The sequence below is a fragment of the Pleurodeles waltl genome, chromosome 2_1, assembly GCF_031143425.1.
Source record: "Pleurodeles waltl isolate 20211129_DDA chromosome 2_1, aPleWal1.hap1.20221129, whole genome shotgun sequence".
NCBI classification, from domain to species: Eukaryota; Metazoa; Chordata; class Amphibia; order Caudata; family Salamandridae; genus Pleurodeles; species Pleurodeles waltl.
The window spans coordinates 552,676,514-552,748,602 of NC_090438.1; positions in this window are offsets into that span (position 1 = coordinate 552,676,514).

Consider the following 72,089-nt stretch of genomic DNA (forward strand, 5'->3'; position numbering starts at 1 on the left):
GGAGTCAGACTCTTTGGGTCCTGTCGCAAAGGAAGGAGGTGATCCATTCTAGTGCTTTGTCTCGAATGCCGACGTCGTGGAGATGAGTTTGTAGCATATGGTGGGAGATGGTGTTGAAGGCAGCAGATAGGTCGAGGAGGATGAAAGCTGCAGTCTCACCCCTGTCTAGCAGGATGCAGATGTCATCTGTGGCAGCGAGGAGGGCATTCTTGGTGCTGTGGTTGCTCCGGAAGACTGACTGTGAGGGGTCCAGGATGTTGTTGAGTTCAATGTGTCTGGTGAGTTGTCTGTTGGCAGCCTTTTCGATGACCTTTGCTGGTAAGGGGAGCAGAGAGATGAGCCAGAAATTCTTGAGGTCGTCTGGGTCTGCGGTGGGTTTCTTAAGTAAGGCTTGATTTCCGCGTGCTTCCAGATTTCTGGGAAGGTGGTGGTTTCGAAGGAGGGGTTGACGGTGTGCCAGAGTTTGGGTGCAATGGTGCTGCTTGCTTTGTTGAAGATGTGGTGGGGGCAGGAATCGGAGGGAGAGCATAATGTTGAGGGTTTTTTCATCAGAGAGGTTGGCCCAACAGAGTAAGTGGTGGGGGTTTGGATGAGATTTGGTGGTGGATATGCCGGTGGTGAAAGTGGGAAGGCCCTGAGCTGGGAAGCTGTCATAGATGTCTGCTATCTTGCGGTGGAAGTAGGTGGAGAGCTTATTGCTGAGTTCTTGTGAGGGGAGGATATCAATGGAGTTCACTCTGGGGTTGGTTAGTTCGCTGAGTTCTTTGCTGTTGTGTGCGTTGTTGTTGATGCGTTCCTGGAGGGCATTTCTCTTGGTGGTCCTGATGAGTTGGTGGTGTGTGTTTATGGCTTTTTCGAAGGCTTTGTGGTTGGTGGTGGTCTTGGCGTGCTATTTTCTTTCGATGTGTCTGCAGTTTTGTTTGGACCCCTTGAGGGCAGGGGGTGAACCAATTGGCTTTCATTGATGTGCGCCTTTTGGAGGGTTTGTTGATGGGGGCTAAGGTGTTGGTGCAGTCTGAGATCCAGTTAATGAGGTCTTGGGCAGCTGTGTTAGTGTCAAGGACGTGTGAGGGGTGAGTTGTTGAGTCTGGTGAGTAGCTAGTCCTTGGTGATCTTGTTCCAGGTCCTGTGGGGAGTGGGTGAGCGGGGTGTTGGCTGGGGGATTTGATGAAGGTAAAGTGGATACAGTGGTGGTCAGTCCACTGGAGTTCGGTAATGTGGCTAATGGACATGTGGTTGCTGGCGCTGAAGATGGGGGCGAGTGTGTGTCCGGCAGAGTGGATGGGTGAGGTGATGAGTTGCTTGAGTCCAAGGTTGGTGAGGATTTCAAATAGTCCTTGGAAGCAAGTGCTTGGGTGGTGGCGAGGTCAGCGATGTCCCTATACATAACTCTCCTAAAACCCCAAAACAAAAAAAATCCTAAATTCCACTGTCCCAACTATACTACGTCCTACAACTGGCCTACTCAATGCTTCCTAACCTATGCCATCCCACCTAAAACCCACTATAACTATTTACAATGGATACTAGGGGAATAGGAGGTGCTGGGAAGAGGGCAATGACCACACTCAGAGCTTCTTTAGCTTCTTAATAATATTTCAACAGTGTGCAGTGTCCAGTTTGGCCAACCTTGCTTTCACCTCCTCCATGTCCTTGTGCATATCTGTTTCACAGGCTGATCCAGTGGCAGCTGGTGGTGGCTATTTCTGGGATGCTGGTGTTCTATGGGCTGTAGATGTGGAGGGGGCGGGACCTGCTGAGGCACACCTGACCTTCTGTCTTGAGGTTACACTATTCTTGGCAATTGTTGCAGGCTGCTTTGCTAGTCCTGCATGTGGAAACGCCTGCCACAATCCTGATGTTGACCATGACTAGCAGTTCTGTAGTATACTTAATACCCACACACAGTTCCATAATACCTAAATCTGAAATTAGAGTGGTAGATATACATTAAGTTGCTGGTAGGGAACCAGATCATCGTTTTCTGTACTTCCTCCTTTTTTTTTTTAACCTTGGCAGGGGTGGCAGGTTGTATTAAAGATAGTTTTCTTGGGCACCTTTAGCCACTTTTAGTGTTTTTTCCAGCCCCTCTCACATCCACTCATCATCAGCATTCTTTCTTAAAAAGATCTCTGGCAAGGAGCCCTCTACTAGGGCCCATCAACCATTGCTGGCCTTATGAGGACCATGACCTAATGATGAAGCATGCCATCCATTGGTGAATGAGGGCTACTGTTCATGTAAGACTAATGCTTATGGTGACTGAAAATACCTCCTACCCCAATTGGTAAATGGGAGCCCTTTCTTTTGGAACAGTGCATCTTATTTCAGTTATAGGTTCATGTAGGGAGATTGATGAACTGGACCACATAATTTTCCCTAGTTTTGTATCCCTAATTTGTTTTGGGGTATATGCCTACATTCTACCCACACATTCCTGTGGTAGTGCATTCCACTAAGTACTTTTTATTTCCAGACTATGGGGCATATTTAAGAAAAGTGGCTCTACTTTTCGTGTGCCCCTTAGCACCCCCTACCATCACCATGTGTGTGCCATTTTTAAAATAAGACGCACCATGGCGTAGGGAAGGGAGCAATAGCATCAAGATATTTGATGCTATTGATGCACTGTTCAGGCTTAGTGGCTAAAATGTTGGCCCTTACCCTGAACAGTACATATGGGCCCATTGTAACCAATAGTGTGTCTCCTTTTAATGCTAGCTCAGAGCAGGCATTAAAAGTAGCCACAAAAAATGACAAAGTGGAATCTCTTTGATTCTATTGTGCCAGTTATGTAGCACCCCCCCCCCCCCACGGGGGTATGCCACCCTTACATACAGTGTACAGGCAAAATGTGGCATAAGGGGTTACAAAGTGGTGTAATGCATGCATTGCGCCACTTTGTAAATTTGGTGCATCAATTTTGGCCTCGTTCGACCACATTAGTGTAAGAAAAAATGACACTAATGCTGCACAAGGAGGTGCAAGGCCCTCTTAAATCTCAGCCTATGTTCGAAAGTTATTTACAACTGTTGTAGTGTAGTCATGCTCTCTGAGGTATGGGCAAGTTAAAGATGGATTGTGATGGTGATAATGAGTACACCATGAGAAATTAGAGTTAAAGGGATTTCACTCAATATTTCAATGGCTCCCCTTACCAGCTAAGGTTATTCACAATTCATTCTCTTCTGATCGCTCCAGCAGCAGAGTTTAGTTGTTCCCCCTCCTCCTGTTGTGCATCATTGTCATCATCCTCCCCAATGGGGACATCTACCTGTTCTTCCCAGGGTACATTGGTGCATACACAAATGTTATGCAAAATACAAGTATAATTAAGCAGACAATATAACAGCTTCTTCCTGTAAGAGCTATGCATCTGATCCTGGATTTAAGGAGGCCTAGTGTCCTCTCCATCACATTCCTGGTCCTTCTGTGGCCTTCATTGTAGGCCCGCCCAGCATCAGTAGTTGGATTTCCAAAAGGGGTCATGACCCATGGCTGGATGTTGTCACCTTGGTCCCCTGCAAAGGAATGTGAGAAAATGTGTCAGACATACATATTTGTTATTTGCTATGTGCCATGGCACAATTATTTTTAAGTGGAGTGGTGATTCAGACTTGCATCTGGTATTGTATGTTCCCATTTGGATGGCGGTTGTTTTGGTGTGTTGTGGTCACTTTCCTATCATGGGTTGTGCCTCAGGGACCTGGTGATTGTTAATCAATTTCTGGTCTGACAGTTCACCCATGAAGAATATATGTTGTGTTTTCTATATTTAGCCCTGAGGCCCAAATTCAGGAGGACCTAGCACCTCCTTGTGCCACATTAGTGTCATTCTGATTGACGCTAATGTGGCCCAACAAGGCCAAAATCACTTTGCCATGTTTACAAAGTAGCACTACACATGCAGTGTGACACTTTGTAACTCCTTGTGCCACATTATGCCTGTGCCAGGCATCATGTAGGCAAGGGGGGTGTTCCCCAGTTAGGGAGACTGCAAAAATGGTACAGAGGACTTGATGAGGTTCCAATGCATACTTTTTAACAGTTACTTCTAACACCTGCACAGAGCAGGTATTAAAAGGGGGCACAGCATTGCTGTCAATGGGCCCCTATGTCCTAAGCAAGATTTGCACCAACATTTTAGCACTAGTCATTCACAGTCCATCAATAGGATCAATTATCTTGACTCTATTGCAATACACATAGCTGAGCTTTCATTAGTTAGGTGTGAATGATCTGTATTTTATTGTCAACCTGTGGACACGAAGTGGTTTGACCCCAGCTTTTGTATGCAAAGGGGACATAGTTCCACCTGTATGTCATATAAAGTGTCAGTCAGGTGGTGCAAAGAACTTGTATATATTGGTGTATGTTAAGGAGATGTGCATTGAATGCAGTGTAGTATGGCATGTGGGATATGTGTTGTTATCTAAACATCTGTGTTTCCCTGTCCATGTGTGTTTAGTGTGATGTATGTATTGTTTGTCTCACAAGTTTGGTGTGTTGTCTGTGTTATGAATTGTATGCTGGCTTACCTATGAGTAGGCCATTGCCATATTGTCTATCCTGGAATCGTCGGTTGATAGTTGCATGTCTGAAGATGTAACCATTATGGGCGCTGCTGTGATATTTTGCAAGGATGTTGGAGAATATTCCATGTTGGTCCACAATGGCCTGCCCATTGATTGAGTGTGCTTTTTGCACTTCACATAGAGGTGTTCCGTTGCAGCAGGAGGGACAAGTTGGACATGGGCGCAGTCCATTGCACCCAGCACATGCCAGAACCCAGCAATTTGATAGAATCCTTGCTTGGGCTCCTGCCCAAGTTGTTGGGTATTGGGGAACCAGATGTGGTGGGGTGTGAGGTGGATGATGGCATCCAGGACCATAGGAAGGAAGGCAGAAAGGGGTAGGTGGGAGATTCCACCCACTTGTGCAGCAGTGGTCTGTAATGATCCCGAGGCCACAATGTGTAGGACAGCTAGGAGGCTGATCATGGGTGGTATGGTTGTGTGGTTTTCCACTCTTGCTGTGATGTCAGCCACAATGTGATGGATTAGTCGTACAATGGACCTCTGCTTCAGATGGTTGAGTCTGATCACTTCTTCTTCACTGAGGCCAAGGATGGATGCATGCTGGCGAAATATCCTCTGCCTAGTTCTGCGCTGCCTTTGTGGCTGCTGTGGTAGTGTTTGAGGTTGCTGCGGTGGTGCTGGTGGTTCTTGGCATTGTCGCTGTCATCTTCTCCGGGTGCTGAGCTGTAGCAGTAACAGGTCCATGTTGTTCAGTTGCTTGCAAGTGTTCCTTCTGTGTGTCTGACCAGGCACTAAAATTTTGACGCTATTTGGAATTAGTGTCAGTTTTTGGACCCGGTCCTACGTATGAGTCATTTTCCCATTGGCTTGTAAATATGGCACTAGTGGCCTAGTGTCATTTTTTGGGAGAAAACGTCTACCTTGCATATCATTGTCGTTATAGGACGCAAGGTGAAGTGGTGCTCTGAAAAAATGACTCTAAGTCTAGCGACAAAATCTAAATATGGCACTGGGTAAGCGCAGCTTTTGCATTAAAAAATTGTGCAAATTTAGCACTACCTTTTCTAAAATCTGGGCCATGGTACTTCCTAGGTACTAGTTCAGTACTCCATACACCTATTTAAAATATGTAAAAACATAAAAGTACCCTACCTATTAGCACTTTAATAAAGTGGTAATAGGTAGGGAACTGCAATAATAACTGGTACTTTCATATATCTAAGGCTCTAACACATAACACAGTCAAAGTACAGTGAAAACAATATGGCTGCATTTTCGTTTCCTAAAAAACAACCATTACCCAATTATATACTGGCAAGTCTTTGCCACGTACCATGGTATACTGCAAAGTTGTCCAAAATGTAATTAAGACCCAGCTGTATCATTGTATTTTGGTACCTTTGCATCATGCATAGTGTCACGCAATATGGGGAAAACTATGCATAAATCAGATATATTAAGCAAGGCCACCATGCATGCACTGCGTTGATTGGTAAATCTGGAGAAATGCAAGACAACACAATTCACTGTTTTCACACCATAATCTACATTGCACTAAAAATCACATACATCTGTATGCCACTCTGCTATATGCTCCTACACTATACACAGCTCCACTTTACAGTATTCCAGTACACACCACTCCAGTGTACACTACTCCATTCTATGCCATTTTATGCCCCTGTGCACCACTGTATGCCTGTCAAATATGCACTGTTCTACTCTATGGCGTTTCATTATAAGCCTCTCCTCTCTACGAGAGTCCACTCTACTCTATGCTATTACACTGTACTCAACACCACTGTAGGCCACTACAAGGTATGCCATTGCACTGTACATACCTCCAGCTTATGCCCCTCCACTGTAGACTACTCCCCTGGATGCAACTCCACTATATGCTATTCCAGTCTGGTCCATGCCACTGTACACCACTCCACTCCACTCTATGCTATTCCAATGTACGCCACTCCTCTCCACAATACTCCACTGTACACTATTCCAATATATGCCACTCCACTATATACTACTCCACTCTACACCACAGCAGTGTATGGCACTCCAGTCTATGCCACTTCATTCTATGCCACACCATTAAACGCGAGTCCAATGTCTGCTACTCCACTCTGTGCTATTAAGCCACTCCAGTCTTCATCAGTCCACTGTATGACTCTCCAGGGTACGGTACTCCATTATACGCTATTACACTCTATGCCACTCCACTCTATGCCCTTACACTATACACTATTACACTGCACACAACTTCACTCTACGCCAGTCCACTCTATGCTATCACACTGTACATAAGTTCACTTTACTTCACTTCAGTGTACACCTCGCCTCTGAATTTCATACCATAATAGGCTACTCCACAATGTGCTGTTCCACTCGATGCCATTCCACTTTACACCTGTCCAATCTATGTTATTTCACTGGATGCCACTCTACTGTACAATACTCAACTGTATGCTGTTTCACTGTCTCACACTACATGATACGCTACTCTTCTCAACACCAATCAGGTATATGCCACTCCACACTACACCATTCCATTATACGCTATTCCATTGGACAGCACTCCACTGTATATGATAACATTGTACCCAACTGCAATGTATGCTACTTCTACCTACACTACTTCATTGTATGCCACTGCTCTGTACTCTGCTCCAGTATACGCTACACTAGTCTATGCAAGTCCAGTGTATGCCACTCCACTCTATGCTAGCTCATTAGACTCCACTACACTGTATGCTATTCCACTCTTCCCCACTCCAATGTGCCAGTCTATGCCACTCCATGTTACTCAACTCTGTGCTACTCCACGGTACACCACTCCACTCTCATAATTATATTTTACTCAACTTCATTCTTTACCACTCTACTGCCTGGTATTCCACTCTAACCCACTGCAATGTACACCACACCATTCTATGCTATTGTATTTGACATTACTCCACTGTACATTACTCAAGTGGGTGTTATTATACTTTACCCCACTCCACTGATCACAACTCCAGACTCCACTACTCCACTATATGCCTCTCCACTATATGCTACGGCACTATACACTATTATACTGTACACCACTCCACTGTACAATGCTCCACTCTATCCCACTCTACTCTTTACCACTCCTGTCTATATTACTTAACTGTATGGCACTCCAATGTACATTACTCCAGTATTTGCTATTCTACTGTACGTCACTCCACTATATGCTGTCCACTGTGTTATGTTATGCTAATTAGGCTTGTAACACACACAAATCACCCTGGGAGGGGTATCTCAGTGCACCTCTAGGCCAGAGGCTTTAAACAAATCAGCTAGACCATAAAGAAGAACTAATTCTTCAGAAATTTCCTGACTTTGAAATGATCAGTACATTTGCGCAAGTGTAAAAGTAACTCATTCCAATACAGAGGAGCCAGATAACAAAATGATCTACCACCAGAATGAGAAGTTCTAATCCATGGTACAGTAATCAAAGCTTTATCTGTAGATCTTAAAGTCTGTCTGTCTGGTAAGGTATGAGCATCAGAGAAAGGTAGCATGGGCTCATGCCATTTAGCAATGTATGCGCTAGACAACATATTTTAAACATTATTCTTTTGCGCACAGCAAGCCAGTGCAGCGAGCATAGAAGAGGACAGGAGGCCGACACAGATGGCAGGTTCAAAATTTGATGTGCTGCTGTATTCTTAACCAGCTGTGTGCCACTCCACTGTCCAGTACTCAATACCACTCCAGTGTACTCTCCTCCACTCTATATAACTCCATTCTACAAAACTCTACTACATTCCATGCCACTCTACTAGATTCAACTCCACTCAATCCCTGTGCACTCCACTGTTCACATTTGTACTGGAATCTATGCCCATAACCTCTATTGTACAACACTCTATTACACTCTATGCCAGTCTCCAGCACTGTATCGCACAGTGCTCTATTCTACTATGTGAGACACCACTCCAATTTATACCAGTTTTCTCAACTGTACACTGTGCCACTTCCCTCAATGCTAATCCACTGTAACCTACTGTACTCTATGCCACTCAGCTGTACACATTTCCACTCAATGCTATTCCACTCTGTGCCACTTCAGTCTTCTACACTCCACTGTAGGAAATCCACTGCACACTCTTCCACTGATTGCTATTCCAACGGACAGTAATCCAGACTATGCAACTACAGTGTATGTCACTCAACTCTACTCTGCTCCACTGTATGACAATCTCCTCAGCTCTAGATCATGCAATTCTATACACGTTTACTACACTTTATGACATTCTTCGACACTCTACTCCTCTCCATGCCCATACACCCACTGTCCATCTCTATACTCTACTCTATGGCCCTCATTCTGACTTTGCCGGGCGGAGGTCGCCGCCCGCCAAAATCAGGCCGCCGAAAGACCGCGGCGGCCATTCTGGCTTTCCCGCTGGGCCGGCGGGCACCCGCCAAAGGAGCGCCCGCCGGCCCAGCGGGAAAGGCCCTGCAACAATGAAGCCAGCTCTGAATGGAGCCGGCGGAGTTGCAGGGGTGCGACGGGTGCAGATGCACCCGTCGCAATTTTCACTGTCTGCAATGCAGACAGTGAAAATCTTTATGGGGCCCTGTTAGGGGGCCCCTGCACTGCCCATGCCAGTGGCATGGGCAGTGCAGGGGCCCCCAGGGGCCCCACGACACCCGTTCCCGCCATCCTGTTCCTGGCGGTAAAAACCGCCAGAAACAGGGTGGCGGGAAGGGGGTCGGAATCTCCAGCGCCGCCATGGAGATTCAGCCCATGCATGGGAAATCCAGCGGGAAACCGCCAGATTCCCTTTTCTGACCGCGGCTTTACCGCCGCGGTCAGAATGGGCTGGGAAGCACCGCCAGCCTGTTGGCGGTGCTTCTGTGGTCTTCGGCCCTGGCGGTCTTGGACCGCCAGGGTCGGAATGACCCCCTATGTCTGTACAAAAGTCTGCTCCACTATACAACGTGTTTCTATATTCTATAACACAACACTGCACTCTACACTACAGGACCACTCCAATTTATAACGGTTTACTACCTAAGATATATCACTCTACTTTATGAAATGCCAATACACTCTATTATACTTTACTCCACATTATATTACATACTCTACTCAACACTATTCCACTGTATGAGACTTTACCTCACTCTGCACCACTGTACTACAATCCACTCTTCGTAGCTCCACTCTTTGATACACTACTGTACTCAATGAAAATCCACTCTACAACACTCTACTACACTGAATTCCACTCTCCGACACTTTACTTCTGTCCATAAACCTACACTCCACTTTATATCACTGTGCTATACTGTATGTGCCTGTACCATAATCTATGTCACTCTACAATACTCTAGTCCACTGTAGGATACTGCACACAGCTCTTTGCTTGCTACTGCACCCCACTTTACTTCACTCCACTGTATGATACAGTACTCCACTGTGCGTCATATGCAATTCTATGCCATTGTACTGTATAACACTGTATGCCAATCCACTCTACCACACTCCACAACACTGTACTGTACTATACACCACTCTATTCTACAAACTCAACTAGACTGCATGTCATTCTACTCTACCTTAGTCAACACTTTCTATTACTGTACGATATGCCACTACACTCTACTGTACGACATGGTGCTCCAATTTATGATGCTTTATTAAACTGTATGTTACGCCACTCCACTCTACTTCACTCCATAGCACTATGCTCTATGACATGCTAAGCCACTCTATGACATTTTACTCTACTTTAAGATACCCTACTCCAGTGTACTCCACTTCACTATACTCCATTCAGCTACACTTTATCCAACTCTATACCACTGTACCATACTCCATTGTATGTCGCTCCAGTGTCTGACACACTAATCAACATTATGCAACTCCACTCTACAACAATGTACTATACTCTGTGTCACTCCTTGCCACTCTACTCCTCTCTGTGCCAATCTACTCTATGTCACTGCACTACACTGTATGACACTCAACAAAACACCACTCCACTCCTCTCAGAAATACTCCACTCTACTGCATGTCGTGGCAGCCCAGTCTATGACATTCTTCTCCAATGTATGCTCAGTTGGAGATACTCTATTTCACCCTACTCCACTCTAAAACACTCTACTATATGACAGTCTACAACACCCTACCCTACTGTACGACACACCAGTCCACTGTACAACTTGCCGCTCCACTTTACGAAACGTGACTTCACTACATGGGTAAAGGTGCCACTGAACCATATAACACTTTACTACAATATATGATATGCCACTTCACTCTACTCTACTCCACTCTATTCCACGCTACAATACTCTATTATGACAATATACTTTACAACACTCTCCTCCACTGTACTGTACAACACTCCACATAACACTCCACTCGAAAAATTCTAAAGTTATAGTTACAGCCTTCAATTACAATTTATCCACCAACATATTATAAGTAGCACACCTCATTAAACACTTGTTTCAGCTTGCTTACCAGACAACATAACTATAACTCATCATTCTACCTTCACTGTATTCTCAGAAATAATGACACTTCACTGTACAACACTACACTATACAAGACTCTCAGTGATGTTACTCTAATACTTGGTGTTCAACAACACTGAACTGAAAGACTTTGTACTCCACTTAAATCCACTCTACGCTACTACACGCTACAATACTCTGCTACACTCTGTGCCACTCTATGACACTCTACTTGATAACACTTCAGTCCATCACACTCCATTTCATGACACTCCAGTCAACAACACTCCCCTGTCATCAATCAATCAGGTGTTATTTGTATAGCGTGGCTTGTCATCCACGTGGGTATCCAGGTGCATGCTGCAGGTGTTTATTCAAAAAACCAACATTTAATTTCCTTTCTGAAGTTGGTCAGTGAGGGTGCAGTGCGGAGGTGGAGGGCATTCCAGGGTTTGGTGGTGAGGTGGGACAGGGAGCATCCTCTGAGGCTGCGGCAGCATCTACGTAGTATCTTTGCGAGGACGATGTATGCCAAGCAGAGGTTCCTGGTCAGTTGGTGAAAGTGAAAGCGGTGGTTCACGTAGATGACTCCTTGGTTATGGAGGGCTTTGTAGGCATGTGTCGCTAGCTTGAAGTGGCATCTTTTCTGGATCGGGAGCCAATGGAGATCCTTCAGACAAGGCGGGATGTGGGTTCTTTTGGGCAGGTTGAGGATCAGTCTGGCAGCTGCATTCTTGATCATCTGGAGCCTTTGCACGAGTTTGGTAGTAGTGCCTGTGTAGAGTGTGTAGAGTGTGTTGCTGCAGTCCAGTTGGTGGTGATGTGGGCCTGCGTCACTGACTTCCTCATGCTGATGGGGAGCCACCTGAAGTTCCTGCGGAGCATGCAGAGTGTGTGGAAGCAGGCTGAGGAAACGGCATTGACCTGGCGATTCATGGAGAGTTTGATGTAAAAATTGATGCCGAAGGAATCGTTCAAGAGGGATGAGCATCTGTCGAAGATCAGAAACTCTGTTTTGTCTGTGTTGAGCTTCAGGAAGTTGTCCTTCATCCAGGCAGAAACGTTCTTCATACATTTGTGGAACATGGTCTTCTTGGTGGGGTCTGTTGAGAGCGAGAGGATGAGCTGTGTGTGATCAGCATAGATGATGTTGTGCTATTTCACAATGTCTTTGCGTGGCATGTAGACATCGAAGTGTGTTGGGCCTAGGGAAGAGCACTGGGGTACGCCACAGATGATATGCTTGACCCGTGAGGTGAAGGGGAGGAAGACTCTCTGGGAGCATCCCATGAGGAAGGATGACCTCTATCTGAGCGCATCATCTGTGATCCCAATCTAGTGTGTGTGTGTGTATATATACACCCATATACACATTGTTACACACACACATATATATATATATATATATATATATATATATATATATATATATATATATGTAAATATATATATATATACATATATACACACACACATATGTGTGTATATATATATAAATATATATTCACTTAAAAAAATAAACGGTTACAGGGATAATATATTTAGGTTCTGAATTTATTGGCACAGTACTCAGAAATTCAGCAGTTATATTTAGAGTTTCTTCAAGTAACTATAACTCATGGCCTAGATAACTATAACTTGTGCCCCGCCATGCACCATTTTTTCTTCAATAATTTGACTTCTATAGTTTTATTGATCTTTCTATTGATGATATAAAACTTGTCATGAGTGCTGTAATATCTGGGGTAATCAGCAGTGCATTGTGAGGGAATGAGCTTTACATGGCCAGTCACTGCGGCCAACTCCCCGTAACCACCCAACCCACAGTGCTTGTCTCTCTGGATGTGAGAATAGGTGTGAGAGGGTGTCTCTGGTTGTGAGGGTGGCTATGAGAGCATCTGTCTGGGTGTCAGAGTGGGTGTGAGAGGGTCTATGTGAGAGTACGTGATTGCACGCTAATAGATGAAATATGCATTCAGTTCAATGAAGGATTTTAGATTGTTTTTTTAATATGGAATAGCAGAGTAAATAAATTTGCTTTGCCTTCACCACGCCCAGGATTTAGGATCATTTGTCCTTTCCAGAAGTGGAGCTTCAACTGAGGCACCTGCTATGTTTATATTTGTAAGTGCTTCCTGTTGAGGTCTAATTTCTCTTAAATGAGCATGTAGGTCAGAATGGCCTAGACTTTGTTTTTGCTGGGGGATACAAGTACCCCCTCTCTGGCCAAATTCAGCCTCAGGGACCCTATCCCCCAGAGCCTGGCCTTTTATTATTATTATTTTTTTTAGGGCGGCGGCCCCCTCTGGTGGCCGATTGTGGCCCTGTGAATTCCATCTCCCGGTGCTCGGCCTCACCATTTACTGTTTTTTGGAGGGACGGTAGATGCATGGCCTCCATCCCCCAGCCAATTTCATCCCCAAGGACCTAATCCCCCGTGATACAGCCTTTTATTATTATTATTTTTTTGAGGAGGGGACAGCGAGGCCCCCCTTCCCCTGGCCAATTTTGATCCAGGGTACCCCATCCCCCAGGTGCCCAGCCTTGTATCACTTTTTTTTTTTTATTGTTTGGGCAGGGGGGACCGCTGTGCCCAACTGTGGATTTTGGCCTCTAGCTCAGCTGGCACCTAAGGAAATATACCAAGCCTATACATTTTTTTAAACTAGACATCTAGGGGAATCCAGAATGGGGTGATTTGTTGGGCTCTCACTGGGTTCTCTCACCCAGAATCCTTTGCATACCTCATACTTGAGCTAAATAACACTCTTTCCTCACATTTTGGTGCTGCAAAGCTCAGACACCAGAGGGGAGCCACAAACGTTCTTCCACCCAGTAGTCCCCCAATTCTCCTGATAAAAATTGTACCTCACTTGTGGGAGTAGGCCTAGTGTCCGCAACAAGAAATGCCCCAAAACACAATGTGGACACATCACATTTTTCCAATGAAAATAGATGTGTTTTTTGCAAAGTGCCTAGCTGTGGATTTTGGCTTCTAGCTCAGCCGGCACCTACGGAAACCCAACAAAACTGTCTTTAACTTTTTTTTTTACTTTTTCAAAATGATTCAGGCAGTTCTTTACTCCAATCAAGCAAGTCAGAAACTGAGACATTTCGAATTTGACTCACATAGTATGAGCATTCAGGTGAGGAATGTCTTCAAAAAGGCACTCCACATCTCCTTGATCTCCTTAGTGTGTTTTGTCCTTCTTCTGTGCCACTTATACCACTTGATCCTGCTTCTTCTTTGATTGCCGGTGTTATAGAGTCAGTTGACACACTTGATCTTAATTTTTTTTAATTGTAAGTTTTTGGCCATCTAGCATTATATGGATCATTTCTTGTCTCTATTCTAGAACTTGTTCCTTTTTCTGGATCTTCAGGATTTTCTGCTTGTTCTGGGATTAATCCAGAAGTTACTTCTTCAACTTGGTCTCTTTGTTTTTTTCCAGCATCAAGGACTCTGTGAGATGTCCGACAATTGGATCTCATTAGCTGTCAAAGTTTCTTCATCCCTTACTTCATCTTGCTGTTTCTGATCACAGTCTTTTCTCCTCTGAGATACTCTGCATTTTAACAGAACTGAGTCTCAGAATAGCTTCAACTCTCTCCTTTGCCACTTATCTTGTTCCTTTTTCAATAATGTGTCCCAAACATTGGGCCTCTTTTTGACAATAATCCAGTTTATTTGGAAACACTTTATGCTCATTCTCTTCTACATGGTTCAATAATACAATGGTGCCAAATTGCAAGATTCTTTTGTCTATGATGCCATAAGTAAGTCATCAGTGTATTGCACCAGGACTGAACTTCGTGGCTGATTTCTGATTCCAGATGATTTTCTAAAAGCTGCTTAAAGATCAATAGACTCTCAGTACAGCCTTGCAGAAGGCTATACTATGCTAATACTTCCTGTACAAACACAAAAGAGAACAAGTACTGACTGTCGTTGTGCACTGGAATCAAGAAGAAAGCTTGGCATAGGTCAATCACAGTAAACTATTCAGCTGTACATGGAAATTGATAAAGTAGGGTAGCAAGATTAAGTACCACAGGACAACATGGGATTATGATATCATTCACTTTTCTCAAATCCTGGACAATCCTAAAATTTGCCATTCCGCTTTCACACTCCAATAAATGGTTAGTTGCATGGGCTCCAAATTATCTCTCTCAAGAGGACCCTTCTCTACGATGTCATTGATTGAAGTTATTCCCTCTATTAATTCAGGTGTCATGTGATAAGGGGTTGTTCTAGGAAAAACTGCATTTGGTTTTACGTTTATTCTGACTGGTTCTACCTCTTTGGTGAATCCAATATCCTTCCCTATGAAAATCCATACTTCTTGATCAACTGTCTTTTTTAGATTGCTTAAAAAGCTTTTACTCTCAGCATTGGATAGATCCCTATTGTCGCTTGTTGAGCAATTTTACAATCTACATCCTCATAATGGTGGTCATTACAACCCTGGCGGTCGGTGTTAAAGCAGCGGTAAGACCGCCAACAGGCCGGCGGTGAAAATGTTGCAATTACGACTGTGGCGGAAACCGCCAACAAAGACAGACACTTTAACACTCCGACCGCCACAGCGGTACAAACAAACAGCGCGGCGGTCACCGCCAACAGACAGGCGGAAGACAAAGTAACTCCCACAGTATCACAACCTACCAATCCGCCACCTTTTCCGGGGCGGATTCACGCAGATAAAAACACAGCGGAAACAGGATTCCGAAGGGAAAAGCTCACCTCTACACACCCCACGCGGAACAAGGACACCATGGACCCGGAACTCCAAATTCTCCCTGCGATTGTCTTCCTGCTCCTCTACCAGGAGCACGAACGCTGGCAGCGAAGACCACAGTGAGTACTGCACCTATGACACAGGGGAGGGGGGAGGGAAAAAACAGAGACACACACACGCAACACCCCTACCCACTACAGCACACACACTAATACAGCATGATACTTCACAGTTAAACCCCCCCGCCCCCCCGGAAGAATGCAAAGACAGTAGAAAATGAGTGTAATCATTGTTATATATTAAAATCAAGTACGCAAAAATATATATATACACCATGTACAAAATATATACCAAGCATAGTAGTCCAGGTAGTGCTCCAATTAAGTCCATGGAACACTGAGCCCACACGGTATGGGCGAGGCCCACACAAGATCCCCAACCATGATGGAGAGAACACTGCAGGGGCATCAGAGAGCAACAAAACAGGCACCTCAGGGGGAGGGAAAGGGGGGGCACCTCAGCCGGTTGAGTGCACAACGCCAAATCCACGAGAGGGCCACATGCCCACTGTTCAATCCTGGGGAGTGCAAAGCCACAGTCTCTCAAGTCTCTACAGTGGGTGGGTTGCCAACTGTTCCATCCTGGGGAGTGCAAAGCCACAGTCTCTCAAGTCTCTACAGTGGGTGGGTTGCCCACTGTTCAATCCTGGGGAGTGCAAAGCCACTGTCTCTCAAGTCTTTACAGTGGGTGGGTTGCCCACTGTTCAATCCTGGGGAGTGAAAAGCCACAGTCTCTCAAGTCTCTACAGTGGGTGGGTTGCCCACTGGTCAATCCTAGGGAGTGCAAAGCCACAGTCTCTCAAGTGGATAACAGTCTCCAATGGTTCTGGAGGGGGCATGGTGCCCAGAGTGCTTCATCCTGCTAAGGACAGAGGTAGTGGATGGATCTCTCCACTGGTTCTGGAGAATGCTTTATTCTGCCTGTGACGGACTCAGTAGCGTCAGTGCCCTTGGCGCTCATGGGCCAGGTTGCTTGAGACGGCGGTGCCCTCTTCAGCGGTGCTTGAGATGGCGGTGCCCTGTTCAGCGGTGCTTGAGACGTGGTGCCCTGTTCAGCGGTGCTTGAGACGGCAGTGCCCTGTTCAACGGTGCTTGAGGCGGCGGTGCCCTGTTCAGCGGTGCTTGGAGCAGCGGTCTCCTTTGCAGTGACTCAGCTGCTGGAGGTCCTTCATGGCCCAGCGGGGCTTTTTCTGGCGGTCCTTCATGGCCCAGCGGGGCTTTTGATGGTGGTCCTTCATGGCCCAGTGGGGCTTTTGCTGGTGGTCCTTCATGGCCCAGCGGGGCTTTTGCTGGTGGTCCTTCATGGCCCAGCGGGGCTTGTGCTGGCGGTGGCCTCCTGGGCAGCTGGGCTGGTGCTGGTAGTGGCCTCCTGGGCAGCGGGGATGTTGGCGGTGGCCTCCTGGGCAGCGGGGATGATGGTGGTCTTCTCCGCCGTGCTGCTCTTCCCAGACTTGCTGAGTTTCTTGTGCCCCTTCTCCACCTTCGAAGGTGTCATAGCTGACTCCACACTCCCACCGGGACCACTGGGAGCGGCTTTGGTGGCTGGAGTCTTCCCCCTCTCCCGCCGGGCACTGGCCAACTTCTGATGCTTCACAGGTGGGGGACTGTCTGTGCTGTGGCTCCGTGCCACACTGGCTACCCTGGTGGCCGGTGCACTCCAGATTCCGGTGACTACAGGTAACACTGGTCCCGGAGATGTTGTGTCTGAGGTGCTAGTTCGGGCCCTAGGAGACGGACGGAGTGGGGGAGGTGTGGGAAAGAGGTCAAGGTTGGACAGGAAAAGTTTTTTGGAGACACTGGGACGGGTAGCTGGAGGGGGTTTGGGAGTGGAGGAAGAGGTTGTAGGAGGTGTCCGTTTGCTGACTTTGGGTGAAGGTGCATGCGCTGGAGGCTGTCGTGAGGTGGATGGCTGTTGGGTGGGTGTGTGCCTGCGTTTGTGTATCTTGGGAGGGGGCGTAACAGACACACTGGGAGAGGACACAGGGACGTGTGAATGGTAGTGGGGGTGGTGAGTTCACGTGAGCGGGGTGTGGTGGTGGGTGTGCTGGTGATGGTAGTAGTGGCTGTAGATGTAGTGCATGCAGGTGTGAGTGTAGATGAGACTGGGAGGGAGGAGGGAGATGAGGAGGAGGGGGACACAGTGGAGGCAGTGGATGTTGGTGTGTCTGCATGTGTGTGATGCTTGCGTTAGTGCCTGTGGGATTTGTGGTGCTTATGTTTGCCTGAGCTACCCTTGTGTGTTGACGTGTGCATGCTGGTCTGTAGGTGTGCTTGGGAGAGGCTGGGGTACAGGGGATTGGTTCTGGGTGGAGGAAGGTGGGGGGAACTAGACACAGGGACAATGGCTGCCATCAGTGCTGAGGCCAGAGTCTGAAAAGCCCGCTGAAGGGCCACCTGACCAGAATGAATGCCCTCCAGGAATGCATTTGTTTGTTGCAACTGCCTTTCTACACCCTGGATGGAATTCAAAATGGTAGACTGCCCAACAGTGAGGGACCTGGGGAGGTCAATGGCCTCCTCACTGAAGGCAGCAGGGGTGACTGGGGCAGGGCCTGAGGTGCCTGGGGTGCAGGTGATGCCCACCCTCCCGGGTGAGCGGGCACGGGGCGAAGGCTGAGGGGCTGCTGGGAGGGCGGTGGTGGAAGGGGGGGCGGTGGCTGTACCTGTAGATGGGGGTGGCACAGATGTTGCTGCCACCACAAGGGAGCTCCCATCAGAGGACAAGTCTGTGTCACTGGTCTCAGCTCCTGTCCTTTGCCGTGGAGCTCCCCTCGCCCTCCGTCCCACTGGTGGAGTCCGATTCCGTAGTGTGGCCCTCATGGCCATGTGGGATGCAGCCCCCTCGTGCTCCGGTGCTCCACCTGATGATGCTAATGCACACAAGAACAGGGAGACCACAAAAAGGGGGGGAGGACAGAAGAAAGACAAGTTGAGTGCATGCATTACCGCTACCGTTGGCGGACACGACAGACACAGAAGCCCCCTGCACTACGCCGTGCTCTTGGCCTCCACTGTTCAATTCCTGGGAAATGGCCTACTAGGCTATGGATGACATCTGCAGACATTGATGACACAGGGGCATGACTAGGTGTACTTGGCACTCTACAGAGGTGCGGTGGGTGGGGTGCCACATGGCCTGCCTTACGGAGGGACCTTGCCTACGGAACTCGCCCTGGCCTAGGGAAACCCACAGCCCACCTCCCCCACCCAGACACCTCCACTGCGCGCAAAATCAGCAGAATGCGAGTGTACTCACCCCCTTGTGGCTGCTGTGATGCCCTCAAGCGCCCATCCAACTCCGGGTATGCCACCCCCAGGATCCTGAACATCAGGGGGGTCATGGTGTGACGGGCACCCCTCCCACATTGGGAGGCCATCCCCAGCTGAGCCTCCGCCGTCTTCTTGCTCCAGCGGCGAATGTCCTCCTATCTTTTCCGACAGTGGGTGCTCTGTCTGTGGTAAACCCCCAGGGTCCGGACGTCGTTGGCGATGGCACGCCAAATATATTTTTTCTGGTGGGCGCTGACCTACATGATTTGTACAGGGGGAAGAGAAAGTTATTACCAACTGCACCGTCAAAGTGATTGGCCCCCATCCCTACCCTTGCCATGTGGCACATGCACTCACTGTCGTTTCATGCACGCCACACTCTCCCCCCTTCTTTCTTACATCCACCCTTCTCCACACAGGCATAGCCCATACAGCATGCTCCCAGTGTACTTACCTGTTTGTCTGGAGGACCGTAGAGTAGCATGTACTGGGGGAGGACCCCATCTACGAGTTTCTCCAACTCCTCCAATGTGAAGGTAGCAGCCCTTTCCCCAGACACTCGAGCCATTGTCTCTTCCAGACCGAGGTCACAGCAGCACTTGCAGTGTAGGTCCTCTCCTGCCGAAGATCAGGTATCGAGTGATTGAACAGATAGAAAACGGCGGTCAAGGCCAGGTTCCGGTGCCTCTATATGACAGGTGGATCCCTATTCTAGTCACCAAAGAAGGTGTGCCAGATCATCGTGGCCTGCTGTATGCTTCACAACTTGGCTTTGCGACGACAGGTGCCTTTTCTGCAGGAGGATGGTCCAGACGGCGGTGTTGTTGCAGCTGTGGAACCTGTGGACAGTTTAGATGAGGAAGCAGTTGAAGAAGACATGGACAACAGGGACTCAGTGATCCAGCAATATTTCCAGTGAAACACAGGTAAGAATACAGAGCTGCCTACTTCATGTACTTTAACACTACTCTCTCTCTCTCTCTCTCTCATGTCTGTCGTTTTCACCCAGTGTATGGTCATTGAGTTGTCACTTTCCCTTACGATTTCACAGATGTGGGTCCCACAGTGTGTCATCTGCTTTGATTCCTCATGGACTAGAGCTGTGTGACATAGGTATGTTGACATTACAAATGAAAGAGCTTTTTGCAACAGTTATTGCTAATACAGTATTCCGAAATCACAGACTGACTCCAGATTGTTTTGTGCATTAAGGGTGTTTATTTAAGTGCTCAATATTGGAGGGGGTTGTAAATAGTGAGGGGTGATGGCGGAGGAATGTCCAATGCAGAGTCCAGTCTATTGGTCTCACAGGTGCATTGCCCAAATGGGTATAGGAAGTGGAGCTGGGGTTGTTTAAGGATGGACAGGGGGACAAAGTGGAACAGTAGAATGACAATCAGGGTGGTCTCATTTCTTTTCTAAAGACAAGAGGGACAGGGAGATTATTGGTCCAGTGTACTGTTTCCCTTTACATGAACCTATAAACAAAATAAGTACACTGCTCCAGGCTAAATTAGCACAGGGGACAAGAAAGGACTGCAGTCAAGAAGTTGTAGGAGTGCCCTCAAGCATCACATTAGGATGCTAGGCATCATCATCGGGCTGACTCCTCGCCAGACTGGCACTGCAATGTCTGACGGGCCACCATCCATGAGATGGAGGCTCTTCAACCAAAAAGATGTTTAATAAATTGAAAGAAGTCTGCAGCCCAAGCTGACAGGGGAGAGAAAGGAGAGTCAAGGGTATAAAATTGGCTCTAAACACCTCATATTCATTTTTAATATTTTTGATAAGGGTTAGGTCAAGGTTAAAAACACAACTAGGAGTATTCAGGCGATCAATGCTCCCAATACTCCTTCAAAACTAGAAAGGAGACAAATTGTTTGCTTCTAGCATTAGGTCGACATGTTTTGCGCCCTCACGGTCACACAAGGATCCATTGGCGCTTCATCAGGACCGATAATAGTTGCTTCTCCATGAAAAAAATCAAGACAATAAATGCTGGAAGGTCACTTACAGTCTGCAGATCTATTGTATCAGTCAGTCAGGTGGTAAGTCGCCCATCCCATGTAGGAAACGGGCATCATAGGGACGCGTAAAACCTCATACCCAAGGAGAGTACATTTAAATTCTCCTGGAGGTCCGTCTTGAACCTACCCGAGGTCGCGTACCCGTATGACATGTGTGACATAGGTATGTTGTCATTAAACTTGAAAGAGCATTTTGTCACTGTAATTGCTAATACACTATTTTGAAATCACAGACAGACTCCAGATTGTTTTGTGCTTTAAGGGTGTTTATTTAAGTGCACAATATTGGAGGGGGTAGTGAAATGGTGAGGAGTGATGGCGGAGGAATGTCCATGGCAGAGTCCAGTCTATTAGTCTCACAGGTGCATTGCCCAAATGGGCATAGGAAGTGGAGCTGGGGCAGTTTAAGTATGGACAGGGTGACAAAGTGGGACAGTAGGATGACAATCAGGGTGGTCTCATTTCTTGCCGGGGGTCTTGGCATCGTTCTCTGTCTTGTTCCTGGATCTCAGGGACTGTTTGCTAGGTGGTTCTCCCTCTGCAGGGGGTGGAGTGCTGGTGTGGTGGTCCTGTGGCGGTGCCTCCTGTCCACTAGCGCCGGCGGAGGTGGTGGACAGTTCATCGTCCATGCTAGTGTGAGAGGCCCCTTGTTGTGCCACAGTGTCCCTCCTGGTGTTGAGTACTTCCTTCAGCACCCCTACGATGGTGCCCAGGGTGGAATTGATGGTTCTGAGTTCCTCCCTGAAGCCCATATACTGTTCCTCCTGCAGGTGCTGGGTCTCCTGAAACTTGTCCGGTACCGTTGCCATCGTCTCCTGGGAGTGGTGGTAGGCTCCCATGATGGAGGAGAGGGCCTCGTGGAGAGTGGGCTCCCTGGGCCTGTTCGCCCCCTGTCGCACAGCAGCCCTCCCAGTTCCCCTGTGTTCCTGGGCCTCCGTCCCCTGGACCGTGTGCCCACTACACCTGCCCCCAGGTCCCTGTTGTTGTTGGGGTGGTGGCTTAGCCTGGGTTCCCTGTAGTGGTGGACACACTGCTGATTGACGTGTCCTGGGTACGGAGGTATGGGCCCACTGGGTGGATGCTGTGCTGGTGTTTCCAGAGGGGGGTATCTCTGTGGTGGCCTGTGACTGGGTGTGGGGAACCGACTATCCAGAGGTCCCCGATGGGCCGGGCTGGTCATCTAGATCCAGTTGGACAGAGGTGCTGTCATCACTGTGGGCCTCTTCTGTTGGTGGTGTGGACATGTGTGGACCCCCCTGTCCGATGACGTTGGGTAGGGGTCCTGCAGGGGTATAAAAGGATGTGTATTACATCTGTGTGTTCCATGGTGTGCAATGGGTGCATGTACCCCAGTGCTTGCATTCCTGCGTGGGACCTTGTGTGATGATGGTTTAGGGGGGTGTATGGTTATGTGCAGTGGCCATGCTTTAGTGATGTGTGTCCATGCGTTATTGTTGCATGCAGGGCTTGGTGTTGGGATGGGTGGGTTGTGATATTGTGACTTGTGAGGAGTTAGAGTGATGGGGTGAGGGTGTGGGTGGGGGTATGTGATAGCATGCAGGTAGGGTGGGGGATGTAATGGTTAAGATTTGACTTACCAGAGTCCATTCCTCCACCTACTCCTGAGAGGCCCTCAGGATGCAGAATTGCCAAGACCTGCTCCTCCCATGTTGTTAGTTGTGGGGGAGGAGGTGGGGGGCCGCCGCCAGTCCGCTGAACCGCAAGGTGGTGTCTTGAGACCACGGAACGCACCTTCCCCCATAGGTCATTCCACCTCTTCCTGATGTGCTCCCGATTTCTTGGGTGCTGTCCCACTGCGTTGACCCTGTCCACTATTCTTCGCCATAGCTCCATCTTCCTTGCAAATGAGGTGTGCTGAACCTGTGATCCGAATAGCTGTGGTTCTACCCGGACGATTTCCTTCACCATCACCCTGAGCTCCTCCTCCTAGAACCTAGAGTGTATTTGTCGTGCCATGGGGTGGTGTAGGTGATGTGTTGGGTGGTGTGTGGGGTGATAAGTGTGCTGATATGTAGTGGTGTGTAGTGTGAGGTTTGTGGAAGTTATGTGGGTGATGGTGTTGTGTGCCTGTGGATGCTGGTATTGTTGATGGTGGTGTCTCTCTCAGGCCTTCCTTCTTGAAATTTGGTCGTAGGTGTTTGTGGGTGATGTGGGTGTGTGTTTTATATTGTATTGAGTGTGTGGGAGTGGTGTGTGTATGTGTATCAGCTGTGTGTATTTGGAATTGTCCAACATGGCTGTGTTTTGGAGATGTATGTGTATTTTGAGCGCGGCTGTGTGTCCCGCCAATGGAATACCGCGGTTGAAAGACCGCCACGTGGATCCGTGTGTCGTGATAGTGTGGGCGTATTTCTGTTGGCTTGATGATGGAGGATTTGTTTTCGCCAGTTTATCACTGACCTTTGGTGTGGCAGACTTGTGTGGCTGTCTGAATTTTGGCAGATTCGGTGCTGTGGGTCATAATAGCTGTGGTGGTTTTCCGCGGCCGCAGCGGTGTGTTGGCGGTCTTCTACACAGCGATAAGCAGCTTTTACCGCCAATGTTGTAATGAGGGCCAATGTGTTTTAAATTCATCTTCCTGTGGCGTGCAATAGATGGTGCAATTTAATTTGCATAATAAATCTTTCCCTAAAAGTTAACAGGACTTGAATTGCACACCACAAACTGATTATTTTCTTTGAATGAACCCATTTTTACAGGAATCTCTTTTGAAATCCGCTTTGTAATTTGTGTATTTGTACCTCCTACAACTTGAATCTCTATTCCCATGAGCGGTAGATCTGATACTCCTGCTGCTCTCACAGTGGAACGGGTAGCTCCAGTGACAATAGGAAATTACACTTGGAGGCTATCAACCTCACCTTCTGCAAATGGTTCACTCTGGCCTACCTCTGAGACCTCACCAACAGGAAATCTGGAGGCAATCTGCCTCCCCTCCCAGGCACCGTCATTGCCTGAGTATAACACTTGTGCTGTATGAAAATACGAAACTGCTAATTTGCATTCTGATTTTGCATTTGCATCACATTTTGGGTTTGCATTATTTACATTTGATGCTTTGCAATCAAATCTCTACACACAGCCACATACAACTAACATCCCAGAGCATTTTAAATAGCAAGAATAGACACCCATTTACATGTACTACATACACATCACACACCTGCACAACATACAAAACACACACATTACCCATCATCCACTTACATCAAAGCACCCACACCTTACCATTTACCTAACTCTGCACCCTTTCACTTTGAACACAACCACACCATCTTCACAACCACTACCATGTCAACACAAAAGCACCTACGTTTCACTGATGTGGAGTTGAGGGTCATGGTGGGTGAAATTGTAAGGCTAGAGCTACACCTGTTCGAAGCACAGGTCCAATAAACTTTTATTGCCACGAAAATGGAGTTGTGGCAAAGGATAGTCAACAGGGTCAATTCTGTAGGCAGTTATCCATGCACAAGAGAGAACCTCAGGAAGAGGTGGAATGACCTCTGGGTTAAGTTATGGTCCATGGCGTCCAGGAACCAGCTAGCAGTACTCAAGACTGGTGGTGGGACCCCACCTCCTCCTCCTACTTTCACATCTTGGGAGGAGAAGGTCTTGAACATCCTGTATCGTGAGGGCCTGGCAGGAATACCTAGGGGAGTGGAGCCTTGTAGGTATCAACAATATTCATGTCACACAATTGTCTTGTCCTTCATGCGCCCTCACCACTTATAATCACCCCAAATTACACACCACCCACTACAACTATCTCCTTATCATCTAATACACCTCTCTGGCATGCCACATGTCCACTTAACTCATCTTGCCCCACAGTCCTTGGACATGGCACCTGAAGTACTGGCTAATTATGACACTACAACTCTCAGAATGTAATATCCCAACATTTTCAAAACCAGTACATTGCACCAAATATAACTTGTCATGCATGTTAAACTAACATTCTATCTAACCTATGATTGTTCTAGTGTGGAACACTACATGGCAATAACAGCAATGCAATGGCTCACTCACACTAGCATCCCAAGCAAAACATAGCTGAGTGCCCAGATATAATGGCCACAGATTAAAGATCCCAAGCTAGAAATACATTCACCTGGTTTCAAAAGTCAGATGGCTGAGTGGATGCACATGTAGTACATCCAGATACAGGTCAATGTCCATAGTTTACCCACATACTGTGTTCCTAGAAGGACACCAATATGCATTGTGCAGCTCTTATTTACGCCCTATATCATGCGAGACAGTTCACTAGGTAATAGAGGTGAACAGCCATGTCAACAATCAGACAATATCAGATGCCATCAGCAGTACAATCACTACCAACAGTGTTTAACAGCTTAAACCATGGTGTATGGGATTGAGGTTACAGATTTTCATGTTGTACTGAGTTATATTGTGCAGCAGCTGTCATTGTCATTGATGGGGATCATGTTAAGCAGCACTGTCTGCATCTCACACAACTGCTACAATACCCCCATTTTAACATGAACTCTGTGTTTCACTCCCTCCACAGGTAACCTTGCCAATGTCAACATGGAGAGGATATCAGAGACTGCTGCTGCCCCTCTGGCTGAAGGCTCCAGTGATGACAACATCCTTGGATGCCTGGACACTGACAAAGAACCTGGCCCATCTGGGACACCTGGTCAGTCAACAACTGTCAGCCTCATCCCTCCCATCTGTACTCCTCCAGCCCTGTTGCATCTACATCACAAGCAACCATTCGGCCCCTAACCTATATCCCAAGGACTGTTACATCCATTGTGTGTGCCACAGTACAAGAGTCTCACCTTCCTACCCCTGACAATGAAGGACCTGCCTCCACTGGGAGTGGGCACACTGTGCTGGGGGCACAGGCACATGGGGGTCAGGTGTGTAGGAGGGATACTGTGGGCCAGAAGATAGAGACCCCTCAATGGGGGAATACTGACATTGTAACCATCTCCCAAATCTTGAGTGCCAACCAAAGTTCTCAAGGCATGATCGGCCAAGTTGTCACCATGTTAGAGGAAATCCAAAAGCTGCAGAGAGACAACCACCTGGAAGTCATGCAGCAGTGGCAGGCGACCACTTGTCTTCCAATGCAGGGGTGTTAGGAGACATGAATACCAGACTGAGTAGGATTTTTTGTACCCAACATATGGCCCCATCCAATAGCAAAGAAACATCAGGCCCTTCTACATGAGTGGCTGCTAATTAAATTTAGGCCCTGCCAGGGGAAGGATATGCTTCAGATACCCCACCCTTTGTAGCTGAAATACACCCCTGCAAACGTGGACGTCTACCCAGACATCTAGCAGGAGCAGGTACCAAGACCAAACCCACTGCCAGGAAGTAAACCTCGCCAGACTTATACCCTGTGTGCCACAAATACACCCTGTTGACAGTTCTGTAACCAGTCCCCATTTTCCCATGGTGCAAGGAAACTGGACTTGTGTTTCCAAATTGTGTACCATGTACCCTGCTGATTTCATCCACCATGAGTGTACCTCCCACTATTTTTTTTGTGTGTTTTTTACGTTGATTGTCACAGATGTTTTTATTTCCACAATAAATCACACTTAATCAAATGTCCTGTGTATGTATCATTTATCATCTATGTACAACAGTTATTCATGCCAACTCTAGTTTGATCATGCCCTCTGTATTGAACACCCATTGTTATGGACATCGAATGTGGTCTCCATCAGCAGGAGGCATTACAAAAGGTTTATAACAGGACAGATTCTAAAAAAGGTTGTAAACTACAACTATACAAATGAGTGATAGATATGCTAAGAGCACAAAGATCATGACTGACAGTAGCAACAGGATGTTTGCTAAGGTGTCACTGAATGCTAAACCACACAATACAGAGGTTTGGGTCATGTTACTCTACCAACAAGGCAGGAGGCACACAGATTGGTACTTTGTATCACCTAGTAACGCCTTTCACATACCCATTCAATAGCTTCAAAATATAAATATCACATGGTACAGAAAGAGATCAGTACTGATGTACCCAGTCCTGGGACCTTTCACTTACATTGGTGACATACCTGTAGGCTTGTCACTCACCTATGCCAGTCCACAGTGACATGCACATTGGTCTGCAAAGGAGGAACACACTGACAGCTAGGTTCAAGGTAGATTACATACAACTGTAACCATTGTGATGGGAGAGGCTATGGTCCTACATTTACAAATGAGCCAGACACAGATTACAGCATTTGAAAACCTCCTGTCCCCAACGGGTGACTTTGACGGGAAAGCACTTTTCCATCCCAGTGTCCTGACAATCTAACAATACACTCCACAATAATCAAGACCAATAGTACCTGGTTTTAGCCATGTCCACTTCTCATGTCTGTCTGCAATTCCCATCTGCTTATGACACTGCGTGTTATTTGCCAAGGTTGATGATCAAAACAGGATCTAGGCAAATCTGTGATTGGAAGAGAAAAGGGATGGCGTATAGCAGAATCCACTCCTCAGATCAGGGAAGTCATGTCCACAAGTGTAACATTACATCTGCTATAACAAAACATGATACTATAGACCACTCTGCCCTGTACACAATACATATTTTCAGTTTGCATGCGCAACTCACTCATAGGCATTGGAGCTATCTACAACTCCACAGACGATGCAAGAAAGGAGGTGACATGCTACCCATCTACTTCAGGTTGCACAATTATCACAACATTACTTCTACTTCACATACCTTTTACTCAGTTAAAGTACTGATAGATGAGATCTGCCCTAGAGTCTCCTGCTTCATCTTCCTCTGGCTCTTCATCACTTGGCAAATCTGCATTTCCACCCTCAGGTTCTGCTGGCTCCGCCTCATCTGGCATAAATGAAATATGTTCTCTCAAGGCAAAATTGTGGAGCATGCAGCAGTCAACTATTATTTGACATACCTTGTTGGGTGAGTAGAAGAGGGTTCCTCCTGATTTGTCCAAGCACCTAAATTTTGCCTTCAGAAGCCCAAACTTCCGCTCAAAGACAAGCTTGTCCTCACGTGGGCCTCATTGTAGTAGACATTCCCTGGAGTGTTTGGGAACCTCAATGGTGTCAACACCCAAGGACGGTTTGGATAGCCAGAGTCACCTGTGAACAAATTAGTAGAACAATACATACATATATGGAGGACATGCAACATTATGATGGCAGGAGACATAAATTGCAAACACACATTTGAATTGTAACTTACCAACCAGCCAGGCCCTCACTGTGTGAAGTCGTGTCATCAGTAGTGGGACATTGCTGTTCTGCGTGATGAAGGAATCAAATTCCAACATACTTTACACCAGCTTGTGAAATGTACTGGTCTGCCGGACACACCACTTGAACGTTTATGGAATGGTCATTTTTCCTGTTCCTATGCGCCTGTTCGTTGGCACTGGGGAGAACCAAGGCTACATGGGTGCGATCTAGGGCTCCAATCACATGTGGAATGTGTCTCATAGTATAAAGCTATGCCTTCACATAGGCCTAATGCACACATTAGGGAAACCTGATGTAGCTGTCCAGGTGTTTCAACAATGCACACAGAACATCCCTCAAAACCAGCCTGAAAATGGGCTGAGATATTCCTGCAGTTAAAGCCACTGCATTCTGAAAGTGGCCAGGAAGTGTAGCACTGACAAGACTTGAACAATGGGAGGTATGCTTTAGGGATTGTGAATGGCAGGCATCAGATCTGGCTTCAATTGATCACAAATATCCATGGTAGTATGAGGATTCAACTGATATGTCTGGATATAATGCCTTTCCTCCATGGTGTGCAGGTCTGCTGGTGGACGGTATGCTGGTGGTTGTTGTCCTGTCCCCATGGCAGGTGAAAAAATGTCAACATAGTTTGTGACATGCAGCAATCACACATCTTCCAAAGTTGAAGAAACACCTCACACATACCAGCAGTCTAGGTCGGTTACAAATTCTGATATCTACAGTACAGCACATAGCTATTCATCCAATGATACCCTCCTAAGTGCACATTCCCTCAAACAACTATTGAACTACACATACAGATTCATCTGTTACTGTATATGTTTGTAAGTCCAACCAACTTGACATATCTTACACATATTGTTGCACATTATCTACATTTTCAAAGCACATAGGAACCTCAGAGTAGGTCACATTGCAATCACTGCATGTCCTCCAGTAACACAACATTTACTGTATAGATGCACAAATAGACAACTAAACATGAATGCAATACTTACAGATGTAATGCATAATATGGGGTATAGTTTATGACGCAGATTATAAAACTCTTCCATACATCAAATGTGCTTTAAAAGGTAGCCCCCTGACCTACTGTACTGGACATGTGGAAGTGACCTAAGTGCCCTGGGAGAAGTTGTCATGGAGGTAGGCTGTCACAACAGTGGTGAAAATTGCGATTGGAACACATTGCTGCCTTTGGCGGATTTAAGCCAATGACGATGTCCGCCGGCAGTGATGGTCATGTATGTGGTGAAGTTGATCGCCATTTTCTGCAGTATAGCTCACTTGACTCCTGACACTGCTGCCAGCAAGACCTCACTACCTGAGCTGCTATGTACTGCACCTGGGAGCTATCATGCCATGTCTTGCAGGAGATAGTGCCCCAGCCTTTACCCCTGAAGACCTAGATAAGCTCGTGGATGAGGTCCGACCCCTGTATGAACAGCTATACGGTGTACTAGATGAGCAGGTGAGTCCAATGCAATGCCAATGTGTGATAGGTGTGGTGTATGATAGTGTACCTGAATTGTAAAGAAGGGAAGGTGTTGATGCATGCAGATGATAATCTGTAAATGAGTGTGGTTGAGAGGATGGGAATGTTTGCCGACTTGCTGTAACAGAAGTGTACTGTCCACTACTATTGGTATGGTACATGTGGACAGGACTTTTTTCTTTTGTCTGTGTCATCCATGCAGGTGAACACCCATCAGAAGAATAGAATTTGTCATGCCATTGCCAAGCAAGTGTGGACCCTGGGGGTCCAATGCCAGTGGAGCACCCACTGTAGGAAGTGGTGGGAGGACCTGAGGCCCTGGGCCTGGAAGACTGCAGAGGCCCAGCTGGGGATGTCCTCCCAATGAGTGACGGGTGCCCCCTGGACTTTGACCCCCCTGTGACCCACATTTTGGCAGTGGCCTACCCTAAGGTGAATGGGCGTTTGAGGGCAGCCCAGCAGCCTCAAGGGGGTAAGTACTAACATAACCCATGTACTTGCCTCTGTAAGTTAAGTGTCTGATGTCTAAGTATTACAGCTGTGACAGTGCGGTAAGTGCTACAGGTATAGTGTCTACTAGGAAGACATGGTACTACAGTTGCCAACATGCAAACACAGATGTGGCCATTGCATTGTGTATAGGGGCATGTTAATCACTTTTGTCAAACAAATAATATGACTGCATGTAGTGATTCACATGTGACTGTGTCATATGTGTAACTTTACTCAGCCATACATATGTGGAACCTGCTGTGTCATCCTTCCCACCTAGTGTTCCCAAGCCCATTTACCCAAAAGGTAAATTGTATAGCTCTTTGGTCTCTGACCAGTCTTATTCCACTGGGTCTAGCTCTATGTGCAACATTGGGTATCACACATGAGTAACAGGTCAAGTAATCATGTGTACTGAAAAAGATGGACACCTCATGTGAGGCTGTCATCATAATCAGGCTTTTGGTATGGCCAAATTACTGAATTCCCTATACGGTTTGAGGTGGTTTCCCCATTGTCATATCTGATTCATACATTGGGAAATGTGAAGTTTGACCATGGTGGAAATGTTACATTGTGAAAATCATGGTGACAACAATACATTGACATGTCATTGACATGTGTACATATACCTTTTATCATAATGTATTTGTTGTTGAGAAGGTAAGCGTCTAGGCTGCTGATCCCTTAGCCCATGTTTTTTTTCCAAGCTACATAGGGCAATACCATATCTATGTGTGTGCAACAAATATTATTTCGTGCCTGCATCATGTGTCAATTGATACTTTGTGCCTATTGTTATGTTGAAACCTCTTCTTTGCCAGACTTACCTATGTTAATCTGAACAGTTTTGGTAATGGCTCTGCTCATTTCTGCCTGACTTAATGGTGTAGCAGATGTTCCATTTGACGTACACATGTTGGTGTTATGGGATATGTTGTCATTCCATTTGCTTCACTCTAGGTGTGTGTATCATTCACGGTTACTTAAGTAATTAGTTGTGTAAGTATTAGTTCTGGACTAAGGTAATAGGAATCACATGTCTGGACAGTGTTGGTGATGTAGGTGTTTAGATGTTGTCATGTAGATGTTTCTGATCACCATGTACGGTGGAATGCTATGAACCCTTAATGCACATTGTTTGGTGTCCATTGTATTGATGGTCTTACAATGCTCCCTGTAGTTGTCTGTCGATGTAACCTGTGTGCTAGCTAGCCCCCTTTATTGCAGTACGTAGAATTGTTGGCTATGTGTCAATGATTTAGTTAAGTTGGTCCAGATACGCCTACGGGATCTTTTTCTAGTATTTAGATATATGTTTCAATGACATGCTATGCCATTTTGTGAAGCACACTGTATGGGTATGCTATATGAAGTGTTTTCATCTGAGGTGTTTGCCATTGTGTAAGCTGTGTACAGAGAAGTGTGGCTCAATGGTTAGAGCGGCAGACCCTGATGCAGAAATCTGGCCCGGGACCAGGGTTCAATTCCCGCCTTGGTGGGTCTTGGGCTCAATTTCCTTGGACCTGATAATTCTCGCATCGGTGCCTAATCTAATTCATGGGTCCCACTCTGTAACTCTGGGCGATAGCTTACTTAATCTCCACAACGGCCCCAACAGTGCTGGGATGCCTGGCTTCACCTTGGAGGTTGCCCAGGAGTGGGCACCTCCCAGGGAAAAGCCAGGAGGGGTTCCACAGCGCCTTGAGACCCTAATGGGTGAGTAGTGTGCTATACAAGTACGAAGTTTACAGAATGATAGTTAGGCATGTGGTTGTAAAGCAGCCTGCTGTGTCATATTTGAAGTAAGATGAGTTCACTTTAAAAAACCATGACTTCTGGTGATGGACTGGGCAGTTGTGGAGTAGGGGGAGGTATGATATTGTATTGCCAACAAACTGCATTTCCTTACACTAATTTGTTAATAGACAGTGATGACCCTGTATGAGATAGATCTTAGATGTGGCCAATCCATCTGATGTGTGATGCTTTTGAGTTACTGCTGAATTGATGGGATGGTCATGTAGTGGTCAAGTGGTTGGCTTATGGTGTGGGTAAGTAAGACTATTGGCATATGGGAATGTTGGAAGTATCTTTTTATGACATGATGTAGGCTCTGCATGGTTTCTACCTGGGTCTTTATTTGACATAGATGTGTTGTTACTATTGTAATGTAGTGTATATTAAGAATGTGATGACCTTCTCTCTCTCTCTCTTTCTGTGCATAAGCATCAGAAGTCAAAGGAGATGGGGCATAGCTGAGTGGGGAAGCTGATGGCCACAGGTCCTGAAGGGCTGAGACCCCTGATACAGAGGGACCCAGTGGCCCAGAGGGCAAGATGAGTGCCAGAGGGGAAACTTGATCCAAGTTTTCATCATTGGAATCCACACCCACCACAGCATCTCCCAGCACCTCCACCCCCTCATCCCAATACATATAAACGCCCACACTCACCCACACAACAGAACCCCACCACCCACAAGCATACCTCACATAAACATGCACCCAAGACATTCACATCAACATCTCAGACAAACACTCCCTCTCACTCCACACCCTTTTGCTATGACCATCCCATGTGTCAAAGAAAGCTTTTCTTTTGGAGTTTTTCCTTTTCCATACTCCTCTCCCACCCTGTGATACCCCAAACATTGAGTGTCCCTCCCCAAGTCCAGCCCTTTCACCTCCAAGACCTCCCCTGCCCTCTAATAAGTTCCCATGTACCTCCCACTGCCAAGAAGTCTACCCCTCCACCTAAAAGCTAGCCTTCCCCTAAACCCAAGTCCAAACCCAAACCCCCTCCCAAGTCTGATCCCAAAGGCCTCACTCTAAAATCCAAACTCCCCCTTCTACCTCCCGAGATAACCCTGAGGTGCCTGCCTAATCCATTGATGCCCCTTTCTGTGGAGCTTACATGGCAGTCAGGAGTCAAGATTGGGGCATATGTCTGTGCACTGTGTGCATGCAGAATGTCTGCATTGGGGACTGGCCTTTGGTTTACTTACAATAATTACTTGAAACAACCAGTGATTGGGTTCCTGGTCACATCTTTGTCATGCATTTCATTCCCTAGTATGGAGTTGTTCCTGGCTGACACTAGTTGTGTGTATGTATGTGTATGTGTGTTCGGCTTGGGCTACGTGTGTTGTTTGGGCAGTATGTGTGGTTGTGTCCAGTGTTTTTGTCTGAAAGCCGTTGGGTATGTGTTGTGTCATGGGCATTTGTATATTGAAGGCATTAGTTGTGTTGGTATTGTGTGTTGTTGGTGTGTTGTGTGGCTTTGTGTGCATTTAGTGTATGAGTGTTATGTGCATGAGATGTTGGACACAGAGTTCATTGTAGGTCCATCAGTAAGTAGTCTGATTGTGTATTTGTATGTGTGTTTTACGTGTTGGTGTTACGTTGTGAAGTCTGTGTGATGTATCCCTGCGTAGTGTCCCCTATGTGTCCCTGTCAAATGATTGTAGAAGGTAAGGATGTGTTTTTGTGATGTGTGCTGGTGTTGTGTGGTAGTGTGTGAGTGTACGCATGTGTGGTTTTTCTGTGCATACCTGTGGGTGTTTGGGATGTTGGTGTGTGTATGTGTGTGTGTGGTGGCCGTGGCATGTTTGTTGTGTATATGTGAGTGTGTGTGTGGCTGTCTGTGAGTGCACATGTTATTGTGCAGTTACTTGTAAGTGCCGCTCTCGCACCCCCTTCCTGAATGTATGTTGTGTGTGTGTATGAAAATTGTCAATATACAACAATAACAGGTAAGAGTATGTACTTACAGTTGCTGTTGTCACAGATTCCAAAGTCGCTGGGTGAGCAGGAGCCATCGGAAGATGTGTAGTTCTGGTTCCTTGGCAGCTCCAGAAGGGTATGGCTTCCTGAATATTAGAGTCTCCTTTTATACAGCTGGTTTCTGTCTGGATTTTCGTAGAGGTGCGGAAACCTTGCCGGTGTGCAACCTCGCAATCTGTCTGGTGAAAACATGGTCTCTGTTGGCCTGCAGGTGACTATTGTAATCCGTGGCGGCTACACTGCACTGGCCGTGCTGGTGGTGCTTTGACTGTATTCTGTTAGGAATACCCCCATGGTCAAAATATGGCAGTCTTCTCTACCATCCTGTTGGCAGTGCGACCGCTATCACCAACATGGTGGTCCTGGGACTGCCAAACTCGTAATGAGGTCCTCAGTCGGGGCTAACATGAACTTCTTAATTTTACACCTCCTGTTCATCACAGCAATATTGTGCATACAAATTCTCATCCAAGGACTTAATTTGCCTCAAATCCCATTCTACTGTATGTACTGACAAATCCCAGGTCTTAAACCAAGCGCAAACTGTATAGTGAAAACCCATATCTGAGGATCAAGGTGAGTCTGTCCTGTACACTGTTGGAATGCTTTCATCAATCACTCATGGATCCAATGCACAGTTTTCTAAACTTCCTGCTGAATTTGATTCAAATTAAAACATTCTAAATCCTTAGGAGGAACTCTGCCTGCCCTTCAAAATTGTTATCACCTCATTATTCTTAGTCATTACACAGGAGAAGGTGCATCTGTGACAGGATCTCTCGTTGGTTCTGCATCTTGTCATTGAATTGCAATCTTACATACTGTCCACAAATCACTCAGAACCACAATAACAGAAAATGTATTTAAACCAATCCATTATATCTTTGAAATCTTAACAAATCTTTTAACTTGTGGGTATCATTGCATTGAATTTTCTCTCAACTTTGGATAATTGTTAAAAAATGATGCAAGGTCTCCCCTGCTCCAAGGGACATGTATATACCCTCCACCTGATATCTCTCGTAAAGGATAGGTAGAAGTTGCCTCTTTCTTTTCCTTAAATGTAGTATGCTTTCTTTTCTCCTCAGCCTCTTCTGCTTGTTTCTTTTCCTTTTCATATTTTTTAAACCCTTTACTTTAAACTTTGTCAAATTCAGCCCATTTACATACACATTTAACTATTTCAATTAAATGAATTTGCAACAAGAAGAACATATGTTTTCTATTGATTTGTCATCTAATTGCACCCTACAACTTCTCTGTAATGGTACGCTTTTAGAAATATCAACTTATTTTTGTTTGCTAATTCAGTTAATTTATCATGAACAGTTTCAGCCTTTCTCATAATTTCTTTAAAAAATAAATGAATTATTTTTCTTGATATTGATTTAGGTGATCAAGATCCGAAACATCCTATAATAATTTCTTCCAATTCGATTTTTAATTTAGGCATGTTTAGTGGTCATCTCTTTTTCTGTGGCAAGATTAGCATTTTAACTTGAAATGGTACTCAGTCTTTCTGCATCCTCACTTTTCACACAATTTCTAACAGCCTACTCAAATCAAGGAGGAAATTAAACAACTTTGAATAAATTATTTTCATCTGCCACAGTTTGTGTTGTGAAAACAGATTGTCTTCATTCTCCTAATGCTTGAATGGTTTGTGGTGGTGTACGTATTACAACCTGTGCAACACTGAGATAAACCCATTTACTGGTATACCTCCAGTTGCCTCGAACTACTGTAGCTGGTGTAGGAACAACCTGTGCAACCATTGTCTGAGTTGTATTCAATTTAGTAATTTGTGCTGAAGTCGTAATCACAGAAGCTGTAGCACCTGTAAGTGTTACCATCTGAGCAGTACTCATTTGTGTTGGAGCACTTGTAACCATTTGCTGAGTTACAGGCTATGAAGTAACAGGCTGTTCAATAATTTGTTGAGTTATTACAGTCTGTGGCACAATCTGCTGAGTCAATACAGCTTATGCATTTGAAGGTGATACTACATGAATCGGACTAGTAACTTGTGAAACACCTAGATCAACGGAGCTGTAGCTATGGTCACATTATTCATCAATGGACTCCATCACTGGGTACATGTCACATAAGGTGGCGGACATGTAGCCAACAGTTCATCTAAAATGTCACCCAAATCCATATCCATGTCATGTTGATTCACCTTTTTTTTCTTTATATCATTTAACCTTTTTCCATTTAGGTCTTTCAGAATTTGCAGCCTTGGCCTTTTTTGCTTCTGTCAGTACAGGATATAATCTAGCACCCTACACTACACTTTTTCTCCTCTTACAAGCTTGATCATCCCAAATTGCATCTATGTGATTCCTCATTGCTCTGTTGGTTCATTTTTGGAGTCTCTCTGTGTCCTTAATTCAAGCCATTTTCTGCCTTGCACGAAATGCTTTAAATTTTGTAGGTCTAGGAGGTGGCTTCATTTCATGCAGTTTCTTGAAATCTGCCTCTGATTCCCAAATTAAACGTTCCCCATTGAAGAAAACACAATGTCCTTTTTTTTAGTGATCTTGCATCATTGACAAAGCCAGACACTTGTATGTAACCCTTCTTCAACCATCACATGATATTTTCGATTGCCCTCAGGAGGAGATTCCTCATCCTCCCTTACTGAAACCATCACATCACTACTCACCTCACCAGTTTCTTCAAAGCTGAAAAAAGTCTTAATTTCACATTTATTTCAACAAATCAATAATTAAAAATGTACAGCATCTAAATTGTTTTAAAATTGTTCTGTATACTTTTATCAAATCACAATAGAGTTCCATAATTCAATCAACCAATGATTTTGAAACCTTTGCCAATATTCAACCTATTACAGAGTGGCATTACACTAACCAACCAAAACCAGTGCGGCACAGTATGACAACTCACACTTGCAGTGGCTCATTCTTCTTTACAATTTTCTCTCGCACAAAGCAAAAGACAAAACTTACAACTAAGAAACATGAAATAACATTGAGCTTTGTCCAATTCTAAAAGAAAACAAATAGTGCAATTAACAATCTAATTAGGTTTTGCACCCCCCAATTCTCAATTAAAAGAACTTTTCCACTAACAATGATGAGTTGTTAACCTGCTGGAAAATCATCTATTTTGTGTTGTTTCACCTTTGCGCATCTGGTTTCGCAAGCGATAATTCAACATCAGTACAACTGCAACAACTCATTGTGTCCCTATCTATTGTAAAGTTGACAATGTCTCAGGACTTGGGTGGTCATTCCGATGCTGGCAGTTTGAAGACCACCAGGGCCGCGATGGCGGTCTCACCGCCAACGGGATGGTGGTGAAGACCGCCACATTACAAGTGTGGCAGTTTGGCCTGACCCAAACCGCCACTTTCCTATGCTTACCACCAGGGCAGTCGGACCGGCGGACCAGAGATAAGCATATCCGACCTGGCGGTCCACCCAATACCGCGGGAGGTATTATGAGTCCCCTTTCCACCGGGGAAATCCCTAGCACAAAGGCTACCAGAGACAGGAATTGTCATTTCTGTTACCAGAAGATGACTCCCCCACCCTCCTCCCATCTACCCAACAGCCCTCCACCCCACCCTTCCCTTACAACATTCCCATCAGGACACCGCTAGGCTGTATTACAGGTAGTAATTTGGCTGGTGGGGGTCCTTTTGGCAGGGCGGGGCTGGCTGTGAAAACGCCTATGTGCCTCCAACCGGCAGCACACCTACTGGAGGATGTCCACCCAAATTGTGGCAGAAATCCTTCAGTACTCGTAATATGGCAGTTTTCTGGTGCCCGTGGTTTCAGCGGTCTGAGGAAAAGACCGCTGAAGTCAGAATGACCACCGCAGACTTCTCCTATCAGACAAGAATACCTGTACCTCCTATATATCTATCTTGAGATCTTAGACCATTTTTGAGTCCGACAACCTCCTATTTACTTTGACAAAGCACATTTGGCATATACGCAAATACAATGCACTTCAAAAGCTTTTCAATACAAATCACATTCAAAATCATCAACATTTCAATGCATTACCCTATTGATATTCACACTCTTCGATTTAAACCAGTTCTTCAAATACAATCTGCATCTGCTTCAGAAACCACACCTCATCACTCCTCGCAACTGGGTTCTGGACAATTGTGCTTCAAATACATTTGGGCACTTCCTAATTATTGTAGCTTCTTTTTCCTGCCATTTAAACCTTACCTCAGCTACTAACTTTGGGGGTGCAGAAAATCCTAAATTGATAACTTTTATGCGACTCCTAGGATATCTTTGAAAATGAGATGGGGAAACTGCAATTCAACACCAATAAGAATTTCTGAAAAACGTAGTCAATTCTTAGGAGTCAATAATCTTTCTTTATTAGTCAAGCATAAATTAAAGAACATTGCATAAAGCCTGTCCCATAATCTGATCCATATTCTGTAATTCTAAATCAGAAAAATGCATTAAATTCAAGTTATTCATTAAGAGTTTCTCAAAAGTAATCAAAATTCATCTGAGTCAGAAAGGCTCAATAAAATAGCAAAAGGAACAGGGTCTTACAGTCAGATTGGCCAGTAAAGTTAACAGCACTCATAAAGATTACAGTAGCATACTCTTTAGCAGGAAATAGAGCATATCTGAGGAGACTGTAAGCAAGATACTCAGCTGAGCGAGTTCTCCCTGAGCAGGTTCTCACTCTTCTTTCCATGGGACACTTTTATGTGGGATACAAAGAAATACAGTTGTTAATATTTTCTTCAGATAAATATTAGATCAACCAATCAGAACACATGGACATTGTGAGACAATAACATTTTCCTCAATTTGGCAAGTTCTAAACAAAAAATAAATTTTGTATAAACTTTTCAGCAGATTGAAACATCAAAACATTTTCCACTTCAACTTAGTCTCTGGAAGAAAGAACACTCATGTAAGTTTTAAGTGTATTCATATTATATCACCTCTGTTCTCACACATCTTCGCACTAAAAGCCTAATCATAAACAAGGGAGTCTAAGATTAGTATAGTAAGTTTTGAGATTTGGTTGCAGGTCAAGTGGTTTATAATAAATAGAAATTAGAACTTTCTTTGTTAGCATAGCAAGTTTGAGTCATGAAAAGGCCATGTAAAAGTCACAATAGAAATATTTCTGCTGAGCTGAGCTAAAGCAGTTTGGAATTTGCTAGAGTTAGCCAATTAAGTCAAGCAAATGTGGGACCCTCAAAGTTTGAAATCTCTAGCATCATGTAAAAATACATGTGTTGTCATAAATATGTCTTTTCTGATGATCACTGTATATTAAAAATAAAAAAGGATCAGAACAATGAAAGTTATGTGTCTTTCACCTTGGCGGCTGGTCCTGGCATTATGACATCACAACTCAACCATGATATAGCCTTAAAGCCCACCGTAGCGGGCTATACCGGCCATTAAAGGCCCACTCCAGCATCAAAGGCACGAGCCGAAGGTGACGGCCTTTAATAAGGGAGTGGGACTTTAACCCCTTCGCTGCCAGGCCTTTTCCCCCTCCTGTGCCGAGCCTTTTTTTGGCTATTTGGAGCAGTTCGCGCTTAGGCCCTCATAACTTTTTGTTCACGTAAGCTACCCACGCCAAATTTGCGTCCTTTTTTTCCAACATCCTAGGGATTCTAGAGGTACCCAGACTTTGTGGGTTCCCCAGAAGGAGGCCAAGAAATTAGCCAAAAAACAGTGAAAATTTCATTTTTTTAAAAAAAAATGGAAAAATGGGCTGCAGAAGAAGGCTTGTGGTTTTTTCCCTGAAAAGAGCATCAACAAAGGGTTTGCGGTGATAAAATCACCAGCTTCCCAGCTTTCAGGAACAGGCAGACTTGAATCAGAAAACCCAATTTTTCAACTCAATTTTGGCATTTTACTGGGACATACCCCATTTTTACGATTTTTTGTGCTTTCAGCCTCCTTCCAGTCAGTGACAGAAATGGGCATGAAACCAACGCTGGATCCCATAAACCGCAACATTTCTGAAAAGTAGACAACATTCTGAATTCAGCAAGGGGTAATTTGTGTAGATCCTACAAGGGTTTCCTACAGAAAATAACAACTGAAAAAGAAATATATTGAAATTGAGGTGAAAAAAACATCAATTTTTCTCTAAGTTTTACTCTGTAACTTTTTCCTGCAATGTCAGATTTTTGAAAGCAATATACCGTTACGTCTGCTGGACTCTTCTGGTTGCGGGGATATATAGGGCTTGTAGGTTCATCAAGAACTCTAGGTACCCAGAGCCAATAAATGACCTGCACCCTGCAGTGGGTTTTCATTCTATGCCGGGTATACAGCAATTCATTTGCTGAAATATAAAGAGTAAAAAATAGCTATCAAGAAAACCTTTGTATTTCCAAAATGGGCACAAGATAAGGTGTTGAGAAGCAGTGGTTATTTGCACATCTCTGAATTCCGGGGTGCCCATACTAGCATGTGAATTACAGGGCATTTCTCAAATAGACGTCTTTTTTACACACTGTCTTACATTTGGAAGGGAAAAATGTAGAGAAAGACAAGGGGCAATAACACTTGTTTTGCTATTCTATGTTCCCCCAAGTCTCCCGATAAAAATGATACCTCACTTGTGTGGGTAGGCCTAGCGCCCGCGACAGGAAACGCCCCAAAGCGCAACGTGGACACATCACAGAAAACAGACCTGTTTTCAGCAAAGTGCCTACCTGTAGATTTTGGCCTCTAGCTCAGCCGCCACCTAGGGAAACCTACCAAACCTGTGCATTTCTGAAAACTAGAGACCTAGGGGAATCCAAGATGGGGTGATTTGTGTGGCTCGGACCAGGTTCTGTTACCCAGAATCCTTTGCAAACCTCAAAATTTGGCTAAAAAAACACATGTTCCTCACATTTCTGTGGCAGAAAGTTCTGGAATCTGAGAGGAGCCACAAATTTCCTTCCACCCAGCGTTCCCCCATGTCTCCCGATAAAAATGATACCTCACTTGTGTGGGTAGGCCTAGCGCCCGCGACAGGAAACGCCCCAAAGCGCAACGTGGACACCACCAAACTTTTGGAAGAAAACAGAGGTGTTTTTTGCGAAGTGACTACCTGTAGATTTTGGCCTCTAGCTCAGCCGGCGCCTAGGGAAACCTACCAAACCTGTACATTTCTGAAAACTAGAGACCTTGGGGAATCCAAGGAGGGGTGACTGGCGGGGCTCGGACCAGGTTCTGTTACCCAGAATCCTTTGCAAAGCTCAAAAATTGGCAAAAAAAACACATGTTCCTCACATTTCTGTGGCAGAAAGTTCTGGAATCTGAGAGGAGCCACAAATTTCCTTCCACCCAGCGTTCCCCCACGTCTCCCGATAAAAATGATACCTCACTTGTGTGGGTAGGCCTAGCGCCCGCGACAGGAAACGCCCCAAAGCGCAACGTGGACACATCACAGAAAACAGACCTGTTTTTAGCAAAGTGCCTACCTGTAGATTTTGGCCTCTAGCTCAGCCGCCACCTAGGGAAACCTACCAAACCTGTGCATTTCTGAAAACTAGAGACCTAGGGGAATCCAAGGAGGGGTGACTGGCGGGGCTCGGACCAGGTTCTGTTACCCAGAATCCTTTGCAAAGCTAAAAAATTGGCTAAAAAAAACACATGTTCCTCACATTTCTGTGGCAGAAAGTTCTGGAATCTGGGAGGAGCCACAAATTTCCTTCCACCCAGCGTTCCCCCAAGTCTCCCGATAAAAATGATACCTCACTTGCGTGGGTAGGCCTAGCGCCCGCGACAGGAAACGCCCCAAAGCGCAACGTGGACACCACCAAAATTTTGGAAGAAAACAGAGGTGTTTTTTGCGAAGTGACTACCTGTAGATTTTGGCTTCTAGCTCAGCCGGCACCTAGGGAAACCTACCAAACCTGTACATTTCTGAAAACTAGAGACCTAGGGGAATCCAAGGAGGGGTGACTGGCGGGGCTCGGACCAGGTTCTGTTACCCAGAATCCTTTGCAAATCTCAAAAATTGGCTAAAAAAACACATGTTCCTCACATTTCTGTGGCAGAAAGTGCTGGAATCTGAGAGGAGCCACAAATGTCCTTCCACCCAGCGTTCCCCCACGTCTCCTGATAAAAATGATACCTCACTTGTGTGGGTAGGCCTAGCGCCCGCGACAGGAAACGCCCCAAAGCGCAACGTGGACACATCACAGAAAACAGACCTGTTTTTAGCAAAGTGCCTACCTGTAGATTTTGGCCTCTAGCTCAGCCGCCACCTTGGGAAACCTACCAAACCTGTGCATTTCTGAAAACTAGAGACCTAGGGGAATCCAAGGAGGGGTGACTGGCGGGGCTCGGACCAGGTTCTTTTACCCAGAATCCTTTGCAAAGCTCAAAAATTGGCTAAAAAAAACACATGTTCCTCACATTTCTGTGGCAGAAAGTTCTGGAATCTGGGAGGAGCCACAAATTTCCTTCCACCCAGCGTTCCCCCAAGTCTCTCGATAAAAATGATACCTCACTTGCGTGGGTAGGCCTAGCGCCCGCGACAGGAAACGCCCCAAAGCGCAACGTGGACACCACCAAAATTTTGGAAGAAAACAGAGGTGTTTTTTGCGAAGTGACTACCTGTAGATTTTGGCCTCTAGCTCATGGGGCACCTAGGGAAACCTACCAAACCTGTACATTTCTGAAAACTAGAGACCTAGCGGAATCCAAGGAGGGGTGACTGGCGGGGCTCGGACCAGGTTCTGTTACCCAGAATCCTTTGCAAAGCTCAGAAATTGGCTAAAAAAACACATGTTCCTCACATTTCTGTGGCAGAAAGTTCTGGAATCTGAGAGGAGCCACAAATTTCCTTCCACCCAGCGTTCCCCCACGTCTCCCGATAAAAATGATACCTCACTTGTGTGGGTAGGCCTAGCGCCCGCGACAGGAAATGCCCCAAAGCGCAACGTGGACACATCACAGAAAATAGACCTGTTTTTAGCAAAGTGCCTACCTGTAGATTTTGGCCTCTAGCTCAGCCGCCACCTAGGGAAACCTACCAAACCTGTGCATTTCTGAAAACTAGAGACCTAGGGGAATCCAAGATGGGGTGATTTGTGTGGCTCGGACCAGGTTCTGTTACCCAGAATCCTTTGCAAACCTCAAAATTTGGCTAAAAAAACACATGTTCCTCACATTTCTGTGGCAGAAAAATCTGGAATCTGAGAGGGGCCACAAATTTCCTTCCACCCAGCGTTCCCCCACGTCTCCCGATAAAAATGATACCTCACTTGTGTGGGTAGGCCTAGCGCCCGCGACAGGAAACGCCCCAAAGCGCAGCATGGACACATCACATTTTTTCATTGAAAACAGTGCCTACCTGTAGTTTTTGGCCTGTAGCTCAGCCAGCACCTAGGGAAACCTACCAAACCTGTGCATTTATGAAAACTAGAGACCTAGGGGAATCCAAGATGGGGTGACTTGAGGGGCTCTGACCAGGTTCTGTTACCCAGAATCCTTTCCAAACCTCAAATTTTGGCTAAAAAAACGCATTTTTCACACATTTCGGTGACAGAAAGTTCTGGAATCTGAGTGGAGCCACAAATTTCCTTCCACCCAGCGTTCCCCCAAGTCTCCCGATAAAAATGATACCTCAGTTGTGTGGGTGGGCCAGGTGCCTCCAACAGAATAAGGCCCAAAACTTGTAGAGATACAGGGGACAGTACTGCGAGTTTATAAGGACATATTCTTTTATACATCTTTAGACTGACTCTGCTTTGGGGACCCACATACGTGAGGTGTCATTTTATTTGGGAGACTAAGGGGAACACTGGGGAGTAGGAATTTTGTGCTGGAGTGGTGATCGTACGAAGAAAAGTCAGGAAAATATGCTTTTTTTAAGCACATTTTGAGGTTTACAGAGGAGTCTGGGTAAGAAAATGTTCGGGGATCCACGCAAGCCACTCCTCCCTGGACTCCTTGGGGTGTCTAGTTTTAAAAAATGTCTGGGTTTGGTAGGTTTCCCTAGATGAAGGCCACACACAGGACCAAAAACATAGGGGCCCTCTCCCCCCCCAAACACAGGTAGTTTTGTAATATATCGTTTTGATGTGCCCACATACGTCCGTGATGTGCCAAACACTAAAATTTTGAAAAGAAACACACTTAGGTTATGTGAAAAAGACCCCTCACCCACCAACCACGTTGGTGGCATGCTTCATCATCGGGGTCCCACCTGAGGCACCTATCGTGTCATAGGTGTGCTGCGACGCCTGATTACAGCGGAGCAGGTTTGGTCATTTTTACCACACATACTGGTTGGATTTGGCACGAGGGTGAGTGATGGTTCAGTGGATCAAATTTTACTAACAAGAGCTTTCACAAAAATGAAAAGCACTGTTAGTAACTGAAAGGCAAAAAACTGAACCAATGACTCACAGCTCGTGAGCTGTAAAGCCGCGACAAGGCACCAACCGCTTTACAGTCCATTCACACTACTTTCATACATGACACACACAAGGCCATTCACACCGCCAGCCACGGGCCCAGCACATTACAACACTCACATCGACAGACAGCGCCACTCAAGGGCCCATCACTTACATACGCCCACATGCCTGATACAACAATCACACCAGCTGATGGGAGTGTGTGGACTGGTGTTTGGCTGGCAGTGTGTTGCAGTAGCCAACATCAAGTCAATATGTACAGTCTCAGCCAAGCCCCACTCCACACACAATGGCATCATATTTTTTTTTTTTTTTAAACAGAGGAACCCCTAACTAAGTAGAAAGAATTACAAAACAACAAACACAAAAGCTCTAACTAAGAACATGACAGAAATGCTAACCATGAAACTAAACACATGAAAATACAAAACAGACATGAGTTTACACTCATGGTTGTTCCCAGAAATTCTTCTGGGTGTGGTAATTCTTAAAACAAGCACCGACACACAGCCCAGGCTTTGAAGGACAATCTGGGCAGTACATTCGAGACTCCCTCCGGATACCTCTTTGAAAACACACTCTACATTTCTTAGCTGGAAAGTCTTTTTTGGGTGTGGGAGGAATGTGCTCAGCAAAGTGGCGATCTTTCAATCTAGCCACATCCTCCACCACTGCTTCTCTAGGAACTCTGGCCTGTTCCACCACAATAAGGCTCTCTATCACTGACTCCTGAAATTTCACAAATGTCATCTTTGAGTCTGGAGACCTATCCCTAAACACAATAAAAGCATTGAAGGTTGCTAAGTGGAAGAGGTGAAGTGCTAACTTCTTATACCAAACATAAGACTTACGAATAGCAGTATAAGGTTCCAACCTCTGGTCAACTCTATCTACACCTCCCATGTGCTTATTATAATCTAAAATGCACACAGGTTTGCGCACTTCAGCAACCTGGCCCCAAACAGTCACAGGGGAAGTACTCTCATCATGGATGGTACTTAGCATGTAGACATCCCTCTTGTCTGAAAATTTCAAAGATAGCAGCTCCTCGTTCCGCAAGGCACAGCACTGTCCCCTCTCAAGTTTTTTACAGACAAGCTCCCTTGGATAGCCTTTACGGTTAGAACGGATTGTGCCACAAGCAACTGTGTCCACTCTAAACAATTCCTTGAACAACTGCACACCAGTGTAGAAGTTATCTACATACAAATGGTGACCTTTGTTGAACAGTCGTCTACCAAGATCCCACACTATTTTCTCAGTAACTCCAAAAGTGGGAGGACAACCAGGGGGGTCAATATTGGAATCCCTACCAGTGTACACACGGAAACTATACACATATCCTGTCCTACTTTCAGACAGCATATACAATTTAATTCCATATCGTGCCCTTTTGCTAGGAATGTACTGCCTAAAAACCAAACGACCCTTGAAGAGGACCAAAGACTCGTCCACACTTATCTCTTTGCCTGGAATATAGACCTCCGAAAACCGATCTACAAAATGATCAAGGACAGGCCTAATCTTAAAAAGACGGTCAGAATCTGGGTGATCTCGTGGCAAGGCTAATGCATTGTCAACAAAATGCAGCATCCTAAGAAGAAGCAAATACCGATTACGACTCATGGTAGCTGGAAATATAGCTGTTGCCATCAAGGGACTAGTAGACCAATAAGAAGCCAGTGACGGCTTCCTTATCAACCCCATCAAAAAAGTCAAACCCAAAAACTTTTTTATCTCCTCCAAATTTGTGGGAATCCACTGGGCAGCTCTAGAGTGTGGCCTAAGTCTAGCAGCGTTTTCCCTCAAATGCTGCTCCGCATACAAATTAGTCTGCTCAACAATCTCTTCCAAAAACACATCATCCATGAATATCTCAAAGAAATTGATAGGCATAAAGTTCTCTGTATTGGCGTTACACCCCGGGAGACCAGTAAAGGCAGGCAACTCTGGCTGCTCCATGTTTGGGGCAACCCAGACATCAGGTCTTCTAACGGGAAACCTTTCAGCCCCAGGTTGCTGCACTATTGGCACATCAATGTCCTCCTCTAAAACAGAACCTTCATCTGCACTGAGTGTGGCTTCATCATCAGAAGATTCCCCTCCAACAGAAACATCACTGCCAGAATCTCTGACTTCCTCCTCTGCCTCAGATGCAGAGTCCGTCTCATAGTCATGATCAGACTGTGACTCAAAAAGCATACCAACCACCTGCTGAGCGGTCATCCTGCGGCTAGCCATGATCTCTCCTGCTAAAATTAACTGGACAAATTCACCACCAACAACCAGCACTGTGTAAGACAAGTAACAAAGTGTAGCTTTGTTAGTAAGAGTTACAAACTCAAAAACTATACCGCTCACTTGCCTGAAAAAGCTTGATTCACAAGCAACTACACAGCAATCACCAATGATATCCCACTAAAAAGAAAGAAAGAAAGGCAAATTAGAAATAAGACAAAACAAATATCATTGTGCACAAACCTAAGGACAATTTCACACACAATCCTGCATTTAGTACACCCCCTACAAACATGTCATTCATGCATGGCAACAATACTCCTTTGGAGTAAATTGTTTTTACTTACCTAAAACATGCAACTGTGCAAACTGCAGGTCAACCACCGCCAAAACCGCAAGGAGCCACAGCAAATAAAGCAAAAGCTTTGAACTAGAACAAAAAGGAGGAAAACATTTTTTATCACAAATGCAAAGACTTCTTCAGTTGACAAACACCCCACCATCAAACATTTTAGAAATTGGTGCCTAAGTGGATTCTGCCATAGGGGCAGATGGGCCTACTAAAAAAAATAGGCCTGTCTGCCCCAAGGAAGCCAAAAAATACCTTTAGTACTGTGTCCCCATGGAGAGCGACCCTTGCCAAAGGGGACAGCCCTCAAACAAAAAAAAACAAAAAAAAACACACACAACACTATCCCTGGTGCCTAAGTGGCTTCTGCCCCCTTGGGGGCAGGTGGGCCTAAGAAAATAGGCCCATCTGCCCCCAGGGGGTGTAGAAATGGCCAACAGGTCAATGCCCCCCTTGGGGGGGCGCCCCGTGACCAAGGGGACGCCCCCCCACAAAAATAAACAAATAAAAAAAAATCCCTGGCGTTCTAGTGGTTTCTGCCCCCCTTGGGGGCAGATCAGCCTAAAAATAATAGGCCACGTAATGGCCTGGGTACATGTGCCCCCAAAGTGGGGGGCGACCCTTGCCCAAGCCCCCCCCCATCCACTAACACACACACACACACACACTATCCCTGGTGTCTACGTGGCTTCTGCCCCCCTTGGGGGCAGGTGGGTCTAGAAAAATAGGCCCATCTGCCCCCAGGGGGGGGCAGAAATGGCCAACAGGTCAATGCCCCCCTTGGGGGGGTGCCCGTGCCCAAGGGGACGCCCCCACACAAAAATAAACACATAAAAAAAAATCCCTGGCGTTCTAGTGGTTTCTGCCCCCCTTGGGGGCAGATCAGCCTAAAAATAATAGGCTGATCTGTCTCCAAGGGGTGCAGAAATGGCCTGGGTACATGTGCCCCCAAAGTGGGGGGCGACCCTTGCCCAAGCCCCCCCCCCATCCACTAACACACACACACACACTATCCCTGGTGTCTACGTGGCTTCTGCCCCCCTTGGGGGCAGGTGGGTCTAGAAAAATAGGCCCATCTGCCCCCAGGGGGGGCAGAAATGGCCAACAGGTCAATGCCCCCCTTCGGGGGGGCGCCCGTGCCCAAGGGGACGCCCCCACACAAAAATAAACACATAAAAAAAAATCCCTGGCGTTCTAGTGGTTTCTGCCCCCCTTGGGGGCACATCAGCCTAAAAATAATAGGCTGATCTGTCTCCAAGGGGTGCAGAAAAGGCCTGGGTACATGTGCCCCCAAAGTGGGGGGCGACCCTTGCCCAAGCCCCCCCCCATCCACTAACACACACACACACACACACTATCCCTGGTGTCTACGTGGCTTCTGCCCCCCTTGGGGGCAGGTGGGTCTAGAAAAATAGGCCCATCTGCCCCCAGGGGGGGCAGAAATGGCCAACAGGTCAATGCCCCCCTTGGGGGGGCGCCCCGTGCCCAAGGGGACGCCCCCCCACAAAAATAAACACATAAAAAAACATCCCTGGCGTTCTAGTGGTTTCTGCCCCCCTTGGGGGCAGATCAGCCTAAAAATAATAGGCTGATCTGCCCTCAAGGGGGGCAGAAATGGCCCTAAAAGACATGCCCCCCAAAGGGGAGCGACCCTTGCCCAAGGGGGCGCCCCCCCATCCACTACACACACAATCCCTGGTGCCTAAGTGGCTTCTGCCCCCCTTGGGGGCAGATGGACCTAAAGAAAATAGGCCGATTTGCCCCCAAGGGGGGTAGAAAAGGCCAACAGTTCTCTGCCCCCTTGGGGGGGGCGCCCCTTGCCCAAGGGGGCACCCCCCCACACATAAATACACATAAAAATAAAAAACCCTGGTGATCTAGTGTTTTCTGCCCCCCTTGGGGGCAGATCTGGCTAAAAAGTAGCCAATCTGCCCTCAAGGGGGGCAGAAATGGCCCTAAAGGACATGCCCCCCACAGGGGAGCGACCCTTGCCCAAGGGGGCGCCCCCCCATTCACTACACACACAATCCCTGGTGCCTAAGTGGCTTCTGCCCCCCTTGGGGGCAGATGGACCTAAAAAAAATAGGCCGATCTGCCCCCAAGGGGGGCAGAAAAGGCCAACAGTTCTCTGCCCCCTTGGGGGGGGCGCCCCTTGCCCAAGGGGGCACCCCCCCCAACATAAATGCACAGAAAATATAAATCCCTGGTGATCCAGTGGTTTCTGCCCCCCCTAAAAAGTAGGCCAATCTGCCCCCAAGGGGGGCAGAAATGGCCATAACACACATGCCCCCCAAAGGGGAGCGACCCTTGCTCAAGGGGCCGCTCCCCGACACAGAAACAAGAAAGTGAAACAAAAAAAAGAAAATCCCTGGCGTCTAGTGGGCATTCCTGCTGCCCGATCGCAATGCGATCGGGCAGCAGGAATGCTCAAAGAGACACCGGGGGAAAGGAAAAGCCTTTCCTTTCCCCCGGTGCCTCTTTAGCCCAAACCCCCCACCCACCGGGAAGAGGAACTCACCTCTTCTCCGTTCGCCGCACAGGAAGCAAATGGCTTCCTGTGCGGCGAAATCCCCATAATGAAGTCAGCGCGCGATCGCGTGCTGACGTCATTATGGGGGGGTGGGGGGGGTCGGGGGTGGAAGGGGAAGGGCTTCCCCTTCCATCCCTGACTTTGGGGGGTGGGGGGAAGCACACAGAGGGAGCGAGAGCGCTCCCTCTGGGCTGTGTGCCGAGGACGTAGTGGTTACGTCCTCGGCACAGCAGCACTGTGCCGCAGGACGTAACCACTACGTCTGCGGCACAGAAGGGGTTAATGGCTGGCATAGCCCAGCTACAAAGGCCTATAAGGCTATTAGAACAGTCTAACACTAGAGGGCAGAATGTTCTAATAAATAAAACAAAGTCCTGGGCTCTGTGAGGCCTTTGTTCACAGCTGTTGCTGTGAGCAAAGAACATTGGAATGTTGACGCTCCGGGCTTTTACCAGCCAGTAAAAGCCAAGAGAACTCCGTTCTCTCAAATGGAGCTTCGACATTCCAATGTTCTAATAATATATGGCAGTTGGCAAGCTTTGTCATTTCCCTACTACAGCTGAATAGAAAGGTCAAACTCACTGTAATAAGGAAATTAGAGAAGGGCTTTTATCAAAGGATTGCAGTCTCCTGTGGTTGTAAAATATTAGAACCAGGGTAAAGTTAAGAGACTCAAATCTTCAAATTAAAATGAATGTAGTCATGAGCTGGAGCATACAGAAAATATACCATTGAAGGAGGTGTGGGCAAACAGAGCTGACCCGTTCTTTTAGTAGAGCAACCTGTTGTCTGTCACCCATGTCAAATATATTAAAACAGAAAAGATCATCAGATCTGATTAGCAATGTATAACTTGAATAGACTTTCTTCAAAGCAAAGTTCTTTTGGTGGCACAGCACAAATTATTTATTTCAGAAAGGGCACTTTCATTTAGCTGCAAAATGATACTGGCTGCCAGACCTGATCAGACATCTCTGACTCAGGCATGCACTGAGTACTTGGTATTCTCAGAAACGCTGGCCAGCATCCTGCTGAAAATCGTTTAAATCTACATTTTCCAATTTTCAGCTAACACCATTATTAGTAGGTCTGTGTGTGGTGTCTGAAGTTAAAGTTGTATATCATAAGCCTCCTGTAGCAGTGGTCCAATAATTTGTAAAACAATTTCCAGAAAACAAACATTGGCAAAGCCACTAGGCCGTACAACTTTAAAGAAGTAGAGGAATTCACATTTCATGTAGTTCAAAAGCTGCAATCAGTACTTTCCTGATGCAGGCCTTTACATGAGGTACCTTCAGTTAAACATACATTCTTTATGTTGCAAGAATCAATACCTGAAGCTGAAACAATCTCATAGTTTTACTTAGTCCATTTTCACTAAACTTCCACCTTAGGGCAGGTGAAAGTAAACACACTGTAGCGGTAGAGATAGCTTAGTTATGGTAGGATAGGTGTGGTAGATTAGGTATTGTTGATGAATATGTACGTTATGATAAGTATTGTTAGTATGCTAAGTAGGTATGCAGTTATAGTATGCTGTATGTTAAGTAGAATTAGCAGGTAAGGTATATTAGTATGGTAGATAGGTTAGTTAAGGTAATTATGGATGGTAAGGAAAAATAGGTTTAGGATGATAGATACTGTAGGTTGGTATGGTCGGTATCAGTTAGGTATGGTAGGTAGGAATAGTAGCTATGTACGTATGCATATTAGGGTAAGTAGATTTGGCATGTTAAGGTAAGCAGGTATGGAAGGTATGTTGGTATGGTAGGCTATAGAAAGTACGTTAACTGGTATTATCATAAGTATTATTATTATTATTTTTATCATTATTATTATTATGACTACTAATAATAATAATTACAATAATGATGACAATAATGATACTACTACTACTAATAATAATAATTTCAAAAGAACCACTTTCCTGAGCAGACTGCATTAGCACACTTAAGCGTTACCCTCAAAGACCAATGTTGTGAAATTGAGATAGAATAAGTTTCCATATGTAAATTTACTCACATCTATATATTCTCCTACACCTCAGTATGATCTACACTTTGGCGCTAATCACCATTTCTGAAAGTACTATAGTGTACACTTAAATGTCTCCACTCCCTGAACTTAAGGGGATGGAGACATGTAATACTGAATTTGAGTGAAATGTTGCTACTAGTAACTTTGCACATTTAGGTAGAAATGTATACCCCCTTGGCAGTAATCTCCCATGAAAAGAATAGGGAAAAGTAATAAATATTATTATGCTATAAAATATTTATAAATATATTTCAATATAAAATATAGATGTACTATCATTTATATGTGTTAATAACATATAACTAATCAAATAAAATGTTTCAGCACAATAACTCATTAAAATAAATGGGTATTAAATTAATCAGCATCCGGTGCAGAGGAAAGTGAGGGATGTGAGTTACGGACGGACAGAGTGGATAGAGCAGAGCCTCCTATGCTCCTTCTGCTGAGAAGGGGAGCCAATGGCTAGCGTTGGGGCATCCCTCACCCAGGCTCACCCAAATTGTCTGCAGTGCTCACAACAGCAATAACAGCTGCAATGGCTGCAACAACACTGCTGTATGGACTGAAGCCGACCAGGGCATTTGGTGGTTCTTTTGTTAGAATGACGTTTTCAAGACATGAAGAGAGAGTGAGGAGATACTTGATAGAACAACTGTCTCATCTCCTTGTGGGTGAACCAAGACAACCAAATCTTCAAATTTCATGCTCAGCAGTAACGGAACAAAAGAGGGACTAGAATCGAACCTTGAGGAGCGTCACCAGTCATTAACGATTTCTCTGAAATGACTCTCTCTGTCTTTGGAATTTAAGGTTGATTGGAAAATAAGTAGCAGAACTAACTAGAGATCTTGTCACAAAATAACACATGTCTGGCCCCTGTTTTTAGAAACTCTTGGAGCAAGCAGCGCATTACGTTTGAATCCTGGCGCATTGCCTCAACTCTCAGAACTTGGAGAGACCGGCATTCAAGGGCAGGCAGACGTCTGTGCAGCCAGTGTCATAAAATACATTATTTAATGTATAAATATTTCCTAGAGAATAATGTAAAAGTCCCACCCACAGGAACATTTTGTGTTTATTTAATATGTATTTAAAGTTGTTAAAAGTTATATTATGAATACATTGAAATTGTTTTTATCGTTTAACTAAGGTATATGTGTAGTTTAATTTTGTTTTAGTTTTTTAAATTAAGTTTATTTATACATTTTAAGATATTTATGTAAGAATCACATATTCTTAGCATTACACAGAATATATGTTTTTTAAAAGTCAAAATAATTTTATTTATTTAACTTTATGGTGCTCGCATGATCCTTGATGGAGGAGACGCAGTAGCCCTCATTCTCATGGACCTCACTGCAGCATCTGACATGGCCTCACACCCCATCCCCATCAGGGACCTGCATGAGATTGGCATCCAATGACCTGGTTTCTGCTGGATCTGCTCCTTCTTTTTTTTTTAAATCTCTTTATTAAGTGATATAAAACAACGTATACAATCGACCACCAAATTGCTGCCTTCATTTAGTATAAGTGGATCAATAAAGAAGAAAAAGAGAAAATAAAAAAGAAACAGATTGAAGGCTTTGGGAGGAGTCTATGGTGGGGAGGGTGGAGGAAGTAGGGGGTACATATATTACGGGATGGTAATCGACAAGCTGAATAATTCTACTTTTGTCACAGTCAAGTTACAACAGGACGCAGGCAGTCTAATACAGCCCATCAACACTTGTCACAGCAGCTGGGTGCACTCCGTGTGTTATTGGTCCAGGCGTCATTCGTAACTGCGGGTGCTTAGTATTTACCCATCCTGCTATGTGTGACCATGATGATATATGTGTGAGTAACGATTATACTTAACTCTAGTTGTGTGCCTCAGGCATCCCTATAGAGTTATGAAAGTCCCAGTTTATGGTGTGTTATGTGTCTGTCTAGTGACCTTGTGTGCATGCTATAGCTACTCGCCGTCTGAACTATATCTCTGATGTGTGAGCCATACTTGCCTGGTGTCATCCCTAATGGTTTCAGGGGGGACAGGTGTCGTCCTTGTTCTCAATTGAAGTGATGAATTTGTCCCATATACCTAATCCTTTTACCGTCATACCCCTGTCTTGGAGTGAGTGTAGCACCTGTGCTTCCGCCTTTGCCCATTCAGCAGGTCATCCACCCAACGGTGTGTGTCCGGCGTGTTCAGTGCTTTCCATTGCATTGCCAGAAGGCCTTTAAACAGCACAAATGCAATTCAATGCACCTGTGTACCTGTTTCCCCCCCTTGGACCTCAATCGGACACCCAGTAGGCAGGATTGGGGTGTGGGGGACAATTGGGTGTTCCACCAGTTTGGCTGTTAAGGAAGTTATTGCATGCCAGAACCTTAGAACTGGTGGGTAGTCCCACGTCATATGGTAAAAGGTAGCATCTGACTCGCTGCACCACGGCCATTCATGACTGGCATGAAGGAACATGCGCTGGAGCCGGTGTGGGGATGGGTTGGCTTGGTTTAAGTAATTAAACTGTCTATAGAGGAATCTTGGATTCTGCGACACCTCTTTTGTCATGCTGAGCGCAGTACACCATGCCTTTTGTGGTAGCGTCGTTGGGAGAACCCGGTCCCCTCTTACCTTCGCTCTTATTTGAGCCTCATCAGGGCTCCCGCGTAGAATACCATACAATTGGGATATGCTGCAGTAGGATCCAAGGCCAGCCGACAAGTTGTGTAGTAGAGGGGAAGTTATGAGTTCAGTATCCCCATTTCGCCATATTCTACGTGAAAGTTGTTGCAATGCGCAGTAAGTTATGAACCGTCCTGGCCCCACATCGTGTGCAGTTGTGAGCTCTGTGTATGACATTATATGACCCTCTTTAAATATATCCCCAATTGTTTATATGCCCATTTCTGGCCATTATGGTAGAATGTGGTGTGCATTCAGTTTCCACACCCCTTGGATGGCCAGTAGTGGGATCCTGGGTGAGCAAGCTTGAACCGGGTGCACATTTAGTATATAACGGCACCAGCACTTGCATGCCACATCCATCAGAATGTTCTGACGCCGTAGGGAGCTATTATGGTCTAGCAGCCACAACAACACATTCGAATGACCCAAGTTGTCATGCACCAATGCTGTCTCTGTGCTGGGGAGGTTCTGCAGCCATCGCATTGTCCAATGTAGTTGCGCTGCTGCATATACAGCTCGTAATTCGGCGTGCCAATACCCGCCTGTGCGAGCGGTGGGTATGTGTCAGCGAGTGCCACTCACTGTTGGCCACTACCTCATATTAAGTCAATCAGCATACTGTTCAGTGTTTTAGAAAAGGTACAGGGAATAACTATTGGAAGTGAGGTGAAGTGGTATAGCAGTCTTGGGAGTATTATCATTTTTGCAATCGCAACTCTCCCCATAGGTGACAACGGGAGAGAGCGCCAGAATGTTAGGGAGCCCCTGATCGATCTAACTGTGTGACTTAAGTTGCCTTCTCTTAGGTCAACTGTATTATGGTATAGTTGAATACCTAAGTATTTGAATGTGATATAGGACCACTGTAGCCTGTGCGTTGTGAGAGTTGACCCTGAACCATCAGGAACCGGTGTCAGTGGGAACAGGCAGGATTTTGACCAGTTCACTTGTAGGCCAGATAGATCCCCGAATAGATCCAATAGTTGCAGTAGGTCCGGAAGCGATGATGTGCACTTGTGTAAATATATCAGCGCATCATCTGCATAGAGAGATATGATCTGGTGTTTATCGTCATCAAGTATGCCCCACTGTTGTGCCCTTTGTCTAAGCTGAGCTGCCAAGTGTTCTATTGCTAATGCGAATAGCAGTGGCGATAATGGGCAGCCTTGCCTCGTACCCCTCCCTGTAGGGAAACTTTCTGATATCGGCCCTCATTACAACATTGGCGGTAAATGACGCCTCCCGCCGTGCTGACGGCCACCAACATACCGTGACCATGACGGTATAACGCTATGGGTATTATGACCCACACATAGAAATCCGCCACTATACAGACACACACACAAGTCCGCCAGCCCAAAGGTAACTGATAAATTGGCCGTACCAAAACCCACACCGTTACGCCAACTACGGCCACAGTATCAGAACCCACGAATCACCAGCAAACCATTTGCGGTACACACCACCACGCTCAAAATACACACATACTAACAAAATTACACCACATTGGACAACTCAAACTACACACACCTGACACACATAGACACACCACACCCACACACCCACACCACTATAAAACACCCACCCACATTACCCACAACCCTTTCAACTAAAAAAAAAGATTGCTAACTGAGAGAGAGATAAGCCAGGAGCACCCAATCAATCTGAGCCACAGAACACCATCACCCTTAAACCATCCACGCACCTCACAGCACACACCCCAACACAGCACCCCACACACCCTCACACATACCACTCACACAACATCCATGGCACCCCAAAGAGACCCCAGGTTCTCAGAGGAGGAGCAAAGGGTCATGGTGGAGGAAATCATCCGGGTAAAGCCACAGCTATTCGGATCACAGTGCAGCAGACGTCCATTGCAAGGAAGATGGAGCTATGACAGAGAGTTGTGGACAAGGTCAATGTCGTGGGACAGCACCCCAGAACAAGGGATGACATCAGGAAGAGGTGGAACGACCTGGGGGGAAGGTACGTTCCATGGTAGCAAGACACCAGGTAGCTGTACAGAGGACTGGCGGTGGACCCCTACCTCCTCCCCAACAACTAACAACATGGGAGGAGTAAGTATTGGTGATTATGCATCCTGAGGGCCTGGCAGGAGTAGCAGGAGGACTGGACTCTGGTAAGTCAAATCTTTACTATTATATCCCCCGCCCTACCTGCATGCCATCACAAACTCCTACCCCTACCCTCACCCTCATCACTCCACCACCTCACGTATACCGCACTATCACAACCCACCCATCACAAAACCAAGCCCTGCATGCCACACCAATGCATGGACACCCATAACAGACCTGCATGGACACCCATCACTAAAGCATGCACATTAGAGAGAATCGCCTAGCCCACAAAATCACCACTCACACAAGGCAAAGCTGACAGGGCAATCACAACCATACAGGGAAACACACCCATGCACAAGATGGCACTTGCAGATACAATAACACTGCATTTACATCCCCAAGGACCTCCACTCAACGTCACTGGGAAGGAGGTGCCACCAACATCCAGTCCCCCCCAGAAGAAGCTCACAGTGATGACAGCAGCTCTGCACGCCTGGATCACGATGACCAACCTGGCCCATTAGGAACCTCTGGACAGTCGGTTACCCTGCCACAGTCCCAAACCGCCACAGAGCCTCCCCCCTCAGGAAACACCATCACAGCACCCACCTAGCGGGTTAATCCCTCTTTCCCCAGGACAGGTCAATCAGCAGTGTGTCCACCACTACAGGGACCCCAGGTAACCCCACAAACCCAAGACAATCAGGGACCTGGGGTCAGTGGCAGTGGGCACACAGTTCATGGGACAGAGGCACAGAACAACAGGGAAGCTGGGAGGACTGCTGTGCGACAGAGAGAGGATAGCCCAGGGAACCCACTCTCCACGTGGCACTTGCAGGGATCCTGGGAGCATACCACCATTCCCAGGAGACCTTGGGCCAGATACCGGCCAAGTTGCAGGAGATCCAGCAGCTGCAGGAGGGACCTGGGGATCAGGGAGGACCTCAAACACATCAACACCATCCAGTTCACCATTGCAGGGGTGCTGGCTGACATGGCCAACACCATGAGGGAGGCAGTGGCACACTAATGTGCCCCTGACACTAGCCACACCGAAGAACAGCCCTCCACCTCCGCCAGCCAAGACCCCCACCAGGAAATAAGACTCTCCTGATTGTCACCCTTCTGTCCCACTCTGTCACCCTGTTCACCTGGAACTGCCATTTCTCCACTTCCTATACCCCCTTGGACAATTTACCTGTGATACAAAGAGACTGGACTCTATCTGGACATTCCTTCACCATCACCCCAGGCCATTGTATATCCTCTTCCACCTCTTAGCACTTAAAGAAACACCCTTGAACAAATACAACTATGGAGTCTGCCAACTGATTGAAATATGTATTAGTTCAACAAGCTGTAAACATTTGAAATTATATGTACAGTTATATATACATTGGTATGACCTGTAGTGGGCAGCACTAAACACACCAGAAGCCAGAGATCTGAAAATAGAGATGCCAAGGGGTACAGTAAGTGGCCATAGACGTAGGGAAATCAGGCTGCCATGTCCAATGTCTAACACAAAACTGCAATGGAAAGTGAAGTTACAGTGTCTTACCCGTGTGTCACTGGAAGTACTGTTGTAAGAGTGAGCTTCTGTTGTCCACACCTTCTTCCTCTGCCTCCTCTTCCTCGCTGTCCACACGCTCCACTGCTGCCACAAGACCATCTCCAAGCTCATCTTCCCGCAGAAAAGGCACCTGGCGACTTAAGGGCAGGTTGTGCAACATGCAACATGCAACGATGATCTGGCACACCTTCTTGGGTGAGTAGTTCAGGGATCCACCTGTCAGATGGAGGCATCGGAACCCGGCCTTCAGGAGGTCAAAGATTCTTTCAATGATCCTCCTTGTTTGCCCATGTGCCTCATTGTAACATTCCTCTGCCCTTGTACTGGCATTGCTCACTGGGGTCAGTAGCCATGAGAGGTTGGGGTAACCAGAGTCACCTGCAAATATTCGAGGGATACCTGTTAGACATACACTCACCCTTAGGGACAACCCCACACCCCTGTACCTACATCAACTGAGTGGGGACCATGGGCTTACCTATTAGCCACACCTGGTGCCTCTGGAGTTGAGACTGCTATTCCTCAATGTTAGAAATGGGGTTTTTGGTTGGCAGATAGGTTGCCCTCTGTCCAAGCAAGAACCCTCACTCTAGTCAGGGTAGGTCACACACAATCCAAAATCAGCCTGTGCTCACCCTCCGGTAGCTTGGCACGAGCAGTCAGGCTTAACTTAGAAGGCAATGTGTAAAGCATTTGTGCAATAAATCATACAACACCATAGTATAACACCACAAAAATACACCACACAGTGTTTAGAAAAATATAGAATATTTATCTGGATAATTGTAGGTCAAAACGATCAAAGTTGCAATACGAATTTGTAAAGATATCACTGAAAAGTGATATTAAGAGTCTTTAAGTCTTTAAATAGCAATAAAGTGTCTTTCAAGCACAGAGTACCTGGTTTCTGGTGGGAAATCTCCTCAGAGGGCCACAGGAGAAGAGATGCGTGGAAAAAGGGGTGTGTGCGTCGTTTTCCGCTCAGCACACACAGACTTGCGTCGTTCTTTTCCACGCGGGGAAGTCGGGCGTCGTTTTCCGGCGCGCAGACAGTCTCTTTTTGTGGATCGCGAGGATTACCAGATGTCCCGGGTCTGTGCGTGGATTCTCCTGCTTATTTTCCGGCTGCGCGTCGTTCTGCGGGGTTGCGCGTCGAAGTTTCGATCTCACGGTAGGCGTCGCGTCGATTTCTCCTTGGAAGTCGGGCGGCGTTGACCTTGCGAGGCCGTGCGTCGAAATTTTGGTCTCACGGCAGGCGTCGCGTCGATTTCTCCTTGGAAGTCGGGCGGCGTTGTCCTTGCGAGGCCGTGCGTCAAAGTTTCGCACTCACGGTAGGCGTCGCGTCGATTTCTCCTTGGAAGTCGGGCGGCTTTGTCCTTGCGAGGTTGTGCGTCGAAGTCTCGATCGTCCCGAGGGCGTCGCGTTGATCAGCGTCGGTGTGCGGCGTTTTTCTCGCCGCGAAACAAGCTGTGCGTCGAAATTTTCGGCGCACGGAGCGTCCACGTGAAAGGAAGAAGTCTTTTTGGTCCTGAGACTTCAAGGAACAGGAGGCAAGCTCTATCCAAGCCCTTGGAGAGCACTTTCACAGCCAGACAAGAGTTCAGCAAGGCAGCAGGGCAACAGCAAGACAGCAGTCCTTGGGAGAAAGCAGACAGGTGAGTCCTTTGAGCAGCCAGGCAGTTCTTCTTGGCAGGATGTAGTTTCTGGTTCAGGTTTCTTCTCCAGCAAGTGTCTGATGAGGTAGGGCAGAGGCCCTGTTTTATACTAAGTTGTGCCTTTGAAGTGGGGGTGACTTCAAGGAGTCTCTAAGAAATGCACCAAGTTCCCTTTCAGTTCAATCCTGTCTGCCAGAGTCCCAGTAGGGGGTGTGGCAGTCCTTTGTGTGAGGGCAGGCCCTCCACCCTCCCAGCCCAGGAAGACCCATTCAAAATGCAGATGTATGCAAGTGAGGCTGAGTACCCTGTGTTTGGGGTGTGTCTGAGTGAAACACAAGGAGCTGTCAACTAAACCTAGCCAGACGTGGATTGAAGGGCACAACAAGTTTTTAGTGCAAAGAAATGCTCACTTTCTAAAAGTGGCATTTCTAGAATAGTAATATTAAATCCGACTTCACCAGTCAGCAGGATTTTATATTACCATTCTGGCCATACCAAATATGACCTTCCTGCTCCTTTCAGATCAGCAGCTGCCACTTCAACAGTGTATGAGGGCAGCCCCAATGTTAGCCTATGAAGGGAGCAGGCCTCACAGTAGTGTAAAAACGAATTTAGGAGTTTTACACTACCAGGACATATAACTACACAGGTACATGTCCTGCCTTTTACCTACACAGCACCCTGCTCTAGGGGTTACCTAGGGCACACATTAGGGATGACTTATATGTAGAAAAAGGGGATTTCTAGGCTTGGCAAGTACTTTTAAATGCCAAGTCGAAGTGGCAGTGAAACTGCACACACAGGCCTTGCAATGGCAGGCCTGAGACAAGGGTAAGGGGCTACTGAGGTGGGTGGCACAACCAGTGCTGCAGGCCCACTAGTAGCATTTAATCTACAGGCCCTAGGCACATGTAGTGCACTCTAATAGGGACTTACAGGTAGATTAAATAGTCAATCATGGATAAACCAATCAATAGTACAATTTACACAGAGAGCATATGCACTTTAGCACTGGTTAGCAGTGGTAAAGTGCTCAGAGGTCAAAAGCCAACAACAGCAGGTCAGAAAAAATAGGAGGAAGGAGGCAAAAAGTTTGGGGATGTCCCTGTCAAAAAGCCAGGTCCAACATGACCCCCCACCAGCCTAAAGCCAGGGGAGAACAATCACTATCCTGATGTACTTCCCTGTTTGAGGCGACAGAACAAGGACCCAGGCCCACAACAGCAGGGGCATGCTCCAGTTCTTCGCCTTCTTGACTCCCATTGGGTCCCTCTGTCCATACTCTCAGGGCCCATTAAGCCCATCCATGGGGAACCTTTCTCCTTTCCTGCGGATCCCATCTGTGCAGCACCTAACCTTACTTTGCTCACAGATGTATCCCAGGAGCAGGATAGTACCCCCATGACCAACATAGTGGTGTTGCCCACTCTACCCCTGGGGTGTGACACTTGTCCCCTCCCCAGGGATAACTCTGTCCACCCGGACAGCAAGCCACAGTGATTACTGACAGCTGCCAGGGATGAGAGCCGGGCCCCAGGCCTCTCAAAGCTCTCCAACCACTGTGGCTGTGGAGAGTGGGGGGCGGTAGCCCCAGGTGCTGGGCACCCTTTAACCACTCTCCCTTCCACCAGGTCAGGGATGACAGCCTGAACCTGGTCCTCCCCTCTGGGGCTTTGTACCCTCCCTGCCGGAGCGGTACCCCCAGAGTCCAACATGGCCAGGGGGCTTACAGAAGTCGCCCTGTACCATTCCTCCACCAGTGCAGGGCTGTTAACCTGCCACTGGCCCTCCAACCTGGGGTCTGTACCTTCAGGTTGGACTAGGGCCCGGGGTGAGGCTTCCCTCCCCCTGCCCTCTCTTCTGGGGTCCAGCACCCTCCAACTAGGAGTGGCCTCCTCAGAAGACAACATGGTAGGGGCACTGTTATCAGTAGCCCCTCCCTCCAGGTCCGGGGGGACACCCTGAACCTGGTCTTCCAGCCCAGGGTCTGTACCCTCAGACTGGATCACCGCCTGGCAAACCAGGACTTCCTGGGAGGCACACCTACCCCCCACCAGGTCAGAGTTTAACCTCTGCACCTGCCCATTCAACTCAGAGTTACCACCCTGAAGTTGAACAATTGCCTGGCACGCCAGGACTTCCTGGAGGGCACACTGACCTTCCACCAGGTCAGAGTTTAACCTCTGCACCTGACCATTCAACTCAGAGTCACCACCCTGAAGTTGAACAATTGCCTGGCACACCAGGACTTCCTGGAGGGCACACTGACCCTCCACCAGGTCAGAGTTTAACCTCTGCACCTGACCATTCAACTCAGAGTCACCACCCTGAAGTTGAACAGTTGCCTGGCGCACCAGGACTTTCTGGGAGGCACACCTACCTCCCACCAGGTCAGAGTTTAACCTCTGAGCCTGGTTCCCCAACCCAGGGTCACCACCCTGAGGTTGGGCAATTGCCTGGCACAGCAGGGCTTCTTGGAAGGCACACCTACCTCCCACCAGGTCAGAGTTTAACCTCTGAACCTGGGTATCCAACCCAGAGTCAGCACTCTGAGGTTGAACAATTGCCTGGCACGCCAGGACTTCCTGGAGGGCACACTGACCCTCCACCAGGTCAGAGTTTAACCTCTGAACTGGGCCATTCAACTCAGAGTTACCACCCTGAAGTAGAACAATCGCCTGGCACGCCAGGACTTCCTGGAGGGCACACTGACCCTCCACTAGGTCAGAGTTTAACCTCTGAACCTGGTTCTCCAACCTAGGGTCACCATCCTGAGGTTGGACAACTGCCTGGTACACCAGGGCTTTCTGGAGGGCACACCTACCCCCACCAGGTCAGAGGTTAACCTCTGAACCTGGATATCCAACCCAGAGTCACCACCCTGAGGTTGAACCATTGCCTGGCAGGCCAGGACTTTCAGGGAGGCACACCTACCTCCCACCAGGTCAGAGTTTAACCTCTGAGCCTGGTTCTCCAACCCAGGGTCACCACCCTGAGGTTGAACCATTGCCTGGTATACCAGGACTTTCTGGGGGGCACACCTACCCCCCACCAGGTCAGAGTTTGACCTCTGAACCGGGTTAGCCAACCCAGAGTCACCACCCTGAGGTTGGGCAATTGCCTGGCACCCCAGGACTTTCTGGGAGGCACACCTACCTCCCACCAGGTCAGAGTTTAACCTCTGAACCTGGCCATCCAACCCAGAGTCGACACCCTGAGGTTGGACAACTGCCTGGCACGCCAGGACTTTCTGGGGGGCACACCTACCCCCCACCAGGTCAGAGTTTGACCTCTTCACCTGGTAAGCCAACCCAGAGTCACCACCCTGAGGTTGAGCCATTGCCTGGCATTCCAGGACTTTCTGGGGGGCACATCTACCCCCCACCAGGTCAAAGTTTAACCTCTGAACCCGGTTATCCAACCCAGAGTCACCACCCTGAGGTTGAATCTTTGCCTGGCATGCCAGGACTTCCTGGGGGGCACTCTCACCCCCCACAAGGGACACGCCGTCCCCAAGGGCCACACAAGAGTCTGGTTGGCGCAGGTCTCCCGACCTCTGCCCATCCGGCAGAGTCTGGGTTTCCCCCAAACCAGAAACGGTCTCACCTGGGTCATTCCTGGGGGGCTCTGCTCTCAGAGCTGACCCCTGACTTTCAAGATCCTCCACTGGGGTCTGCCACCCCCTCTCAACCCTATGTCTGGACTTCTGCACCCCCTCACTAGGAGTGGTACTGCCAGACACCAGAACTGTTGGGATGCTGTCTACAGTCATCCCCCCAAGTTCTTCTGACACTGCGGGGCTTCCCTCAAAAGGTGGCCCTACGGTACAGGTTAGGCTCTGAGACCTACCTGGGACACTACAATCCTCTCCCACCTCACTTGGTCGGGAACCACCTAGACCACTCCCTTCAGGAGCACCCCCAAATGCCTCTTCAGACTCTCTGGTACTCACCCAAAAGTCTGCCTCCACTGTAAGTTCCCTGGGGTCAGAGAACTCACACTCCACCTGGTGTTGGCGTAGCTCTGGAAAATAAGGACCAGACATATGCTCTCCAGCAATTACATCACTCTGCCCTTCACATGTATTAACCACAGTACCCTTCACCCAACCACCTAGTAACTCAGCCTTGGAAAAGCACTCTACATCACCCTCTTGAGACTGGTGAGACAGTTTCTGTCTGTCCCTGACACTCAACCCAAACTCTTCTGGGATGTCTCTACACTCTATATCCAGGACGTCCACCAGGGGGGAACCCTTTTCTCTGTCACTCTCTGCTAGAGTCAGTAAAGTGTCCCTCCCCCCAGTAGGAATATGACTCCCTGTGCCAGTTCCCCAATCCTTCTCAGGGACCCTGTGCATAACGGGAACTACCTCATACCCTTGAACCGCCTGGGGTGTGTCAACTCTCTTCTTCAAGTTGGGTACCACATCTCTGGGCTTGTGCCCTTCTTCAGCAGTACTAGATGCAAGATTTTTGCTGCCACCATCTGAACTGGACTCAGCCCTTCCGGCTTCCAGTTTCAGCTCTTTACAGCTCAGCTCTTGAGCTGCAATCTTTTCTTCTTCCAGGGCTAAGAGACTTGCTGCCTCAGCCCTTTCAATAAACTCATCTAGCTCTTCCATCCACCGTGCTTGAGCCATGAGCCATTCTTTTTTCACTGGGTCTCTTTCCTCATCTGAGTCGTCCTCCTCCTCCTCTGAGGGGTACTTAGTCATTTGGTTTCTTGCTGCCTCTCTCTCTGCCCATCTGTCTTCCTCCCAGACTATGTAGGCATGTAGCATCTCTGCTTTAGTAGATCTCTTTGCTACAGGAAGGCCACATTCTCTGCAAAGCTTCCTTAGGTCAGCCTTAGTGAGGTGGTCAGTAGGCAAAAAGAATAAGTAGGTAAGCGATCCCATTCTGATAGGATCTTACCAGCAAAAACCAAAATCCAAAGTCCAAAATATCAATAGTATATCCAGGAGGACATCAGAGACCAAAAGTCAAAAAAGAGATAAAAAATCAAGTTGACCTTCAACTGTGGGTAGGTAGTGAAATACTTAGCTACTGTATGTCACTGCACAAACACAAGTCCTATCCTCACCGCTGATCACCAATGTTAGAAATGGGGTTTTTGGTTGGCAGATAGGTTGCCCTCTGTCCAAGCAAGAACCCTCACTCTAGTCAGGGTAAGTCACACACAATCCAAAATCAGCCTGTGCTCACCCTCCGGTAGCTTGGCACGAGCAGTCAGGCTTAACTTAGAAGGCAATGTGTAAAGCATTTGTGCAATAAATCATACAACACCATAGTATAACACCACAAAAATACACCACACAGTGTTTAGAAAAATATAGAATATTTATCTGGATAATTGTAGGTCAAAACGATCAAAGTTGCAATACGAATTTGTAAAGATATCACTGAAAAGTGATATTAAGAGTCTTTAAGTCTTTAAATAGCAATAAAGTGTCTTTCAAGCACAGAGTACCTGGTTTCTGGTGGGAAATCTCCTCAGAGGGCCACAGGAGAAGAGATGCGTGGAAAAAGGGGTGCGTGCGTCGTTTTCCGCTCAGCACACACAGACTTGCGTCGTTCTTTTCCACGCGGGGAAGTCGGGCGTCGTTTTCCGGCGCGCAGACAGTCTCTTTTTGTGGATCGCGAGGATTACCAGATGTCCCGGGTCTGTGCGTGGATTCTCCTGCTTATTTTCCGGCTGCGCGTCGTTCTGCTGGGTTGCGCGTCGAAGTTTCGATCTCACGGTAGGCGTCGCGTCGATTTCTCCTTGGAAGTCGGGCGGCGTTGACCTTGCGAGGCCGTGCGTCGAAATTTTGGTCTCACGGCAGGCGTCGCGTCGATTTCTCCTTGGAAGTCGGGCGGCGTTGTCCTTGCGAGGCCGTGCGTCAAAGTTTCGCACTCACGGTAGGCGTCGCGTCGATTTCTCCTTGGAAGTCGGGCGGCTTTGTCCTTGCGAGGTTGTGCGTCGAAGTCTCGATCGTCCCGAGGGCGTCGCGTTGATCAGCGTCGGTGTGCGGCGTTTTTCTCGCCGCGAAACAAGCTGTGCGTCGAAATTTTCGGCGCACGGAGCGTCCACGTGAAAGGAAGAAGTCTTTTTGGTCCTGAGACTTCAAGGAACAGGAGGCAAGCTCTATCCAAGCCCTTGGAGAGCACTTTCACAGCCAGACAAGAGTTCAGCAAGGCAGCAGGGCAACAGCAAGACAGCAGTCCTTGGGAGAAAGCAGACAGGTGAGTCCTTTGAGCAGCCAGGCAGTTCTTCTTGGCAGGATGTAGTTTCTGGTTCAGGTTTCTTCTCCAGCAAGTGTCTGATGAGGTAGGGCAGAGGCCCTGTTTTATACTAAGTTGTGCCTTTGAAGTGGGGGTGACTTCAAAGAGTCTCTAAGAAATGCACCAAGTTCCCTTTCAGTTCAATCCTGTCTGCCAGAGTCCCAGTAGGGGGTGTGGCAGTCCTTTGTGTGAGGGCAGGCCCTCCACCCTCCCAGCCCAGGAAGACCCATTCAAAATGCAGATGTATGCAAGTGAGGCTGAGTACCCTGTGTTTGGGGTGTGTCTGAGTGAATGCACAAGGAGCTGTCAACTAAACCTAGCCAGACGTGGATTGAAGGGCACAACAAGTTTTTAGTGCAAAGAAATGCTCACTTTCTAAAAGTGGCATTTCTAGAATAGTAATATTAAATCCGACTTCACCAGTCAGCAGGATTTTATATTACCATTCTGGCCATACCAAATATGACCTTCCTGCTCCTTTCAGATCAGCAGCTGCCACTTCAACAGTGTATGAGGGCAGCCCCAATGTTAGCCTATGAAGGGAGCAGGCCTCACAGTAGTGTAAAAACGAATTTAGGAGTTTTACACTACCAGGACATATAACTACACAGGTACATGTCCTGCCTTTTACCTACACAGCACCCTGCTCTAGGGGTTACCTAGGGCACACATTAGGGATGACTTATATGTAGAAAAAGGGGATTTCTAGGCTTGGCAAGTACTTTTAAATGCCAAGTCGAAGTGGCAGTGAAACTGCACACACAGGCCTTGCAATGGCAGGCCTGAGACAAGGGTAAGGGGCTACTGAGGTGGGTGGCACAACCAGTGCTGCAGGCCCACTAGTAGCATTTAATCTACAGGCCCTAGGCACATGTAGTGCACTCTAATAGGGACTTACAGGTAGATTAAATAGTCAATCATGGATAAACCAATCAATAGTACAATTTACACAGAGAGCATATGCACTTTAGCACTGGTTAGCAGTGGTAAAGTGCTCAGAGGTCAAAAGCCAACAACAGCAGGTCAGAAAAAATAGGAGGAAGGAGGCAAAAAGTTTGGGGATGTCCCTGTCAAAAAGCCAGGTCCAACACTCAAGATAAAGGCATCATGCACAGAGCCAGGATACTTGGCATTCACATGGGAGATGTACTGGTCCGCCAAACACACCATCTGCACATTCAGAGAGCATTTCAGGCTCTGGCCTCCGCACTGATGGCAGCCATTGTCCCTGTCTCTAGCCTCCCCCTCCAACTTCCTCTACCCAGTTTCAATCCCCTCAACCCCAGCCTATCCCAAGCACACAGGCAGACCAGCATTCATCCAAATCAACACACAGAAGTGGCTCCGGCAAACACAAGCACCATACTTCATCTCACAGGCACTCACACAAGCACCATCCCCATGCAGACACACCAACATCCACTGCCTCCATTGTGTCCCCCTCCTCCTCCTATCCCACCTCCCTCCCAGTAGCATCTCCACTCACACCTGCATGCACTACATCCTCATCCACTACCTCCATCACCAGCATGCCTATCACTACACACCCCTCACTGGCAGTCACCACCCCCACATCCATGCACACGTCCCCTGTATCCTCTCCAACTGTGTCTTTGACCCCTCTCCCAAAGTACACAAACACAAGCACACACCCACCCAACAGCCATCCACCTCACAACAGCATCCAGCTCATGCACCTGCACCCAAACACAGCAGACTGATACCTCCTACAAGCACTCCCTCTTGCTCCACTCTGTTCCCGCCCCAATGCCCCTAAGAAGCTTTTCCTAGCCAACATTGATCTGCTCCCTACCCCTACCCTCCCCCCGTCCTTCCCCTCGGGCCAGGGTAGCCAGAACCCAGCCCAGCACCTCAGCCACCAAGTCCACATCCACTGTGGTTTCTGCAGCTGTCAGAGGCTCTAAGGGGGCACCCGTCATGCCAGCCAGTATGCCACCAACCCGTCATGTGAGCCAGTATGCCACCAACCCCTGCCTGGCAAGGTCAAGAAGGGGACAGCATCCAGCAAGGAGAAGGAGCCACAACCACCCAGCAAGGCCACGTCAAAGACTCCATCTGCCAAGGGCAGGAAGGGGCACAGAACACCAGCCAAGGCACCTCAGCCATTCGAGCCTGCAGGTGAAGGCCTGGTGGCTACCAGCACAACCGCCAGAACCACCACCTGCACCGCGGCCAGCACCTCACCTGCACCGCTGCAAGCACCGCCACAAGCACCGCCACATGTACCGCCACCTGCACCGCTGCAAGCACTACTACTGTCAGCAGCAGCAGACCCAGTGGGCAGCCGTCCGAGGCTGCAGGGGAAAGGCTGGAGCCCCCCCTCACCACTGCAGCACTGGCACCTACACTGCAGCCAGCACCGCCACCAGCACGCCACAAGCACCTGCACCGCTGAAAGTAGCACCACTGCCAACAGCAGCAGCAGCCCCAGTGGGCCCCCCCCCGGCAGAACCCCCACCAGCACCGGCACTACCACCACAGTGCAGCCATAGCCGCCGGCAGATGGACTGTAGTCCTGCCTCCATGGAGAATCATGCATCCTGGCCACTGCAAATCTCGTGGCTCTGACACCCAGGTGAGGGACTGTGACCTCGCACCCCCAAGTGCTGCATCACTGGGCACAAAGCCCCCTCCAGAACCAGTGGAAGAAGGCATCCTTTCACCCTATCCTTGGCAGGATGAAGCACACTGGGCACAAAGCCCCCTCCAGAACCAGTGGAAGAAGGCATCCACTCACCCTATCCTTGGCAGGATGAAGCATACTGGGCACAAAGCCCCCTCCAGAACCAGTGAAAGAAGGCATCCACTCACCTTATTCTTGGCAGGATGAAGCACACTGGGCACAATGCCCCCTCTAGAATCAGTGTAGGAGCCACCCACTTGAGAGACTGTGGCTTTGCACTCCACAGGACCAAGCAGTGGGTAAACTACCCACTTGAGAGACTGTGGCCTCGGACTCCCCAGGACCAAGCAGTGGGCAAACCACCCACTTGAGAAACTGTGGCATTGCACTCCCCAGGACCAAGCAGTGGGCAAACCACAAACTTGAGAGACTGTGGCTTTGCACTCCCCAGGGCCAAGCAGCGAGCAAACCACCCACTTGAGAGACTGTGGCTTTGGACTCCCCACGATCAAGCAGCAGGCAAAACACCCTCTTGAGAGACTGTGGCTTTGCACTCCCGAGGACCAAGCAGTGGGCATGGAGCCCCCTACAGGCCTGTGGCGTTGTACCATCTTCCGGCTGAGGTGCCCCCCTTCCCCTTTCCCCCTGAGGTGCCTGTGTGTTTTCGACCTGATGTTTCTGCAGTGTTCTCTCTGTATTGAGGCAGGAGTCAAGTGTGGTCTTGGCCTATGTGTATTACACTCATTTTACTCCATTCCTTTTGTCCTTGCGTTATTGCTGAGGGTTACGGGGTGTATATGTAATGTTGTTGCATGTGTTTGTGTGTATAGTGTTGGGGTGAGGGTGGGGGTGGGGGTGTTTTGTGTTTTGCGTGTGTGTGTCACTCTCTTTTTCCTCCCTCCTCCCCTGTGTGCTAGATGCAGTAGTAACTGTGGTAGTCTTCGCCGGCGTACATGTCCCCGGTCTATGAGAAGTTACACCAGAATGGGGACGATCTGCAGTCCGGGCTCCATGGCGTTGTGGTTCTTCCTTGAGTGCCGAGAGGTGAGTTGTTTCATTTCAGTGGTCTGTTTCTGCCGTGGTTTTGATGGCTTTGGTACCGCCCCGGAAAAGCTGGCGGATAGGCGTGTTTGATGCATTGGGCGGTACATTGGCTTCTGCCTGACTGTTGGCCGTTACCGCCGCATTGTTTGTTGCTACCGCCGTGGCGGTCGGAGTGTTAAAGGGGCTGTCTGTCTTGGCGGTTTCCGCCGTGGTCATAATTACATTTTTTTTACCACCAGGCCTGTTGGCGGTATTATCGCCACTTTATCACCGACTGCCAGGGTTGTAATGAGGGCTTTAGATGCTTAAGGTATGGCAGCCTAAGGAGCACTGAGTTCATTCACATAGTAAATATGTCATATTATGGATAGTAAGTTAAATTTATAAAAACATACAAGTTCACTTAAAAAATGTAAAGTTCTAAGAAAATCGAAGACAGGAAATACATAAAAAAAATATAGAAATTCATTGTGAAAACCAAAGGTTACAGGAACATTATAGTTAGGAGTTAAAAAAACTTACAAATACACAAAAGAAGTTAAAGTTATGGTTGGTAAATAGTTTTAAAAATATAGAAATTCACTGAAAATAAAGGTTACCGGGATGTTATAGTTAGGAAATATAATTTAAAAAAACCTTATAAATTCACTGAAAAAAACAAAGATTTAAGGGACATTATAGTTAGGCTCAGATGTTAAACACACCCATTTCTGTCACAAACTGGAAGGAGGTTGAAAGCATAAACAATAGTAAAAATGGGTTATGTCCCAGTAAAATGCCAAAATTGTGTTGAAAAATGGGGTTTTCTGATTCAAGTCTGCCTGTTCTTGAAAGCTGGGAAGATGGTAATTTTAGCACTGCAAACCCTTTGTTGATGCCATTTTCAGGGAAAAAACAACAAGCCTCCTTCTGCAGCCCTTTTTTCCCATTTTTTTGACTAAAACGAAAATCTTGCTGCATTTTGGCTAATTTCTTGGTCTCTTTGTGTATTTGTGCTACTGTGTGTGCCCGGGTGCGTGAGAGTTTGTATTAGTGTGTTTCTGGGTATGTCAGTGTCCGTATTAGTGTGTGTGTGTGCCTGGATGTTTGAGAGGTTGTATTGGTGTGCCTGGGTATGTCAGTCAGCATACTAATATGGATGCCTGGGTGTTTTAGAGGCTGTATCGGAATGTGCCTGGTATGTGAGAGCCTCTATCATAGTGTCTGCCTCAGTGTGTGAGAGGCTATTTCAGCGTGTGCCTGGGAATGTCTGTGTTTGTGTCAGATTGTGTGCCCAGGTTTGGGTCGGTGCCTGTGTGGGTGTGTGTGCCTGGCTGTGTGAGAGGCTATATCAGTGTGTGCATGGGTATGTCAGTGCCTGCGCCAGTATGTGTGCCTGGGTGTGTAAGAGGTTGTATCGCTGTGTGCCTGAGTACATCAGTGCCTGTAGCAGTCTGTGTGGCTGGCTGTATGAGAGTTTGTGTCAGTGTGTGCCAGGGTATGTCAGGGCTTATGCCAGTGTGTCTGCCTGGGTATGTGTGAGGCTGTCTTAGCATGTGAATGGGTATGTCAGTGCCTGTCTAAGTATCTGTGCCTGGGTGCTTCAGATGCTGTATTGATGTATGCCTGCATATGCCACTGCCTATGTCAGTCTGTGCAGTTGGGTATGTGAGAGGTTATATTATTATGTGCCTGGTTATGTCAGTGCATGTATCAGTGTGTGTGCCTGGGTGGGTTGAATATTGTATTGGTGTGTGCCTTGTATGTCAGTGTCTGTATTGGTCTGTGTGGCTTGGTGTGTGAGAGCATGTATCAGTGTGTGTCTGGGTATATCAGTATTTCCATCAATATGTGTGCTTGGGTATGTGAGAGGCTGTTTTTGTATGTGCCTGTCTATGTGAGTGCCTGTATCAGTGTGTCTGTCTTGTTCTGTGAGAGGCTATATAAGTATGCACCTGGGTATGTCAGTGTGTCACTCTAGGTGCCTGGGTGAGTCAGAGGCCATATAGGTTTGTGCCTGAGTATGTCAGTCCCTGTATAGGTGTCTGTGCCTATGTGTGTCAGAGTGCATTGTGTGTGCCTGGGTACAGTAGTGCCTCGATCAGTCTGTGTGGCTGGGTGTGTGAGAGTTTGTGTTTGTGTGTACCTGGGTATGTGAGTGCCTATGTCAGTGTGTGTGTGTGTTCCTGGGTATGTCAGAGGTTGTATCAGTGTGTGCTTGCGTATTTCAGTGCCCGTCTCAATCTGTTTGGCTTGTTGTGAGAGTTTGTGTTGGTGTGAGTCTGGGGATATCAGAGCATGTATCAATATGTGTGCCTGGGTAGGTTTGAGGCTGTATCGGTGTATGCTTGGGTATGTGAATGCCTGCTTCAATTTGTCTGCCTGGCTGTGTGAGAGGCTGTATCAGTGTTTGCCTGGGTATTTCAGTGCCTGTGTTACTGTG